The 65,814-nt window shown below is 40.8% G+C and overlaps 1 protein-coding gene across 3 annotated transcripts; it reads right to left on the bottom strand.

Annotated features, from left to right (window-relative positions):
- Positions 1-14,043: 14,043 nt before the first annotated feature.
- Positions 14,044-61,723, bottom strand: LOC124270135. Of its 3 annotated transcripts, none has more exons than XM_046705155.1 (8): positions 61,484-61,723; positions 41,155-41,640; positions 40,597-40,683; positions 26,044-26,201; positions 21,547-22,290; positions 19,940-21,187; positions 18,167-19,558; positions 14,044-17,816 (listed from the first exon to the last, which is right to left on the bottom strand). In XM_046705155.1, exons 2-8 carry the CDS (start codon positions 41,414-41,416, stop codon positions 16,722-16,724), a joined length of 4,986 nt encoding a protein of 1,661 aa, XP_046561111.1. In that variant the 5' UTR covers positions 41,417-41,640; positions 61,484-61,723; the 3' UTR covers positions 14,044-16,721. The 3 variants fall into 3 exon arrangements, with proteins under 3 accessions (XP_046561111.1, XP_046561110.1, XP_046561112.1); XM_046705154.1 differs by lacking the exon at positions 61,484-61,723 and adding an exon at positions 61,242-61,394; XM_046705156.1 differs by lacking the exon at positions 61,484-61,723 and adding an exon at positions 61,247-61,394.
- Between the last annotated feature and the right edge of the window lie 4,091 nt (positions 61,724-65,814).

The following is a 65,814-nucleotide window of genomic DNA, read 5'->3' as shown; positions in this document are numbered from 1 at the left end:
GGGAAAAGTTCGACTTATCCGAGTGTTCGTCACATTCGTCAGCATAGAAATGACTAAGTACCAACACGACCCAAGTGCTTTCAGCATCGTTTTCTCTACAGTATGCTACACATACGAACAATACATATTTGCTGAATGCTCTGCCATGTTACTAACCGTATTGATCAAAAATTTTGATGTTACATCTTAAATACTAAACCAAACACAAAACATCAATTATTAGTAGATCATCCAAATCCGTTTTCCTCACTTCTCATTTTGAATTCATAAGGTTATCACATGACCGCGTACACATATACATGTATAATGCATCTGAGTGTTTCCTAAATCTTTCTTGTCTCACATCCGACTCTGACTGTTATGACTTCTGACTCCGAGGGCTATGACGCATTGTATGTAGATCGCGGACGATCATCAAATCAGGGTTTATTGTCTCTCTGCTGTCTAGCATGTGTACCAAGCGAAGCGAGAAATACTACGTGTTTTGGTTGAAAACAGAAAATAGAACGTGGGAAACAGAGGTTTAGCTGCCTGAGGTGATGTATAGACTGTGAGTGTTTGTTCTTTTACACCACACTCAGCAATATTGGCGTTAGAAGACGCAAACAATGGGCCATACAACCCAATGATAGTATGAGCATCGACCCAGATTTAGGATACAGCCACGTATGCTGTTGGCGACCCACGGGATCGGGTGGTCAGGCTCGCTGACTTGGTTGACACATGTCATCGGTTCCCAATTGCGTAGATCGATGCTCATGCTGTTGATCACAGGCTTGTCTGGACCAGACTTGATTATTTACAGACCGCCGCCATATAGCTGGAATATTTCTGGGTGCGGCGTAAAATAAACAAACAAACAATAAGATACTGGTATCATATTTTTAGTTTGGACTTCTTGTAAATTTTAGATCAAAAACAAGTTAAAAGTCAGTTGTTGCTGTATTCCAAATCGGTTACTGATATATCCTGATTCAAGTACTGAGGACTCCCCAGGCCGCCATTGTTGCCTCCCCAGTACGTCATTGCTGCCACACGAATACGTTATTGCTTGTTTCCCCAGTCCGTTATTTCTGTATTTCTGAGTCATTTATTACTGCTTGGAAATGGCGACTTGATCAAGTCTATGTTTGTATGTTGTGTGGCAGGTCTGGGAGGTAGCTTAGAGTTCACGTTATACTGCAGACAATGGGGATGTAGAGTGACTATACATCATGACATGAAGCAGCGTTCAAGTGTAGGATGATAAAGAGGCTCTACATGACTCAGGCGATACAAGCGTATCATTAGGGTGACGGTGATGAGCGTCTGATGAATAAACACTTATAAATAGGACAAATCATGTATTAATTGTCCCTTACAGCCAGCAAAATTGATGTGACGCGGTTTTTTTTATCAAACCTTGATATGTATTTTGTGCTTCCTTTTGGGGGCGATTGGGTAGCCTTGTGGTTAAAGCGTTAGCTCATCACCAAAGACCCAGGATCGATTCCCCACATAGGTAATATATGTGAAACCCATTCGTGGTGTCGTCCGCCGTGATACTGCTGGAATATTGCTAAAAGTGGCGTAAAACTAAACTCACTCACTCACCCATTGGAATGGCCAACAACACATGGGATGGTTATATGAACTGATACAGTAATTTCAACCTGCCGAATTAGTAAACACAGCTGTGTACGCCGTATGCATGCCCGATGGCAAAGACAAGGTCGCTTCCCTTAGTTGCACCAGGATCCTCTGACTAGATCCGATTACGACCATTTAACCTTACCCCTGCTCGTAGGTGTCATAAGGTTTCCAAACGAATTAAGATCCTCCTCAATTCGTGCTCCCACTGCAAGTAATATTACCAAACATTTACACGCTGGGTAGTTACAAATGCAGGGGAAAACACGCGTGTAGATACACATGCTTGAAACAAACGGACACCAATAATAGACGGAAAATCCTCTCAGCTACATAGGTTCGGTGTGGGCTGGGACCTTGAACGGCTATTGATCCGTATATTTGTGAGCACTGTACCCGTTCGCTTGGTTTTAACCTAACCGGTAAAGGTTAAGGCCTGCATCACGTCGAGTTTCCCTCAAATATCAAGTTTAGAAAACTGGAATAATACTCAAACCGGCGTTAAACCCAAATCCCTCACTCACACATTATGTATAACAGTTCCCGATGGCTATCGCCCAGATAGTGGTATGTCCGGATTAACGGGGTCGCCTGCCTTGTTGTGTGGAATGGACATAACCCGACAGGGGACACACAACTCTTCCTCATTCCATGGCGAAAGCAGGTCCAGCCTCGTCCTACAGGCGATCATGGGTACTAAAAGTACAATAATAGGGCGACAACTGCACCCTTGTTGATATAGTGGCTGTGTACTGTTAGTTTTATAGCCTCGCTTGGTCATATATCACAATGTCACAGTGCTATAACTCTCCTGGAGATTCTGGGTACGATGTAACTGACCTACCCCTGGATTTTGACAAGCGGTAGCCTATCCCCTAAGGAGAAAGTGTTGATATGACTATGCGATTTGGATGTGAGTGAGTGAGTGAGTGAGTAAGAGAGTGAGTGAGTGAGTGAGTGTGATGTGTTGGAGTGGGATGGGTTTGTCTGTGTGTGGTGTGTATAATCGGAGTTCAAAAGATTCACTAATTTTCCCCCAGCGCTTGGGGGAAAAAGTGGTTTCAACAGCTATGCTGCGCTCTGCTCCTAACGCATGCGCACTGAAGAGGTTCGCGGAACAGGAGTAGTCTAATCTTGGTTGTGTACACAAATAAATAGTAATAATCTACTCGTTACATAAAATAACCTTGTAAAGATCTAGATCTACTCAGCTATGTGTCAACCAGTGAGGCGTTCGACATTTCAAGACGGAAAACCTTCGCTGGCGGTGAATACTCGGTGAAGGCTTTGGTGTGAGCTATTTTTCTAATGTTTTGTTGATATTTCTCAGGCGCGAGCTTTTTATATGTTATGACAGTAGTTTACCGATTTAACTGTTTATATAATTTCATTTGACTATTTCACCACACGTACTTCTTACCGAGTCATTTTCTCAGTTCGATACTTAAAAAGCAATGTCATTATTTAGCGTTGACAGAATTTCTAACTGTGATATAGACATGTCGTTGTCACAGTCAAAACTCAGTGTCTGTTTTATTGACACCTATGTGTCTGCCTGTCTGCTAATGACAATATTCAATACACAACTTCGATCACTGACCACATGCAATTTGAACTTAACACCTATCAGGCTATACACCATAAACAAAACGCATTGATTTATGGCCCGAGTTCGGTCTCTGTCACATTATGTAATACACAGACAGGCAGGTGTGATACTTGTACACATGACATGTTATGATGTCTGTTGATTGCAAAATGTTATACACAAAAATGAGCATGCATTTACAAAACCCAACATCTCTATACACACACACAACGAGCCGTGGGGGCATCGGCAAATGAACCAGCCGTTACACTTGAGTGCACACCCACCCGCTCTGACTGGGTTCGGTATCCGAGGTGCTTCGTTTCTTGGGAAGTAAAGCCAAGTACAAAATATTGCACTTTTGATTTGCGATTGTACGCTTATAATTTTGTTCATATGTTTTTTTCCTAATCAGCAATGTATATTATATGTCATGAATAAGTGATAATTGTGTTTTAATTATGGTTGATTTTTTGGTTGCATGTGACCTTTAACCTTTACGCAATCTCTCCGCATAAAAACATACCAGGACGGCGGTGTTAATTGTCGGATATCAACGTCGAGTGACACAATAACGGGACCCTGGGCCCCGTTTCACAAAGCTCTCGTAGGCCTAAGATCTCGTAACTTTTCTCGTAGCATTGGTACCTCCTATAATGTAACATAGGAGGTACGAATGCTACGAGAAAAGTTACGAGATCTTAGGCCTACGAGAGCTTTGTGAAACGGGGCCCCGATAGACGCTCGGAACCACAGCTCTATCGATATGGTGATTATCATCACCGAATATTTGGGATTCCTACTGGTGTTGTTTATTAATTATTATTGTTTATTTACATTTACAGCTGTCATTTTTGCTTACACGCTTTCTGACTTGTTGTGGCTGCTGCTGTTACGTCTCCCACTACAGCGACGCCCTTTTCAGCTACAACTACCGCCAAAGCAACCACCATAACTCCACCGAACACAGTCCTAATACCTGTATACACTCACACTACTGCTTTTGTTGTTACTGCTGCTGCTAGAACTACTAATATAAAGTGCTAAAACTGAGTGATTGAGTTTAGTTACACCGCTTTGAGCAATATTCCAGCAATATCACGGCGGGGTACACCAGCAGTGGGCTGCAAACATTGTACCAATGTGGGGAATCGAACCCGGATTTCCGGCGTGACGAGCGAACGCTTTAACCACTAGGCTACCCCACCACAACTCACGCTAAAGCTGATGCACGGGAGTCACTACGAACCATTACATAACACAACATCAATTTCTAAATATTATCCGCTTAACTGAATATCCAAGTGTTAAATGCTTGTCGAATTCACCCGATATTGCGACGTGTTAAAACATTTCATGTCAGGAGTAGAACGAGGAGTGTATGCTTGTGAAATGAAACACCATCAACTGTGCTACCCTGTTGTTTGAAACACCGGGGTAGATTCCTACATCTGCTTCAGTTATGACACTCAGGCCACTGTCAATTCAACACACGAAACGAGAAAACAATACACTACCGCCTAGAAATTCATGGAAAAATGTTGAAGGCATATTTAGAATAAATATAGGAAGCATCCCCAACTGTATCATTAAAAAAACAAGTTGTTTCATAAGCAGCAGATCTACAATTTGATACGCCAGCAGGGGTGAAAATAACCCATTGCCCGACGTCCGAGTCCAGTGTTTTTTTCTGTCTGGCAAGCAAATTTGTATATCACGCTGTACCGGTGTCCAGTTGACTTTCCAATGTTAATAATGTTGTTTATTTAAAAAAGCAACAAGAAAACGGCCGGTATAGTGGAAAAATTATCAGGGCAAGTGATTTTGCATGTGCCACTGTACCGGAGTACACTAGCAATTTTAAAGTTATTTCCACCCCTGCGCCAAATACTCCACCAGGCGTCTCTTCCTCCTGGTGTAGGCACGCATCTGTGGCGTCACGGTAGACGGCGCTGTCAGCACGTGCCAGGCGGCGTCAAGGGGGGACAACCTATGTAGAGATGATATCTCGACATTTAACATTAGGGACAGAAGGGAGAAGGCTTTGATGGTTGACTCGGCTACTTTAATGTGAACTATTTCTCACCCACATTTCTAACAGCTATCACAAAATCTTAGAGTTTATTTCAGATATTAGTGTTTAACAACATGTTTGAAAGCGTCCTTCTAAATGTAAATACATGGACATATAATTTATACACATTCAATTTCATATTGCAAGGTAATACAGAATACTATGTCAATATGCTATGTGTTCAGCGTTAGTTTCCTGTTTGGATGTGCATGGTTGGTTTCAGGAGAAGGAACTAAAATGCCGAGAATGACTGAAACATGCGTCAAACAGTGTAAATACTTGCTTGTAGGGCTGGATATTGCCCTGATTCTCATATTCCGATATATTGCAATAATTCAAGAGATATTGCAATGTATATTGTGATATATTGAATGGAAGGTTTCTTTCCATCTTCTCAGTTGCTGTTACACCATATGTTCTGGTTTCCTGTCCCCATTATGTATGGGTGTATGCCAGTGGTGTACAGATAAATGATACAGAGCCTTAATGTGGAATGTTTCATTGAAGTAACTGTATTGCAACAAAGTTTTGCGAACATAATGATACAGGTAATAGTATAACATGATTTTCATGGCCAGTGTTGTTTGCTTCAACAGAATGCAAGCATACACTCCGAAACGTTGTGTTATTCACAACAATAATTTGACATCCATAAATCTTGCTTTTCGTAAAGATGGGTCCATTTGAGGCCACTTTATTCCTCCAAAACGTCACATATGAAACCATTAAAACCCCAAAACGTAAAGCATTTGGTAGAATATTTGGCACTATTGCAGCAACACTTCCATTTGTAAATTGCTGCATGGAAGAGAAAAGAAACAAAAGTATACTTGGAACTTTAGAGCTCATTTTGTTGCTATGGAAATCAAGGGCAGATAATTCAAAGGGAGATAACCCTGGATGACCCAATATATTGCAGAATCTGAACAATATCGCGATAATCGTATCGCGAGATATTTTACCGGTATATACCGGTTTACCGGTAATATTGCACAGCCCTACTTGATTGATGACGTATCAACGTTATTTTTATTCCTATTGTTATTATAATCATAGCCATCATCGTCACCATTATTATTTTCATCGTCAATATTATTACTGTTGTTAATGAAGGTAATATTTATGATGTTGATGATTTCCCGCATTCCATCAAATCTAACTCGTTTAACTTACAATTTGCTTGTTTGTTCTGCTTGTTTGTTGTTTTACGCCGCACTCAGCAATATTCCAGCTATATGGCGGCGGTCTGTAAATAATCGAGTCTGGACCAGACAATCCAGTGATCAACAGCATGAACATAAATCTACGCAATTTGGACACGATGGCATGTACCAGACAAGTCAGCGAACCTGAACACCAAATCCCGTTAGTCGCCTCTTACGGCAAGCATGGGTTGCTGAACCCGGATTTTCACGGGTCTCACAATCTGAAGTAATGCGGAAGAAATACAATATTGAGATAGTTTGATCATCAACCCTTGATCATGTAAATCTAGGTCGTTATTTTCAACCGCCTCTATGTTAAGGTGTATGTAAACAGAGAGCATACAATGCGGATGTAAGACGTGGCCTCTTGCCCAGTCGTTGTACAAGCCTCGAGCATTAGTTATATGATGGCGCTTCCTTACACACAACGGATGCAATGGTAGATCAAGTTGACCTATTTCAGGAAGGTCTACACTGGAGCAAACAGTAGCATGTGTTATATCTGCTGTAGACATGCCCAACCCTGGTGTACTATATAGGTTACTGCGTATGCAGTGGGACACATCAAGTACCAGGCGTTCGTGTCTCAAGTCGGTAGGTTCGAGGATGCTCCAGGCGATAATTGGAGAACAAATACAACGTCTTGATCTCGCGGATTGGGAAGGATATAAGCGCAGTATATATACACTTTGACCTCGAGGACGTTTAGACCCGTGAAGGTCCGGGTTAGAATTGGTCTTCAGTAACTCATGCTTGTCGTAAGAGGCGACTATATAATACGACTGGATACAAGGCAAAGCGCCGATCCGTTTAGATCCGATAACGATGACAAAGATGCAGAAAAATGAACATGTGGACAAAGTGTCTTGTAGAAAACACAACACAAGAGTCCGTTTGGAAATGCCATTCAAACGCTTTCAGATATTTTGACAAAAGCATTAAATACCTCCAGATTTGTTCAGGAATTAAACAATAATCATATCGTTCTGTCTCTAACATAAAGAGGCGGTTTTAACAGTTATACAGATCAAACTCGTTAACTTGGTTCCGGGGGAAATCAGTCAAAATCTGAGTAGTTAAACACAAGTAGAGTGGCTATGGGAATTCTGCCAAGATTATGGCTTCACACCGTCTTATACGACATGAATAGTTGTAAGGATAAATGTCGTCAAGTCTACGTACCTGCCTCGTTAGTTATTAAACAAAATCCCCAATTATAAATTAAACGTTTATGGTCTACCACCGTTATTGTTCTCAGTGGTATTTACGAGCATTGGGCAAGGGTTGGGTAGCCTAATGGTCAAACCGTTCGCTAGTCACGTCGAAGACCCGGGTTCGATTCCCCACATGGGTACAATGTATGAAACCCATTTCTGGTGTCCCCTGCCGTGATGTTGCTGGAATATTGCGGCGTAAAACTAAACATACTCACTAACATGAGGTCATTGAAATCTATAGCGCTCAGTTGATGTTGACGATGTTAATGACGGTGGTGGTGGCGCTTAACGTCTACATGTAAACATGTTTACTGTACTTAATGTCTAAATGTGACCACATCTAATGCACTTAACGTCCATATGTGACAATGTTTATTGTACTTAACCACCATATGTTGCAATGTTTACTGTATTTAACAACCATATGTGACAAAGTCAGAGTACTTAACTTCTATATGTGACAATGTTAATGTACATAAAGTCTAAATATGACACTGTTTACTTACTTAATATCTAAATGTGAAAATGTTTTATTACTTAATGTCTAAATGTGACAATGTTTACTTACTTAATATCTAAATGTGACAATGATTACTTACTTAATATCTAAATGTGACAATGTTTACTTACTTAATCTCTAAATGTGACAAAGTTTACTTACTTAATATCTAAATGTGAGAATGTTTACTTACTTAATATCTAAATGCGACAAAGTTTACTTACTTAATATCTAAATGTGACAATGTTTACTTACTTAATATCTAAATGTGAAAATGTTCACTTACTTAATATTTAAATGAGACAATGTTTACTTACTTAATGTCTACATGTGACAATGTTTACTTATTTAATATCTAAATGCGACAATGTTTACTTAGTTAATATCTAAATGTAACAATTTTTACTTACTTAACATCTAAATGTGACAATGTTTACTTACTTGATATCTAAATGTGACAATGTTTACTTACTTAATATCTAATTTTGACAATGTTTACTTACTTAATACATACATGTGACAATGTTTACTTATTTAATATTTAAATGTGACAATGTTTACTTACTTAATATCTAAATGCGACAATGTTTACTTGCTTAATCTCTAAATGTGACAATGTTTACTTAATTAATATCTAAATGTGACAATGTTTACTTACATAATCTCTAAATGTGACAATGTTTACTTACTTAATATCTAAATATGACAATGTTTAGTTACATAATCTCTAAATGTGACAATGTTTACTTACTTGATATCTAAATGTGACAATGTTTACTTACTTAATATCTAATTTTGACAATGTTTACTTACTTAATACATACATGTGACAATGTTTACTTATTTAATATTTAAATGTGACAATGTTTACTTACTTAATATCTAAATGCGACAATGTTTACTTGCTTAATCTCTAAATGTGACAATGTTTACTTACTTAATATCTAAATGTGACAATGTTTACTTACATAATCTCTAAATGTGACAATGTTTACTTACTTAATATCTAAATATGACAATGTTTAGTTACATAATCTCTAAATGTGACAATGTTTACTTACTTAATATCTAATTGCGACAATGTTTACTTACTTAATATCTAATTGTGACAATGTTTACTTAATGTCTAAATGTGACAATGTTTACTTAATGTCTAAATGTGACCATGCCAACTTACTAGATGTAACCATGTCTTTGCTTTTGTAAAGATACATACTCCACTTACTGTCCACTTGACCTTCCTTCATTATGACACCAGTTCTACTCTACATATCGTCCATATCAAGCATGACTTATTCTCTATACTTAAGCTGCATATAAAACAGGATCTGGCTGTGTATTCTCGAAACGTTCGTAGCCCTACGAACTTCTTAAGCCCATTCTTAATACATTGGCTACGATCAAAGTTAAGAATTCTTAGGGCTACGAACGTTTCGAGAATAAGGGCTCAGGTCTCTTTAGCTCGTGAGGGGGTAACAGTACTAACACCCCAAACTAAACATGGTGTGGTCTGTGTTTACATGTTTGCTCGTCTGTTAATCGTTTCCAACTATTCACCCTGTGCTCTCAGGTACTGAAGCTCTGCCCCTGTCAAACATTCCCATCCAACCATGCCCTCACTGTTTGATCTCTGCTCATCTGTCAAACATCCCAACGACGTACACTGTAGCCTCCGTCATAGCATTTCTGCTCGTCTGAGAGTGAGTGAGTGAGTTTAGTTTTACGCCGCACACAGCAATATTCCAGCTATATGGCAACGGTCTGTAAATAATCGAGTCTGGACCAGACAATCCAGTGATCAACAGCATGAGCATCGATCTGCGCAATTGGGAACCGATGAGATGTGTCAACCAAGTCAGCGAACCTGACCACCCGATCCTGTTAGTCGCCTCTTACGACAAGCATGGGTTACTGAAGATCAATAGTCTAACCCAGACCTTCACGGGTATCGTCTGAGAGACTCTCAGACTTACTCACCCGTGCTTAAACAGTTACACCTATATTCGTCTGCCTAATAACTCAACATCAGTAACTGTGATCTTGTCCATTCCATCTTTTCTCGTCTGTTAAATATGGTCTACAGCAACCCATGCTTGTCGTAAGAGGCGACTACCGGGATCGGGTGGTCAGGCTCCCTGACAGGGTTGATGCAGGTCATCGTATTCCAATTGCGTAAATCGATGCTGATGTTGATCATTGGATTGTCTGGTCCAGACTTGTTTATACCGCCGCCATATAGCTGGAATACTGCTAAGTGCGGCGTTAAACAACAAACAACAAACAGACTTGTCAAACATTCCAACTATCCACTCTGCATCTTAATCCACAATGCATCCCTGCTACTCTTAAAACTCTCAATCATCTACACTCTACCATTGCATTTCGTCTCGTCAGTCAAACACTCAAAAATATCCTCTCTGAAGTCACAGACACTGCTCGAGTGTCAATCACTCTAACTATCCACTCTGTCGTCTCAGATACTACAGCTCTGCTCGTGTGTCAAACACTCCAACTATCCTCTCTGAAGTCACAGACACTGCTCGAGTGTCAATCACTCTAACTATCCACTCTGTCGTCTCAGATACTACAGCTCTGCTCGTGTGTCAAACACTTCAACTATCCTCTCTGTAGTCTCAGACACTGCATTTCTGCTCGAGTGTGAAACACTCCAACTATCCTCTCTGTTGTCTCAGACACTGCATCTCTGCTTGTGTGCCTATCATCGGAACTTAAGACACAGTGGTCTCGGTCATTGCATCTCAGTCAGTCTTTGACATCTCTCTGGCAAACATCCAAAATATCCACAATGGGCAACCCAGCGTGATATATATCTGTGCGTGACGGGACAATAAGCGCCCCAACCTGCAGCCCCGCGGTGCTGGCCCGAGAGGTGTGAGACTGAATACCTGCAGGTGCATACCCTCAGTGTCAAGGTCATAGTGACCCCTAAAAACGTGTCCTCAGAAGCTTCATTTCTGTTTGAATAGAAATTATTCTTCCGTGTATAATACAGTTTACAGCACGTGTGCCACGAATACCAAACGCTATTTTGTTTGCATATGGAATAAATCGTGATCAACCTGCTCACAATGCACATGATTATATACAAACTACATACATGCGCGCAAGAGTCTGTCGCCACGTCAAGTAACCTTGCATCCACATTACTGTACGTAATAAGGATCTACATTCAGAGCAGTAATTAATCTGATGACGTTTCTGCATCTGGTTGAGGGACGATGGTATGGCCTAGTGGTTAAAGCGTGCGCTCGTCACGCCGAAGACCAGTTTTAGATTCCCCACATGGGTACAATGTGCGAAGCCCATTTCTGGTGTCCCCCACCGTGATATTGCTGGAATATTGCTAACAGCGGCGTAAAACCAAACTCATTCACTCACTGCATCCTGTTGAAGACGCTAATATGGTGTAGATGCTGTCATCACTGCCCTACCACTGTCATTTCTAGGCCGCTTCGTACACTGTCGTCTTCAGTATTTGGTTTAACAACTAGTAACTACGTATTCAGGTTGACTTTGGTTTATATGTATTCTTTTTAACCGAACTTATAAATTCACATAATAGTAATATACGAGATGGGTTCATCTTCTTTGAAACAATTACAGTTACAAGAGATTTAAAAGGTCCTCTGTGTTAGTGTTCTTGGCGTTCCCTGCGGAAGTTTGGCAGAGTTACCGGCCTTTGCCTACGGTCTAACGTTGTCCATCCCAAGGTGGTGTTCGTGTTTTGTCAGGAAAATACTAATATGTCACGGTGTCCCGAGCCATGCAAACAAGTGTTTGACAACATGAACAAATGTTCACGTCGTCAAGGCGGGGTGCCAGGCAACAATATTTTATTGTGCGTGATCCTCATTAGCTGCCTCTTGCAACAAATAGTTTGTACGGGGGATGCATTTCGAACGTATAGGTTTTCTAGTTTATCCCGGGATGTTTTTCGCAAATACCAATGTATGTTTTAACGTTTAATAGTTCCTATTCTAAAGGTTTAAGAGAAGACAGTAAATGGATTTTGCTATCCCCCTTTTATTTGAAAAGAATTAATCTGCTAAAGTTCAAGTACTATTTAAGGAATGAGGGCACTTTCCAAAAATAGCATTCATTCTTTCATATACCCAATTCTGTCTGTGTTTTTTTCAAATATTAGTACATATACGTCAGTTATATAGAGCCCCGACGAACAAACACTGACGAGATAATATTAACGACTGTTGCGTGGAGTCGGGCAAGGATGCTTTTGATAACCATTGCTCTTCAGACCCTTGAAGATCCGGGTTATAATCAGCAATGCTTGTCATAAGCGTCGACTAACGGGATGGGGTTGTCCGGCTCACTGACTTGGTTGACACATGTCATCGCATCCTAATTGCATAGATCGATGCTCATGCTGTTGATCACGGAGGGCGGCGTTAAGCAACAAACCAAACCAAAACCAAACCATTAGTTTCTATGCCATACAGATCGCGTTGCTGGTTGGTGAATGATGGACATCCTCACGACAACCTTCTCCTCGTGACCATGACAACAAGTGGAGCGTCCATAAATGTTCTCTACCGCGTCTCTATATAGCTACTTCAAACATGCATTCAATCGTCAGTTGTATTATCTCATCAACTTGACATATATCATACATTTTATATATATAGATAATAAAAACAGAATCCCTTTATAATAATATGTAAATATATACATATATATAAAATACTCCGTATCATATTTCATTTATCGACTTTATGCATGCGCTGCCATTTATATTGAAAAGGACAGGAACTCTTTGCAATTAATACCTGGGAACTGCATCTTCTCGCAAAAAAGTGCATATATTTGGATAAAGACATTTAAATATATTTCACGAAGTAGGTCTGAGGCGCTGCGATTCGCTGTGCAGAGTCGCGTCCCTAAACTGCATTAGGTACCTGTGATCAAGCTAGGGTTTAGCCAAAGTAGTACACATCTAAGGAGTGCATTACTGCAAGTTATACTACATTAAGCCATTACGTGGTATACCTGATATATGCGGAGCCACCCTCTCATTCACACTGATGCATTTTATAAATACTAAATCTGTGAGTCTAGTTTTACGCCGCACTCAGCAATATTCCAGCTATATGGCGGCGGTCTGTAACTAATCGAGTCTGGACCAGACAATCCAGTGATCAACAGTATGAGCATTGATCTACGCAATTGAGATACAATTACATGTGTCAACCAAGCAAGCCTGACCACCCGATCCCGTTAGTCGCCTCTTACGACAAGCATGGGTTACTGAAGATCAATTCTAACCCGGATCTTCACGGGTCACTAAATCTGTAACCTGTATGTAATGACACATTTGTACATGCCCGATTATTGTTCCGTGCATGGCTTTTCAAATTTCACTTAACCATGGCAACAAGTGAAGTGCTTTTTTCACTCCGTCTCAACTTTGTAAAACAGCCTTTCGTCGTAAGTTTTAAGGGTGTGAATAGTGAGGAAGTGTGTAGTATTAATTGAGTGAGTTTAGTTTTACGCCGCTTCTAGCAATATTATAGCAATATCACGGCGTTGGACACCAGAAATGGGCTTCACACATTGTACCCATGTGAGGAATCGAACTCGGGTCTTCGGAGTGACGAGCGAACGCTTTAACCATTAGGCTACCCTACCGCCCTGTATGCAGTATTAGCTTCATACCCATGTGTTTATGCTGTTTTATGAACCAGCACAAGGTTAACCCTTGTTATCAAACTGGCCTCAGCCATGGACAAACCTTTTGAGGTCTGTAACACCAAAAGAGGGCATACTCCTCAGTACTAACAATATACACATGGAAGTTATAAGTATAAATATTTATTTACATATGATACATACATGTGTGTGTTGATATCTTATCGCCCGATAACAAGTCATGATGAAATAAACAATAACAAAGTAACTCTGGAAGTCAAGGCAAGTATATGGTACAACAAAGTGGAAGAGACGTAGGGCCAACCCCGTCAGGTTGGGAGATCATTTCCTAATCCACATCGTGTACTTCGTAATGTTCGCATTTCCAAGTCCGCATATCCTACTGTCTAATGTCCACATGTCATACTCCGTACTGTCCACATTTTCATCTTCACAATGTCCGCATATCCTACGCCGTAATGTCCACATTAACTACTTCGTAATGTCCACATTTTGGACTTCGTAGTATTAGCATATCCTGCTCCGTAATGTCAGCATATCCTGCTCCGTAATATCAGCATATCCTGCTCCGTAATGTCATCATATCCTGCTCCGTAATGTCAGCATATCATGCACCGTAATGTCATCATATCCTGCTCCGTAATGTCAGCATATCCTGCTCCGTAATGTCAGCATATCCTGCTCCGTAATGTCAGCATATCATGCACCGTAATGTCATCATATCCTGCTCCGTAATGTCAGCATATCCTGCTCCGTAATGTCAGCATATCATGCACCGTAATGTCAGCATATCCTGCTCCGTAATGTCCGCATATCCTGCTCCGTAATGTCAGCCGTAATGTCAGCATATCCTGCTCCGTAATGTCAGCATATCCTACGTCGATGTCTGCATATCTTACTCTGCAATGTTCACATTAACTACTTCGTAATGTCGGCATTGCTGACTTCGTAGTCTTCGCATATCCTTCAAAATAATGTCCGCTTATCTTAGTTCGTCATGTTCGCATTTACGACTACGTAATGTTCGCATTCCTACTCCGTATAAAGATTTTAATTGACTCAATATCAACTTTAATACTCAACATAATCTAATAGAGTCGACGATTCATTCAAACCGATCGATGTTAGTTGTGTAAAGATTACGATCAGAAAAGCTGTGACACTAAGCCCTCTAGATAAAAGAGAAACCTGGATATAATGGACATCCTCAACATAATGGACTTAACGTGACGTCATTGGGATGGAATTACTATAGACAACAATCAGCCATATAAATGGTCTTGTTTATTTAATCCACATTTAAAGCGAACCCCGTTTATAAGGACGGTACAGATTCGGTATAACGAAATCCTGACGAATCATAGGTTCTTTGTAAATTATATGTACATATTTAATGATGTGGCGGTACTCGTCTGGATAGCACAGGATCTCGATTAACGGGGGACGGATTACAGGAGTATCACTCCACATGCACTACTGTAGGTGTCAGAATGATGCTAACGTGTTGTAGATACGGTAACAATTGTCACATAAGAATTTGAACAGAAACTTTTGATGATTTTGTCTTATGTTGACATCTCTGTATGTAATGATATTCTTGAAATGTTTTTATCTGACTCGGCCAAATTCCACAATACGATCGTAACGCTTGTGCGGCGTAAAACAACGTGCACTCACTCATTCTAGACTCAAGAAGATGTCGGAACGTTACGTTCGTTGCATTTAGACATAACAATGCGTCACTAGATCATACAACGCAGGTCCATGAAGAATTCACAAAAGTCATCTGATTGTCATAAATCGTCATTGTCAAAGGCAAAATGAATTCGACAGCGTTAACACAATGGTTGAGATGAAGAGTCAAATCTACACATAGGTCCTCATAAGGAGATGACGAACAGCAATGTTAATGTACAAACATACAATACTCTGTAACACACGGTAACATGACATTGTGTCCCTTACAATGATCTGATGCATGTAAGTCCGATGAAGTCAAGACACCTTTGCTATATTCTATGTTAATGCTTCATTTTAACAAAGTCGATGAAAGATTGATTGCGAAGTATGTGAAATGCAAATCGTGTTTCAAGTAGGTTACAAATGGCAAACATTCCGGCGTAAAGCTGGTTAAATGGAAAGCTTCTGACGTCGAGTGGGTTAAATGGAAAGCATATGGAGTCGGATACAGTCAATGGAAAGAACTGTGGCTCAGTAGGTTAAATGGAAAGCATATGGAATCAGGTTCGATATATGGAAAGCATTGTGCCTCAGTAGGTTAAATGGAAAGCATTTTGCCCTGTGGGTTAAATTGAAATCGGGCAGGGTTCATAATGCCCATCGCCACTGTACGTAAACCGAGAGAACGCAGAGGATGTAAATCCAAATATGGACTTCATTCACTGACTTCATTTACTGGAGAATCGAACCGAAGTCTTCGATGACGATCGAAATATGTATCCGCTGAACTACCCAGAAAACTATGGTAGAAGACAAAGTTCATGATAATACAAAAGGAGGGTAATCATAACACGGTTGCATAAGTGAGGTATTATCAACATCAACGACAAGAATTCTGGCCTTGCACTTGAAAAGCGAGTCTCTATCTCATGGTTTGAGTGTCAGTTTTCACATACGGGGAAACCCGTTAATCCGGACTGTACGTTTCTCAATGAGTCTGGATAAACAGGTGCTCGGTAAATGAATCGTAATTACAGGGCGTCTTCATAAATAACGATGATCTTCCCAATGATGAGAGGAGAGGGCGTCCGGATTAACGAGGTTTCACAGTAGTCTTCGAATAGGTTTAGTGTTACTGGCATCACTAGTAACTCAATGACGAGTCAAAATGTTCAATGCTCTTGGGGTAGGTTTTCACCGACGAGTATGAGCTTGTTAAGGTTCCTGGAAGAGAGTATGGCCTCTCGAACATGAAATCTGGATCCACCTTGTATCCATTCTGCATGGAATTTGTTTGTTTGGAGACGTCATATTTCAGCCTGGCGACCATATGTATTTTTGGAATGAATATGACGGTGAGCATGAGCGTCGCGCACGCCATGATTCCCGCGCTGACCACTGGTTCAATTAGCGTCACGTCCAGGACCATGAGGACAATTGTCCACGCCACCCACACAAATACACACAGCCAGCTGCTGGTTAACAGGAGACGCGCTTCACCCATGTTCTTTTGCTCTTTGCGCACCCCGATTCCATATAAGGAGCTGAGAACGAGCAAAAACATGACGTACACCAAATACACAAGGAACTCGCTTCGTTGGAACGCGCATGCGTAGAATGTCTGAGAGCCGGTTGATTTTTCTGTGACGAAAGGAGCTTTTAAAACCCAATACTGAATCCCAATCGCAATTTGGACACTTGTGACGAAAAATACGGATAAGAATTGGTTCAGATTGGATACTTCCCCGCCTAAACCAATCAGCTTATAGTCCCGGATTGATGTCATTTTTATAAAGACGGTAGCAAAACACAAACAGTATGTAAAACCCGGTGCGAAAAAACGTAGGCCACACACCGTATCGGAGGGTGTGAACACAAATGGTAGAACAGCCAAGTAAAGGAGGAGAACTCCCACAAGCAGGAGGAGACCTAGTCCAACGTAGCGCTTGGCCAGTGCGCCTGCGCAGACTTTGTAGATAACGTAGAAGATGAGAATGAAGGTGACGAAGGCGCCGGCTGCTGATATGGTGACTATGATTGTGGCCCACAGCTCCCCGTTAAATCTTCCTGAGGTTTCGTAGAAAACAGCATCCGCCGGTGTGACGTTGCGCTTGGTGGTGACATTGTTGAGGCAGATGCATTTGCTGTGGCAGTGGGCAACGTTGGCAGACGTTTGTCCGTCTATGTAGTAGAGTTTGCTGGCGTCCAGTTGAAGCTGACCACTCCGCCATTCTCCAGCCTTAAACAAGACATAAACGTAATGTCAAAACTGAAAAACTTTAAAAGAGCAAATGGCAAACTATGTTCATTTGCGTATTTATCCTTACTTTGGTTGAGCTAGCGATGTGGTCACTTTGGTGTGTAAAGATAAATGGTCTTCACTGGTACTGGTTTGGAATTGTGCCAAACAATATGTAAAACGCAAGGATAAGCTTTCACAAAGCTAGTCTGGATAATATCGGGGTGTCCCTGTGTTTGTATTAGAGAAAACAGGCCCACATCTTATGAAGCACAATCGTGAAGTAGAACTGGAAAGCTGCTTTTATGAATTATTTAGAATTTAGAAAGTTCTGAACGTCCTGTACATACCTTCACCCTTCCCTTGGGGTGCACGCTGAGGAGACTGTACGATGACACCAACTTCCCTGATTCCGCAAACTTGATGATTTCGTCCTCAAACTCAAATGCCACGGCTTTCGCTGAGGCAGGGACTCGTCCTATTCCTTCGTCAGCGAAGCGCCTACAGAATCCCCTCTTCTGGTCACAGGACGTCACATACTGATTGTGCACCGCGTGCAGTATGACGTCAACTCCGAGTATGATCCTCGTGGCGACCTGCGATGGCATTGGTCTTTGAACGGCGGTTGCCGAGCAGGGCTGTAGATATGGAGATGTTTCTGTCAGAGAGCATCTGGTCTTGTCCTCCCAGTACTGCTGCCACCAGGACGAGGCGTTCCTTCCTACAAGCATGCTTGTGTAGAAGTCGGCAAAAGCTGGACTCAGTTTACCATTTCTGTCCAAGAGGAGTGTTCCTGTTGGAACATTCAGGTCGCTGAGGACTGACCAGTCTGTAGCCGACGTGCTTATGAGCCATGTGCGAGGAACTCTCTTTACACTGCTGTCCTGGAACAATCGGACTGTGTCTTCTTTTGATGCCATCACTACGATGGGAACAAATCCAGTTAAGGTAAGCTGGCTCGTAGCATATTGAAGCGAGCTCAGGATTGTTCCATTAAACCTTATAAGTTTTGAAACACAGATTGACTTCACAGCTGTTTGAGATAAAAGAAGGTCCGACTTCGATCTGAATACGTCCTTGTCCGATATGATTAGTACTACCTGAGTCCAGTTGAGGAAGGTTAATGTTTGCACTATTGCTGATACCTCGCTTCTGGCTTCGTAGTCGATGGTTAAGTAAGTGTTGGTGCTACTTTCTCCCCAGTCTGATACAGTGGCAACTGACAGTTTATCAACTGCGGATACACACTGTTCCAGCTGCTGTAGGTCACCCTGGTTGCCGTAGAGGAGGTAGCCAAGGGTCTGGGAAGGATGTGGAGGAGCATCAGCGTTGGTGTTGAAAGTTGTCGTACACGTTTCAAAATTCACAACCTTCTGAACTGCGGTGCTTGCATCTGAACAGGAGTCAATCACCAAGCCCCCAACTTTCACATTGGGCAGGAGGTACGGGTAGCGTCTGCGGAAAGTCTCCACTGCAAACATGAACGCTTCCACAACTTGTTCGGATTCAGCTGATGTGGACAGATGCCCACACTTCAGGCCTCCTTGTTCGCTGTTCCTGAGGGGGAGAATCCCCGCCACTATGACATCACCAGGGAGATACAGTGATCTGTTCGAGGGGGACGGGTCCCCCTGGCATCGTTGACATCTTGGACACCATCCGTCACATTCACTCGAAGATGGTAGAACTGCTGTTCCATCCAAGATGAGTTCGGCTTCACCGTCTGTCCCAACTGTGCCGATCTGAAACAATACCGCATGATGTTATTCTATGCCTTCATCCCTTTGTCAACCCACTGGCTTTATCCCCTCAATGCCTAGCCAATTAAGTTAATTATCTTGTTTTCTTGTATTCCTTGTTACATTCAGTATGTATCCGTTGCATCCACTTCATGTTACACTCCTGTTTGACAACGGTACAAGAATTTGTATCGAAACGTCGCACCTCACGAAATAAAGAAGTTGTTAACCATAACGTGTGTCTAGTTTGTACTTCCCAGTATCTAAAGTGCCACTCAAAGTACGTATTATTCGTATAGACAGATATTTGTCAATTTTAATCAACTTTTAAAAGTAATGTTAAAGACTCATAAGGGAAAATATTATCATGAACCTTATTCTTACCTTTTCCGATACAATTGTCCCATCGTTGAGAAAACGTTGTACAGAGATTTCATACTGTGCACGAATCGAATTTTTCTGTGATTGGATGTGTGACTTCACATTTTCAAAATCTGTGAAAGCATCACAAAGTCCGTCCTTTTTTGGACACAGTACTGTGTAGGCCAAGTTAATCTGCCTTGCAAGAGCACCGACAGCATCAAATACAAGTAAGGATTCGGACATCTCTTGATCAGCAAAGAACTCTGGTTTGGATGAGATGTTGGTGGACCCTTGAAAACCTTCGAACCAAGGATTACCAGACATGTCTATACCGCCATCGAGGGAGCTGGACACTGATTTAGGCCACACAGTGAGAGTCTCCTCCACAACGGAACTGAGATTTTTGCCGGAGAGTGCTCCCACGTTCCACGTGAACATCACAAAGCGATACTTTCTTCCACTTGGAGTCATACTTGCTAGGATAATCTCGGTGTCTGTGGTGTTCGTGAGGAGGATAACGGTTTCGGTTTCAGCTGTTGCTTTTCTCATAGCCTCTGATGCTGATATTGTGGTGATGTTATAAACTCTGTCGAAACAGATGGATGTTTGGGCTAGCTTCTTGTTGAGAAGGCCTAATATGTTGGAGGAGTGGTCGTCGTTCGAATGTATGAGGGATACATATGTCCATTTCACTTTAATAAGAGTAGATATGACTGCTTCAGTGTAATATTGAGCAGCCTGCCCTTCCATACCGATTCCGAAATTTGACACAATTGCTGTTGGCTGTGAAGTTTCTGGGTTCCTGTTTCCATCGAGGTTGATATAGGCAATGGTTCTAGCTGGTTGAATAATAACATCTTTCTCGTTGGCATCTTTATATTTATACAAGCACGTGTCAATCTCATGGTGCTTTCTCTCAAACCAGGTTGTGTCGCCACAAGAGTCGAACATAACCCAACCAATTGATACACCAGCTGGTAGATCCTTCACGAGACCTGTTGAGTTGATCCGACCAACTGCTGCGGTGAACGCCTGAGCTACTCGAAATCCTGGAATGTTGGGATCTGCGCATGCTACACCGGATGTTGACTTGTGGATGGGAAATACTCCCACGATGTATAGTGTACCCTCTTGGACCACGACTCTCTCGTTGGATGTTATTATTGGTTTGCAGATGTCACACCCAGAACAGAAGCCGTGGCAGTGTGAGTTGTAGAACATCTCGGGGAGAAACTGCGGAAGTTGAAGACTGCCATGTTTGGTCTGGACCTACGGAACAAACACAAACATCAGATGCAAAACACAATAAATGAACAATATCCGTTCCTGTAACCCTTTCACACTTTCTTTAACGGCCAGCAATCCATGTGAAATTTAGACTACACCTCAACTTTGAACGATTCCATAATTATTGCTGAAGCGGATATTTCTAAATAAATGTGAAATTGATTTGAAGAGACGAAGCATTGAAATGGAACACGGTTTGCGCCTTATTTTGATACAGGATTTCTAGTCTTACGAACCCAAGTTTGTGTACTCAGAACCATTGTTTATAAAATACTTGATCTATTAATTCTGACTCAGTAAATGTGAGATATTTATGAACACGATCATCAACAAACACCTACCTCTGTCAGGTTAACGGGCCATGGCGATGTAGTTGCAAAAATTACTCGTGTATTCTGTTCCACCAACAGTTGTTCATGCTCCCCAGACCTCTGTGTGTAGTTGGCACGTTGTCTAATGGACACTGGTGTTACAGCCATGGCCAATGCCGGACATGCCAGAACGTCATACGCTGAACAGGACATATTCAATGCTAATGTCAGAGCACCACTGACAATCTCTACGGCATCTAACATTGCCAAGGATCCTGGATTTGATTCTGGTTTGATGCATGATGATATCATGGCTGTCACGTCACTTCCGGCCACAAAACACGTTCCTTGGAAATAGCTAGTGTTACGAATCCATTGCAAGGTTGTGTTTTCAGTAAAGGCATTGAGGAATTCTCCAAATCCTACAAGGTTCATATCTGAATCGGTTACTTCGATGTATCTGTCCTGCTGGTGTCTGTTGGACAATAACTCTTTAGATACAACTATTGCGGTCTTGGGAGTTTCAAGAGTGAGGGTGAAGACGCCGTCTAGAGAAGCATCTCCAGTGAAGACAACAATTCCTTTCGAGGTGCTTCTGGAGACAGCGCTTGTAATGCCTTGCACGTTGCTGACAACACGGCGTTCCGATAAACACACTTTATCAATGGCGACCATGTCTGCAAAAAGACGCTCCTCGGCGACGGCCCGGGTGTTGGGGAGCGAAACGGTGCTCACGTAGGTCCAGTTTAGGTGTCGTGTAAGCTCGAGAACTGCCTGAAAACATAGCGTGCATATTATTAATGTATGTTCCATTCTTCTGGAAATGGCAATGGAAAATATGGTTTTGTGGATGTCCTTAGCGATTATTGTTGAGTGATTTATTTGTGTCGTGAATGTCAAATACCTCACAGAATAGAACTTGAAATTAGATTTGGGCAAAGCGAAGGACACACACACACATACACACGCACGCACGCATGCACACACACAGAATTTGTTTTTTAAAAATCAGAAATTATCCATAATTTGTTGTTGCTTGCATATTTAATCACGTCCAACAACAACATTCACTCATTCACCTTGTTCGGTGAGGTGATTAATACAGAGCATAAAGTGATTGTATCCTCTGTAATTTGATATCGGTATCTGGACAAACTCTTAAATTCAATCCTACCAATTTGTAGTGTCTTGCTATTCAAATAACGTACACTTCCCCTGTTTTCCAACAATTCACATTTACGGCCTCCATATCCTCTAACAATCAACAGATACACCCTTCCAATCCATCAATACACATCTACACCTTCCATATCCTCTAACAATCAACAGATACACCCTCCCTATCCATCAATACACATCTACACCCTCCATATCCTCTAACAATCAACAGATACACCCTCCCTATCCATCAATACACATCTACACCTTCCATATCCTCTAACAATCAACAGATACACCCTCCCTATCCATCAATACACATCTACACCCTCCATATCCTCTAACATTCAACAGATACACCCTCCCTATCCATCAATACACATCTACACCCTCCATATCCTCTAACAATCAACAGATACACCCTCCCTATCCATCAATACACATCTACACCTTCCATATCCTCTAACAATCAACAGATACACCCTCCCTATCCATCAATACACATCTACACCCTTCATATCCTCTAACAATCAACAGATACACCCTCCCTATCCATTAATACACATCTACACCCTCCATATCCTCTAACAATCATCAGATACACCCTCCCTATCCATCAATACACATCTACACCCTCCATATCCTCTAACAATCAACATATACACCCTCCCTATCCATCAATACACATCTACACCTTCCATATCCTCTAACAATCAACAGATACACCCTCCCTATCCATCAATACACATCTACACCTTCCATATCCTCTAACAATCAACATATACACCCTCCCTGTCCATCAATACACATCTACACCCTCCATATCCTCTAACAATCAACAAATACACCCTCCCTGTCCATCAATACACATCTACACCTTCCATATCCTCTAACAATCAACAGATATACCCTCCCTATCCATCAATACACATCTACACCTTCCATATCCTCTAACAATCAACAGATACACCCTCCCTATCCATCAATACACATACATCTACACCCTTCATATCCTCTAACAATCAACAGATACACTCTCCCAATCCATTAATACACATCTACACCCTCCATATCCTCTAACAATCAACAGATACACCCTCCCTATCCATCAATACACATCTACACCCTCCATATCCTCTAACAATCAACAGATACACCCTCCCTGTCTTCAATACACATCTACACCCTCCATATCCTCTAACAATCAACAAATACACCCTCCCTATCCATCAATACACATCTACACCTTCCATATCCTCTAACAATCAACAGATACACCCTCCCTATCCATCAATACACATACATCTACACCCTTCATATCCTCTAACAATCAACAGATACACTCTCCCAATCCATTAATACACATCTACACCCTCCATATCCTCTAACAATCAACAGATACACCCTCCCTATCCATCAATACACATCTACACCCTCCATATCCTCTAACAATCAACAGATACACCCTCCCTGTCCATCAATACACATCTATACCCTCCCTATCCATCAATACACATCTACACCATCCATATCCTCTAACAATCAACAGATACACCCTCCCTGTCCACCAATACACATCTACACCCTTCATATCCTCTAACAATCAAAATATACACCCTCCCTGTCCATCAATACACATCTACACCCTCCATATCCTCTAACAATCAACAGATACACCCTCTCTATCCATCAATACACATCTACACCCTACATATCCACGAGTATAGTAGTGAACACATACACCGGGACTGTTTTCCAACAATCGTCAAGTACACCTTCCCGATGCACCAAGAACCCCTTCTTCCCCAAGAATGCAGAATGTGTACCCTCTCGCCAAATGATGAATCGTCTCTTAAATACGAAATCCGATGATCGTGCATAGCGTATTTAACTATTGGTCGTACCATATTACACAGTAATGAGAGGTGCACGGACACAAAAGTCACTTCAACCTGACTGTACACAGATACATTTTCAGACCATCTATGATCTCCGGCTGCAATAGATACTGTACTGTCCGCAAACAGATAGGATACAAGGAATCTGCCATTGTTGTTCACGAAACACACACGAAAAAATAACAATGAAAATGTCATGAGAGATTTTAATTGTTTTGCTTATTCTCGTATAGAAGAGATCAACATACATCACAGGTGTGTTTCATACTTCCTCATGCCTGGTACCCGATTTTATTTTAGGTGAACAATAGACTAACCACTGCACGCGTGTTTATGACATTGGGTGTGAGTGAGTTTAGGTTTACGCCGCACTCGGCAATATTCCAGCTATATGGCGCTGGTTTGTAAATAATCGAGTCTGGACCAGACAACCCAGTGATTAAAAGCATGAGCATCGATCTACGCAATTGGGATACGATATACATGTGTCAACCAAGTCAGCGAGCCTTTAGACGCCTCTTACGACAAGCATAGGTTACTGAAGATCAACTCTACCCCGGATCTTCACAGGTCTGCTTTTCGAGAACACATGGCATCATCACCATTTTTATAGTGATTCATACACCCATGATCATGAAACAGTGGAATTGTAAACCGACTCGTATTTTTCTTATGGATGTGCAAATCGTTCTGTCACTATTGTCTACCTGTTCTAGTTGCCGTAGATATGTATTGTACAGGCGATAAACCTGACTTTCGTCTACATGCCTAGCTGGAAATCTTTACTAATGTTAATGATATGCACATTAGATCAATACTGTCGTATATTCATTCCTTGATATACCTGGGATTTTGAAAAATTGAATAAAAAAATGTCGTGGTTGTCCGATAGAATGTCAGGTGTTTTTGACAGTCTCGGTATTGATGACACGTCACAGGTGTTACAGGTATGTTATCAAAAACTTTTTTAAACTGAACTTATGTATTGGGACAGCAAAGCCTTGCTATTCGGAACAGCTAAAAGCTACAAAGTCCATTGTATAATTCCGACTGTATCGTGACTCATGTTTATGAACCACTATCAAATCACTATCAGGATTCCAGATGAAAATGTTAATCGTGTTGCAGTCATCACAAACACATGCAAAGGCAAGGCAATTGTTCATCTGAAAAACACGGGAACACACATGCACAAGCAATTACAAATGTAAGTCCGGAAACCGTGCCTTTCTGATCGCCTTTCTGATCGACATCGTCTACATATATAATTTAAATAAAGTTACGAATAACACTCGGTTTTTTCAAAGACATGGCAGATTCCTTTTAGCCATATGTAAAACTAGGGCATTCTTTAACTCCGTTTGAGTAGTAAACTACGAATGACATTCTTGGACACTGATGCCCAACACGGACGATTCGACTGGAACACTGAACGAGGATTCAACATAACGCAGTTATATATAATTCTTACCTCTGACTTAGCTCTTGAGGCAAGGGACATGCTGATGCAGTTGACATCTTCTCGGCATGAAATGACGTCATCGGTTATGTCAAGGTGCAGCAGATTCAAGTGACGTAGTACACCATTCACAGCTGACGTCACGCCCGGGGACGTATAAGTTATGACACCTGAAAAGAAACGACATAAAATTAACATAAAATGTTTAACAGTAAATCGGATTCTTAGTGATGCTGAATACTATAAAAATATATCTGAATACATCACCAATCAATATTCTCCAAAGACCAACTCACAAAAATCGATATAATCACATGTATTTAAAATATAACGGGGCGGTAGGGTAGCCTAGTGGTTAAGGCGTTCGCTCGTCACGCTGAAGGTCTGGGTTCGATTTCCCACATGGGTACAATGTGTGAAGCCCATTTCTGTTGTCCCCGCCGTGATATTGCTGAAATATTGCTAAAAGCGGCGTAAAACCCAACTCACTCACTCACTCACTCTCTCAGTAAAATATAACAATAATCCCTAAGACGTATTTCATGACGTCTTGAAATAAACGTGTATGGAGAGTACATATTTACCCAGAGGATATTTAATTTCAAATCAAAGGAGGAAGTTCCAGTATCCTTGATCTCTGCGCGTTCAATATCATATGACTAACAGTGGCCTTGTCTCTGTATTTAACGAGAAGACTTCAGATTCCGCTATTGTTGCTTGTCTGTTGGATTAAAGCATCAGGGGGGTTTAGGCAAACAAAATGTTTTCATATCAAATACTGTCAATCTCGTCTAGCGGTATATGTGGCCGAAATGCGTAACGAAGCGACTGAAACGTACACGTCGACTTCCCTAATCAATGACGCCTAGAAGCCATTTCTTGTAGTGATGAGAAACGTATTTACAAACTTCCTACTGACATAGAAAAGGCGTGAATGAAATTACTCCTTCTAAACATAGCCTATATATTTAATCTGAGTTGAACACGCCCCAAAATACTTTTTAATGAAATTCTTTCCCTTACACTCAATCCATAGGAATGTCACTTGTGATTACACGGCAGTAAGTTAGTTCATGAAGGCAATGGGCTTGGAAATGCCGCGTCATTGGCAATTATAGATTTTGATAGAACGTTTCTCTGTTAAGTCGAAACAATTTTCTCATACAGGAGATGGAGTGAGGATAAACTATTTATATCTCGTGGGATAGAAGATCGGGGGAAGTAGACCGTGGCTGGTTTCATGGGGAGTGATATTAAAAGGGTGATTCAAAAGCCATTGGAGTGTGACGAACGCTGCGGAAATAGGGCATATTATCCATAACACTTGAATGCTTATTAACACTGCTATGGCCCTAATTGAAACACGCTATATCAATTATTGTACTAGTATTATTTATTTGATGTTGACACTGTCAAGCTGAGGTGAAGTGCATGTATGTGTCTGCAGAAAGCACTGGATTGATCGTACAGGTGTATATTATCTCGACAAGTGCCATTCAGGTGGACATGTTTTGTTTGTTGTTCAATGCTGCACTCAGCAATATATAGCTCTATATGACGGCGGTCTGTATATGTAATCGACGATCCAGTTATTGACATCATCAACGCAACTGGGATACAATGACACGTGTCAACCAAGGCAGCGAGCCTGACCACCCGATCCTGTTAGTCGCCTCTTACGACAAGCTGAAGATCAATTCTAACCCGGACCTTCAAGGATCCAGCTAGTTAAAGGATTAGTCCATAAATGTTCACTAGACAGACAGACAGACAGACAGACACACACACACACATACACACCATGCAACATATTACATTTACATAGCAGCTTCAGCCCCGGATATTGATGCCATAGATCAGTAACTCGATTGTGTAACGACGACATAGCTCCAGTGTTATTGCCGTATGTTGTTCTCGATTGATTAGTTGTATATGTGGCTGGTATGGGTTTGCTAGAGTTTTCTGCCAGCTCATCACATCTGCCACAACCAATCTCACTTTGACGTGATAATACACATCGCTCGATGAGAAAGACGCCAGACATGCACGTGTACAGTACATGTGCAGCACTTTCTACAGATACAACATCCACTACACCAGACAGTCTCCCAGCTAGGGAACTAGACTTGAGTGAGTGAGTGAGTTTAGTTTTACGCCTCACTCAGCAATATTCCAGCTACATGGCGGCGGTCTGTAAATAATCGAGTCTGGACCAGACGATCCAGTGTGATCATGAGCATCGATCTGCGCAATTGGGAACCGATGACATGTGTCAACCAAACAAGCGAGCCTGACCACCCGATCCCGTTAGTCGCCTCTTACGACAAGCATGGGTTACTGAAGGCCAATATTCTAACCCGGACCTTCACGGGTCGGAACTAGACTTGAAACAACACAGGGACGATATAGTTAAAAGCATCACTATTAACCAGGTCTTCGCGAAACAGGTAAGCATGTCCCGCCGTACACCTGTAGGATGTATTCTCTTGAATACTTGCATGCATACTCGTTGACAGAGACAAGTGACGATGTATGCGATGTACGTGTAAACAGTGTAAGACCTGCCCAGTATGCATGCTTGTCACTTGAAATCTTCACGGTGTGCTTGCATATTAATTGAAACCCACACGATGTGCTTGCATATCAGGTGAACCCTCCACGATGTACATTATGCCACTTGACATCTACACGATGTGCTTGCATATCATGTGAACCCTCCATGATGTACATTATGCCACTTGACATCTACACGATGTGCTTGCATATCATGTGAACCCTCCACGATGTACATTATGCCACTTGACATCTACACGGCGTGTTTGTATATTATACAACTATATCATTTGAAACCCACACACTGTGCTTGCATATCATTTGAAACCTACACGATGTGCTTGCATATCATTTGAAACCCACACACTGTGCTTCCATATCATTTGAAACCCACACACTGTGCTTGCATATCATTTGAAACCCACACACTGTGCTTGCATATCATTTGAAACCCACACACTGTGCTTGCATATCATTTGAAACCCACACACTGTGCTTCCATATCATTTGAAACCCACACACTGTGCTTCCATATCATTTGAAACCCACACACTGTGCTTGCATATCATTTGAAACCCACACAGTGCTTGCATATCATTTGAAACCCACACACTGCTTGCATATCATTTGAAACCCACACACTGTGCTTGCATATCATTTGAAACCCACACTGTGCTTGCATATCATTTGAAACCCACACACTGTGCTTGCATATCATTTGAAACCTACACGATGTGCTTGCATATCATTTGAAACCCTCACGATGTGCTTGCATATCATTTGAAACCTACATGACGTGAATGCTAAAACTTGAAATCTACACAACGTTGATATTGTCACTTGAATGTACACGATGTTAAAGCATATCAGTTGAAATCAACGCGATATGCTTGAACAGCATTTGAAATCAAAGTGACATGCTTGAACAGCATTTGAAATCAGCGTGATATGCTTGAACAGCATTTGAAATCAAATTGACATGCTTGAGCAGCATTTGAAAACAACGTGATATGCTTGAACAGCATTTGAAATCAACGTGATATGCTTGAACAGCATTTGAAATCAACGCGATATGCTTGAACAGCATTTGAAATCAAATTGACATGCTTGAACAGCATTTGAAATCAGCGTGATATGCTTGAACAGCATTTGAAATCAACGCGATATGCTTGAACAGCATTTGAAATCAAATTGACATGCTTGAACAGCATTTGAAATTAGCGTGATATGCTTGAACAGCATTTGAAATCAACGCGATATGCTTGAACAGCATTTGAAATCAGCGTGATGTGCTTGAACAGCATTTGAAATCAGCGTGATGTGCTTGAACAGCATTTGAAATTTACACGATTGGACTTCGTACGGACTGACGTCGATGTGGTTGTATATCTATAATAGCTGGTGAGACATGTTATTGTGGCTGGAACAATGCACACCAACTGAAACTGACACGAAATAAACAGGGAACATCTGAACAATTGTTGCTGCATCATAGCACCAACATATCCACAACTAAACTCCTTAAATCGCACGGAGTCTCCGAGCGTACAGGTTACAAGGTGCTAACAAGCTTAAGATTACAACAACGTTGACATCGATCAACACAGCACAGTGTGATCCACGTTCTCAAACACAGTATGCATTTGTCAAATATTTTAAAACAAATAATTTCAACCAGGAACACAATGTAACGTTGTAATTGTATGGTTGTCGAATCCCTAAAATAATCATGTATACGTGAAAATTCACAAATTATACCGAAGCGCTGAAGAAATAAATTAAACTAAACGTGATTAAACAATGCCCATCACATATTAAGTACTACACACTGGAACTTCAAACACGCTTTTCCAAAGCACCAATGATGCATTTGGACAACACAAGAAACTAAACATTGTTTGAAATTCAAGGTCCCACCGGTAATGCAATTACTTCAAATTCTCCTGTCCAATGCCACAACGCTCAGCTCATCAATACCAGATTCCTCAAACAACATGCTTTCCTTCCGTGAGTCAGGACAATTAAAGGAGGCCTTGGTTAATACAAGTCATAGATTCTACCTGTTGTCACATAGCTCATTGCCAACCTGAATTCAGCCTGTTTGACATGAGGATCGACTGGGGCCTATTCTTCAATGTGACTTGAAGTGTGGGTGTTTAACACTGGAATCGACCTCAACTAAAACAAGACGAGCTGTCTGGCATTCTTTGAATACGTTATCTGGTCAGGAATGGTACAAAACAACCCTGTGAAGTAGGATTCAGGAAGAATTGATGGATGGTTTGGTTTAAGTAAAGGGGAAGTTTGTCTACCGATCATATGTAATATTTATTTTCAATCCTGCTTTATATTGGCGTTAAACTTTTAAAAAATTCTCTTTGAGATTACGACTAGATTATGTCGATTGGTTTGGAAATACTTCATGGCGCCATGTTGTTGTGTTGTAGTCGTATGGTAAACAATCGATTCGATGGGATATGAACTAGTTCACGTTGTATCCAGCAATCGTGCAACATGTTCCGACGTATTGTGATATACAGAATGTAACATGATGATGGCTTGTCTATGAAAAATTCCTGTTTAAATCGATATATACCATTCAAAACAAGTAGGGGATATTCCATTTTGCGAGCATACCACTAGCCAATGCCAACGCATATGAGAAAGTAATATCTACCCATACAGATGAAGCATTTCAAAAGGAATGGAATAAATTGCCACATTTTCCTTTAATTTCTCTTCATCATCTCCTTCCTCCTTGGCTTCATCATTTGCATTTTATCAATCTTGTAAATCCAATATCCCCAACTTTTTGTAAATGACACACACACACACACACACACACACACACACACACACACACACACACACACACACACACACACACATATATAAGAATACGACCAGGCCGACACAAATACGGCACGTATTACTATGAGCTGAACCTCAGAGCATGTTGCACATAAGGTTTCCTCTGCCTCAGAGTATGCCCTTGCCTGTGTCTGCCTACTCCAATCACTACTTAATGAATAATGCTGTGAAGTAATGCTGTGCCATATTTTACTGGCTTGATACTTTTATAATAACTGAATAGGATTGCTGATACAAATTGGCATTGTGTCTCTGGTTTTGAAATATAGACATAGAAATAACTGCCGACGTAAAAGGCAAAATACTTCTTTAATACTCATCGCTGAGTACTCAAGTCAACATCAGATGAGTCAACATCAGATGTACCACCGAGGTCACATACCAACTTTATTAAACGTCATTACGATTATTTTTGAAAATATTTTCAGACCACTTTAACATGCCCCGCTGGCTCTGTCTGAGAACTAGTTGCACGCCTATAATCGCCATTGTAAATGTATTTCGTTGTTTTCATACCCCGCTGGCTCTGTCTGAGAGGTATGTAACTAGTTGCACACCTATAATCGCCATTGTAAATGTATTCCGTTGTTTACATACCCCGCCCGCTCTGTCTGAGAGGTATGTAGCTAGTTGCACACATGTAATCGCCATGTTAAATGTATTACACTGTTTACAGTCTCAGTTGTACCCCCAAAGGACCGTCTCTTCAGACACAGCACCATCTGAATTGTTTGTGACCAATTTTCCATCGCAGTCATCGCTCCCGCAACAAAGGGTTCCTTCACTCCGTTGTTTATCGTGACTGCTTGACCGTTACTAGACACCAGACTGTCTGCAGAGGGATGGTCACTGTGCCCGGGACAGTCAAGGGTATGTCCACGACAGCTCAGCTTCCACGTCCAGCTTCAGACACGTGTGGACAATCAATGCCGGACAACGGTCAAGCGAGGACAACGTCTTTATGATGGCATAGCAGCTTAATGCTTAACTCCACATGTACAAACATGATCGCGAATTTGATATTGTCATACAACCATAGAGGTATGCTGTAGATATCGCGACAATGTTGTAGATTTATTTGTCAGTTCAAGTCAGTCATGTTAATATTTTGTAAGATGTTTCAGACAATACGATGAAAACGTGTTTTCTCAGTAGTTCCCCTTTTGATACAAACGGATCTGTCGGACATATTGTAAATATCAAATTACTATAATAAATAAAGATATCAATTAATTAAGAAAATATGCTTGTTTATAACTGAAAACTCATAAGTTTTGTTTAATCAATAATCAATGCGAAGGGAGTAATCTATCGGTTAATGCGTTCGCCCGTCACACCAAAGGTCTGTGTTCAATTTTGAAACATGGGGCAGTGTGTGAAACCTATTTAAGGTGTCCCTGCCGTGATATTGCTTGAAGAATGCTGAAAGCGGAGTAAAACAACATTCTCTCACTCAATTGTCAAATGTTGAAACGTTGTTGATTATAGTCTGTTTGCAGTGAAAACGCACCGATGAATTTCACTTTAAACAAGAAACTAAACCAAATCAAGTGAAATTAAGATTGCGAACCCTCATAATTTTACCTTGCCAATTGGAAATTTAAGTCTTCAGAATTTTATTTAACTTAGGATAAAAGTTGTTTAACAAACGATCAGATTCAAATCGTTATTATTGGTTGTATTACAAGGGGGTGAGCGCAGGAGATGGAACAGTGAAATAAATGCACGTGCGGAACGTGATGAGCGTTAATTTAAACCAACACTACTTGTTCTCGGTGTTTCATATAAAGTGCATACCCCCTTGTAATGCAAACCAATAATAGTGATCGTTTGTTAAACAACTTTTATCCTAAGTTGAATAAAATTCTGAGATTTGAATGTTCAATTGGCAAGGTAAAATTATGAGGATTCGCAATCTTAATTTCACTTTATTCGATTTACCTTTTTGTTTAGAGTGAAATTCGTCGGTACTTTTTCACTGCAAACAGACTATAAATAGGAAATAGGCAACTCGGCGGATCACGTTAATACAGATGTTGTTATCGCTTGAATAGAAACGTTGCTTTAAAGAATAGCATGATACGATTCTGAAAGGAAACTGATAAAAATATGTTTCTGTGAATTAGAGTCGATTTCAATTTGCCATGCTAATCCTACAAAAGTATTCAAAACTAAACTCTTATAAATTTTTTTATAGTTTTTGATCTTATTGATGTAATTATCAATGAATGCCTACCTTTTAGTAACACACCCCAAACCCGGTACGTCATGGTTACACAGATACGATAAGTCAGGTCCGACTTTACATTGCGTAGATTGTTTCTTTCAGAGTATTTATCCGAGACGACAATCGACAAAATTTACATGTTCGGAGGGATAACCTGTTTGACTAAAAGACGATTTCGGAAAATGGACGTGTAATGTTTTTCACACTACCACAGCTCCGACTTTTTACGCTGGGGTAGCCTAGTGGTTAAAGCGTCTGTTCGTCACGCCGTAGGCCCTGGTTCGATTCCGCACATGGGTACAATGTGTGAAGCCCATTTCTGATGTCCCCGCCGTGATATAGCTGGAATATTGCTAAAAGCGGCCTTTTACTCGACACTTTCTTTCATTTGAGCATCTCTAAATAGCTGCACAATTTGTTGATAAGCAATATTTACTCATTCACTTATATGTATGATGTTATATTACTACTGTGACAGGGATATTGAGATAATTCACACTTTATCAAATCGAAAGATTTATAGAAATCAGCAAAATTATAGAAATATCCTTGTCACACTTGAGCAGTCTGCAGCGTGTATATCTGAAGGATAACCTGTAGGTATAATCTTTAAAATATCATGTTTCGCTGGAAGCAATAAAAATAAACAAAAATGCTTGTGATGAAGCCAATACATAACCCTTCAAGATCGTCCCACGGTTATTGTATTCACGTCTCCAGTTTGTAAAGGTGACCCACTAACAGCACATGTTGCCATCCCGCCTTGTAACACATGGGACTTAATATATAGCAAGTCGATATACCGCAGTGTACTGTCGTGTGTGTTCTCTTCTATGTCAATCATAAGTAACGCCAAGCTAACCGTAGGTGAGAGCTTGAACTTGTGAGTGAGTGAGTGAGTCTAGTTTTACGCCGAAAAGCAATATTCCAGCTATAATACGGCGGTCTCGATTAGACAATCCAGTGATCAACAGCATGAGCATCAATCTACGAAATAAGGATACAATGACATTTGTCAACCAAGTCAGCGAGCCTGACCTCCCGATCCCGTTAGTCGCCTCTTACGACAAGCATGGGTTACTGTAGACCATTTTTTAACCCGGGTCTTTAATAGGGTCTGGAATAGGTTACCATTGGTGAGGTGAGGTGAGGTGAGGTGAGGTGAAATTGGGTTTTACGTCGTGCTTGAGAATATTTCGCTAATATGACGACGTGCATGCGTGTGTATGTGTGTATGTGCGGCTGCTTGTACTAGCCCAGACTTAAGCTGGTTTTATAGTGCTAGCCCACTGAGATACCATGCCGCAGTGAACCATGAATACCCCACTCAGACACATTATACTGACTCCGATCTGACAGGTCCTTGTTGTACCCATTAATGCCGAGCGCCAGGCAGGGGACCAACACGTACCATATTTTAACGTCTTTTGGTATGACGCGGTCGGGGATCGAACCCGCGACCTTCCGCTCTCGTTACCATTGGTGGTGGTAGTGGTAGATATGTGTGTATTAAACCAAAATTGATTTTATACAGCTACAAGGTTACTGATGATTAGCAATAAGCATAGCCACTCCATATGCTACTTAATAGACACCTGTTGGACAACATATGGCCTTACAATACCCATTTAAAATTGTCCAATATTTTATATCGAAACTTCGCGATATGTTCTGGAATAGATATTTATAACACTTGGGGCTGAGTTATTGATCTAGTACTATTACCATCGGATCTCATCTATCCAACATACGATACTCTACGCTGTAATTATATCCTGAAATACTTAAATGGCATGTCTTCACAGCAGGTGTACCTGAAGCAGCTGGGAAGATTATTATCCATAAGCAATGTACACTGATCTCTCAGTGGAATAATTAAAACATGTAGTGAATGAGTAGTATACAAAGCGGGTGGCGAAATATACAGGAGTCTTATTGAAACAACACTGGCGAAGATCCGGGTTAGAATTGATCACCAGCAACACTATTGCTGAAAGCAGTGTAAAACCAAACTTTATTCACTTACCGGTCGCAGGACACCTACGCGTCGTATAAGGTGATAGTGCATTGTTTATTTCCGACTGCTGCTTGTCGAATGGTGACTGATAACTCCCCAAAGCAATGGACTAAATTATGTTCACTCTTCTTGGCACCCGTGAATCTCCGGTTTACAATTGGCCTTCCAACTCATGTTTGTAAGAGGCAGCTAACGGGATCGGGTGGTCAGTCTGGCTGACTAGGTTAACACGTATCAAAGTATCCCAATTACGTAGATCGATACTCATGAGGTCAATTATAGGATAGCCTGGTCCAGACTCGATTATTTACATACCTTCGTATAATAGTTGGAATAATGTTAATAATAGTGTGGGTTTAAACGACAAATTAACAAATCTCGCTAAGTACAAGACAGAGTGCGTCGGTGAGTGAGTGGTATTTGGGTATCATGTCGTTTTGAATAGTATTTCGGTTTTATAAAGTAGAGTCAACCACTTCAGCGAACCCCCTGAAAACATCAGCTCAATATCTTTTCACGTTTCGCAGGTGAACGTCCACGTGTGGTTCTGTTATATTAAGCTAACATGTCGTAATGTGGCAGAAATACTGTTAAACCCAACACTTCACATCGTTAAGAAGTTTGTCAGCATATAAACCCAATCATGTTTAATCAGATGCGCATATCATGTCACACAATCGGAACCGAGATCTGGATCATACAATCCCGGATTAATTCTCGAGAACGTGTGAATTCGGCCTACGCGGACAAATATTGCATCTCTCTAAACAAAAGAAGCCTTGACTTAACGTCACAGTTGATCTGCTTGCTGCCTAGAATGTCCCTCTGCCAGAAAGCACTTCATCTCCGGCAGAGATTCAAGCCTTGTCCATAAAGCCGGTAATTCCACAACTCAAATCTCGTAACCTTCACGCGCTGTAACGAGATCACGACAATGCCCTAGTCGGGAGCCTGTATCCTAGGCATGCACCGATACCCAGACAAGGCATCTAGGCATGTTGGCCACGGGGAAGAACCTAAGGTATTTTGTTAGGAATCTTTGCACTTTCAATGAACACCTTTCTTCGACGGAATACCGGGAATATGGTTACGACATGCCGTAAAGCGGTTGGAGTGCCGCGAGAAGTGTTGTGCCATACTATCAATCTGGTCTTTTTACCAAGGTGTATTTATATCGTGTTGCATGTTTCGATAGTGAGTGAGAGGTGCAGGATTGGATTGTGACGGTAAATTGGACACAATGGTCTCGAGTTAACACCAGACAGGTGTGAATCAATTGTTTGCTGAATGCATTATCTGACACGGTGTGCACAATATGACATCAAACTTAGAACTGCCAATTCCCATTTTGTCTTCACCAAATCCCCTCGTTCAATGGAAGGGAATTCAAGCAATGCTTCCAGATATGTATGCATTGGGATGTAATCACACAAAGGACTGATTATTGTCATGCTCCATACACTGCATTGAAGAAATTCTCTGCGAGCTTGTTATGAGGAGACTGAGTATGGTTTTACGCCGCTTTTAGCAATATTCCAGCAATATCACGGTGGGTGGCACCCGAAATAGTTCTTTGAAGCACTGCCAATGGTATTTTTTTCAGATACAAAAATCAAGCTGTTTGAGATTTTTAAAAAGTCATATGGTGGACGATGAAATGTTCCATGTACTTTCTTTCAAGACAAATGAGCGCTGTAGACAGAACAGTTGGTTTAATCCTGAATTTTTCCGTTCGGCTAATCAGGACTGTGGAAAACCACCTCTTCACTTTATACTACAGAAACCCCATATTCCGAATACCATCATTATATAAATATCGCATTTCAGTCCTATATTATCAATAAGTATTGATGTTTCTAGGAGAAGAGAGAAAATAGCGTGAAAAGAAGACCAATAATTGATTAGAGCAGTGTCAACTGTGACCTGTATTATATTATCAAGTCACGTCAAAGAATTATTGATGAGACTAATCTACAATCTATTGTAACTACACTGTATCGTGTACCACAGACATATCCGGAAGTCGAAAACACACACACACACATCTGTTTTGAATTTTTCAAATAGTTTATATCCTGAAACACTAAAGGATACAAATTTACTTCAATCTTCTTACATTTTTCGTTGTTTTCTCAGTGAGAAGTTAGAGCTCCAAGAGAAATGACACGGGTCCAGAAAGAAGTCTTCCGAGCGATCACCTGACTTTATCAAACAGGTATAAACAAACACGTGGATCACAGTTTGTGTAATAAGATTTGTGGCTGAAATCCAGCATTATGGCCAAGTTTTGAGTGTGCGTGCATGGCTGACAGCGTTAAGGCTGTGTCTGTCATATATCAAACACAGCTTCCAATATCCATGCTATGCGACCGCGTTTGTATTGCAGCTTTACATAGGGATGAACTTAAACCCGTGTTTATGCTGTGGTTGGTTCTGTCACCCCAGCCCTCCTCCTGGAGCACACGTGCTGGTCGCTGTTTAGCCATAGTCGACCTTTGTTTATGAAGGGGTTTCCATAATGCTGTATGATATCTATGATAAACTGCACGCTTTTGAAGCAACAGCGTTGTAACCTGTTCAACTTGTTGTTCGTCGGCGCTGTGATCACTCACGTTTGATCCGACTACATTCCACGGGTTAAACTTACGCACTTGTAAGAAAAAAGGTCTTTACAATTATCACGAACGATAAGCGAATATCAAATACTATTTTAAACAGGCGTGTATTATTTGACAAAAAGATTTGAAATATTGTTACCAAGCCAAGAGATACTGAACAAACACTGGTATTTGTGTTCCGAAACATGTCAAGATTTAACATTGGTGTATCGTATTGTGGAGTAACGTTGTATATTATATCTGGATTAAGTCGGTGGGTTTGCACTAGAACGAGGCGTGGAAGCAAGTGTAGAAAAACGGGTCATCAAGTAGCTAACTTGGTGTTGGGGAAAGTACAATCAATATTAACATCACCCTTGCTCACAGTAACATGTTTGGTTGTTTTGTAGTTTAATCTGCTCACATTGTGTACGTGGCCGAGCGTAATCTGATTCCATGCGCCCTTTTGGCCCCTACAGGCGTGAGTCATCGTCTTCTGTTATGATGCGGTAATCCAAGATTTCATAACATGAAATTATTTCTTTAAATTATGAAAATTTTAGGTTTCCGTCATGTAGTGTTTGTCCGTTAATTGTTTAACGCCCAAGTACATATTTAGCGACACCCAGTTTGTTTGTTGTTTAACGCCGCACTCAATATTACAGCTACATGACGGCGGTCTGTAAATAACCAAGTCTGGACCACACAATCCAGTGATTAGCATTAAAAGCATCGATCTGCGCAAGTGGGATACGATGACATGTGTCAACCAAGTCAGCGAGCCTGACCACCCGATCCCGTTAGTCGTCTATTACAAGTATGGGTTGCTGAAGACCAGTTCTATACCAGAGCTTCACGGGTACCAAGCAGAATAGTGAACATAATTTATCTCATTAATTTAGGAGTTATCAGTCACCAATCTGTAAGCAGCAGTCGGAAATAAACAATGTACTATAACCTTATGCGACTCGTAGGTGTCCTTGCGACCGGTGAGTGAATGAGTGAGTATGGTATTACGCCGCTTTCAGCAATATCACGGCGGGGGACACCGGATCAGGGATTCACACATTGTACCCATGTGGGAATCGAACCCGGGTTTTCAGCGTGACGAGCGGACACTTTATCCATTAGGTTACACCCAGTGCGACCTGTGTGTTCGTGTCCTGTCCTACCGTTTCGTGGTGTCCAGGATGTGGAATCCTCACGATTGTGTAGTGTGTATTGAGGAGCCACAATTGGTAACAAAAGTGTTCGTAAGTTGCACGTACGTACTGTTTGCTGAACAGCTCAGCCTCAGGAGATGCCCTCAAGACGACTGAAAAGCTTACAAACCCGTGGGCTACAATACTTCTGGTTAGCCGCTAGGCTACCATCTGCTTCAACTTTGAATTTACGTTAAGCGTCAATCAATGTATGTCCACGGCCCATCCATAAAGACACAAATAACTGGTGTATCCTAATTTCTACTGCACATAAGGACTGTACTTCAATTGTAAATGTCAGCGGCCAATATTCCTGTTTTTAGAGTTTAATCACGGCTTTGGAACTAACTGCAGAATGGTATCATTAAAGGTCTGCTGCTCAGTTCCGGTGTAGGTCTAGACGTGTTAAACTGCGACGTTGCTTCTGTGCAGTGAGCCGAATCATTAAATTAGACACCAGGTCACTAAGATCAATACACGATACAATGACAGAATGCCGAAGTCGTGACCGTCAGGTTACAGTACGGAGGCCTGTAAACATAATCTACCCTGGGCCTGACAAAACAGGTGTTGATATCAGGAGCAACAACCAGGGTATATATACAAATGAAGTTGGCCTGAATAACTTGAAATTAAACTGAGAGGACTTTCAGATGGTTCGTGTGAAGCCCATTTCTGGTGTCCGCCATTGTGATATTGTTGGAATATTGCTAAAAGCAACGTAAAACCAAACTCACTCACTCACTCACTCACACACCCTTAAACAACAACGCCTAAAAGTCATTTGTGGGATTCCGGCCATATCATGAGCATGTGTTTACGAATCGCCATCAAATCGCGAGAACACCAGGTGTTCGAGAAAAGGCATATCCTGTCCCCACTGACATCTGTCACAAATGAAAGATTTCTTTAGGAAACAACGTAAAACATCCCTGATACAGTGTAGAAGTCATTAAATCTTAGTGACGGAGACGGTAGAATTATGACCACTGAAACAACGGGTTTCAAAGATGTACAGGTGTACATGAACTGTCATCGGGATCAGGTGTGGAGAGAGACAGAGTATCAGCACAACTAATGGTGGATAAAGGTACTTACCTCCCACTTTAACAGTATCACTGATGGCAGAGCTGATGATACGGACAGCGCGTTCCTTGGATCCACAGGTGTCGTATACAGAAATACCTGTAATCAAGGCAGGTAATAGGTGAGTCAGGTGATCTTGAACCTTCAGCTGCTGCCATGAACTATAATCATGGCAGAAAAATGTAGCTACCCATCATTTACTTTTCCAAAGTGACTTATAACTTTATTAAAGATACTCATGACATGTGATGAAAGTATATAGGTATATTAAAACTGCATCTAGGCGTCAAATAAGTGATGCATGTCAGAACACGATGAATGTGCCCAATGATTTAGAGTTTAATGAAAGATCTTTGTCCTGTATCAGTAGAGCGGTGTCATTTGAAAAACCAAAAATAATTTTACGACGATAACGACAGTTTTGGATAACTGTTTTAAATGGACAAAACATGTTTGACAACTCAATGCAAAGGAATTTTCAAACATAAATATGTATACATAACTGATATTAAACTACAAATATAACAACTAAATGTAGGTTACAAACTGACAGTAAGGCAGTTCACTTACCGATTGATTGTGATCCCGTCTGTTTTAACATATTATCCAGTTTCCATAACGCAACGAAAGCCATCTGTAGAACGTACGGGTTCGATGTATTACATATGTTATGATCTGTGTCCGAAGTCGTGCGATGTAAATCCAGGAGACAGACGATTTTCACAGTACCAGGCGTCGCCATTACTGGCGGGTGGTGGCTATTTCCATTACAAGTATGTAGGTAAATCAAACAGATCACAAAAATCACCGAAACTCCACTCATCGAAATCATATTGATGAAAGATGTCACCACGTGGGATTATCCCAGCGATCAGTCATTAACGTCTGCTGATGGAAGAAATCACGTCTGCTGCTTGTGTCGTCTGCTCGTCGTCTGCTGGGAGAAAGCCCGGGTCTCGGCTGCGCTCGTCACTGCCGATTCCCTTAGATCAACATCCCTCACGGCGCTCAAGTAATTGTCATGCACACAACATATCAACAACGATGTTTGGTCGTCTGGAAAGGCAAAGAAACGACATCAAATTAATTCAAACGGCTCAAATCAACAGCCAACTGACAAGCCAAACTGTTAAGAAATCAATGAGAGGACATTGTTGTTGCTATTCATTCACCATTATGATACAATTGCAAACTGACATGGTGAAAATACGCCAAACATTTTACTTCTCTGACGTCACAACCATTGTGATTTCAGGGATTGAAGAATCTCCAGTAGACATCGCCTACGTTCCAGTAATTCTGGTCAACAGGACACATAGCCGACATAATAGCCCTTGCTGTCTATGTGTACCTCGGACAGTGTATACTAGTTTTGACAATTCTCTTAATTGCGGCGTTTGGTTATCCGTGACATTTTGTCAACTATATATGGTCGGTGACATTCTGGGTCGACAATAAACACACAATTAGACGCATTAGGATACCGCCTAGATCGTGATTGATGTAGCATTTGTGTTAACCTACTGATAATTAGCATGACTTACCAATTCATGCTCGTTTGGTCATTGAGAATCACTCGTGTTAACAATGTGAAAATATTTGCTTTGCTGAATGACATTGCTTTGATGATTCATATCGCTATTGCTCTTTGAAGGACACTATTTGCACTATACTTTCATTACGTTACAACAAGTTATAGACTCTGTTTGCAGTGGAAACGTACCGATGAATTTCACTCTAAACAAAAAGGTAAATCGAATAAAGTGAAATTAAGATTGCGAATCCTCATAATTTTACCTTGCCAATTGAACATTCAAATCTCAGAATTTTATTCAACTTAGGATAAAAGTTGTTTAACATACGATCATAGTTTCAAATCGCTATTATTGGTTTGTATTACAAGGGGGTATGCACTTTAAAGGAAACATCGAGAACAAGTAGGGTTGGTGTAAGTTAACGCTCATCACGTACCGCACGTGCATTTGTTTCACTGTTCCATCTACGGCGCTCACCACCTTGTAATACAAACCAATAATAGCGATTTGAATCTATGATCGTTTGTTAAACAACTTTTATCCTAAGTTGAAAAACATTCTGAGATTTAAATGTTCATTTGGCAAGGTAAAATTATGAGGATTCTCAATCTTAATTTCACTTAACTTGATTTGCTTTTTTGTTTAAAGTGAAATTCATCGGCACGTTTTCACTGCAAACAGACTATAGTGTATATGTCATATGGTGTGTGGGTGAACATTTTAGTGTGAGTTGACATTTTTAGGTTATTGCTATTGCTTTACGCGAACAGCTCTACCACAGCTGTTTCTGCAAAAATTCATGAAGGTAGAGATTTCTTCTTTACAGAAACGAGTTTTGTTATATGTTGATGTTTTAAAGGAGCTAGTGTGTGACCAACGAAAATGAGGTACTTTCCAGACTACTGCTAAATAACATGTGCTGATTAGGGGCGTTCTACCTCTACAACCACCAACAATACTACTGCCGCTACTTCCACAACCACCAACAGCGACTACTACTACAACTACAACTGCCACCGTCAACACTACTACTACTGCTGCAGCTACTACTACTACTACTACTACTACTACTACTACTACTACTAATACTACTACCACTACCACCGATTCCCACTACTACTACTGCTGCTACCACAACCACTACTACTGCTACTACCACTTCTTCTGCAACGACCACTACTACTATTACTACTAAAGATGATAATAATGCCAACATCACACCATCACCGCTGCTAAAAACTGAGATCCGGGTTAGAACTGGTCTTCCAGAACCAATGCTTGTGGTAAGAGGCAGCTGATGGGAATGAGAGTTAGGTTGACTGGCGTAGCTGACATGTGATAGTATCCTGTTTATCCAGTTTGCGTATGTCGATGCTCGTAACGTCAGCCACTGGTTGACTGGCTCTATTATTTATAGACCGCCGTCGAAGTTGGAGCAATGCCGAGTACCGCCTAAATTAACAATCTACTGCTGCCACTACCTAATACAAAACCAATAACTACTACAGAAATAAATATACACTTCGTTTTGGCAGGACCTATAACGAGCAAAGTGAAAACCTTCGAACAGAAACAAAAGAATTATTGGCAAAAGGTACATCTTTCGGGAGCAAAGCTCATAAAAATACAGGCCATGATTCTTGAAACAGCGGCGTCATGTCATGTCACGACATTATGTCATCATGGGGATTAAAGGGGGCCAAATTAGTTGTGTAGTATTAACCCTCTTAGCTGTGGTTCGCTGATCATCGGCTCCAATATCACTAACAACACAATAGGTTTATTAACATCCAAATACTTATACTATTATCAGATCTTAGTTGTTATTCACATCAATAAAAATCTACATGCGTGAATAGTATTGCATACCTTAACTTAAACATACATGATGTCGTCAGTATGTGAAAATATGCGTTAACATTATCTTCATAACTTTTCGTTTTCATGTTTCGGCCGCTGGCAAGATTACAACAACTCGTCAACAAGGCAACTACTGTAATAAGACTTGACACATATTGCCATTGCCTATACATATAAGACAGTACGACATGTAATTCTTGCGTAATTAGGCCTGCCCGAAGCCTTACCCTCGGCTAGCCAGCATGACAGGTGTTGATATTTTTCTGATATCCAAGGAAACGTGTATCCCCTGAGATAATGCTAATCGCAGCATACCTCCTTGCCAAACCCCTACAGCTACTGCTACCGGCAGTGGGCTGCCAGTATAGATCACCAACGTTTACAGGTTCATCAAGCGGCCTTTACCACAAAGACTGCCCAGATAGAAACTCTCCACATAAGCCTGAATACTATAGTAATCAGTGTTGAACAAAGCAAACATATAGTCCTGTTTGTACGCGGCAGGAAAGGACGACCGACATTGGGTGAGATTAGACAGGTTAAAATAAAATCTCGCGGTACGCCATCAAATTTGAACTTGGATTCATCTTGGCACATGCACTATTTGTTGAAAAAGCCACGGAAACGAGGGGGCTGAACATGAAAACACAAGGAAAGCAACTTCCGGTGAGAGGGAGATAAGAGGTGGACGGACAGCACTTTAATACCCAGTGGTGCGGACGACCACGTACGTTCATAGTAGGTCTGAGACTGGTATCTCTGCCAATTGGACGAGGGGGACGTTTCCTGGTTTGAGACAATTATATTTTGGCCAGTAATGAGGGAATGCGGACTGAGTGAAAGTACAGGAGGCTTTGGTAATTGTTGGTTGAGATTTGTCAGTGAACCCGGTCGATCTTGGTCTCGGAATACCTTCTTTATAGAGCCCCGTGTCAAATATGTAACTTCATAGTCAAAGCGCTTTGACTTCCTCATACCAATGCAGATAAACTTGAAAACACCAATGTAGATTAACTACAGATTTGGGACAGAGGTTTAAATGTAAACATATTTTTTCTCAAAGCCATGTTTGATTGTAGTATCTTACGATTTGTCAACAGTGACTCCACGAACTTGATTCAAAATATTTCTCAGTAAATTGAGGTATGGGATGCCTGTAGTGTTTGCCGTTGGTGTTAAGCTTACCCTGCAGTACATTGCCTAACGCCCGACAATGAAGGCGGGATGTTCACAAAAAACATCTGCGTTCCTGTGTTCAGTAGTTTTGTCTGGTTTGATTAAACATATGTTTAATCATGAAGATGAATTAGGATTGGTGAACAAGCATTACTGCTTATATTAACACCGCTCCCATGCAACATATAATACAACATGAAAATGGAGGATTTGACGTCATCGATACTGACCATTGCATAAATATAATATATTTAAAATATATAAATATACAGATTACATGAAATACAACTATTCTCTAAGTAGTCATAAGTTAGAGAGTTACAGTTGTGTGTGTCTCACAAGCCATTGTAGAAATATAAATCAATCATGAGAAGGTTGTTGAGTAAATTTAATTATTTTCCTGAGAAAATTTGAAGCGTTGTGTCTTGGTTATATAATCGTGGACGGATTCAACTATTTTCTGGTTTACACAGGGAGTAAGTTCTTTGTTTCCCTTAAGAATGGTATCCAGGTTATAACCGGTAGTGTAAAAATACATATTAAGTCTTATCCGAGTATAGTTACGGCAAGTAAGGAAATAGTGTAGGGCGTTTTCACTCTGATGTCCACAAGAACAACAAGGGCTGTCTATTAAATGTCTGTTATACTTATCGGCGTTTAGGTCGCTACATCCGAGCCTGAGGCTCTGGTTTTGTACTGCGAGGATAATGATCAGGTTTTTATGTAGATTGAAACATTTAATTATTTATTTTGATGCATGTTTAAATAATTTCAATTAAAGTTCAATAATTAAAGTACAGAAAAAGATATGATAATATTACCGCAATGATATAGATAATGGGAAACAAAGATTGAACTTAAAGTCCAAAACTAATTTTAAAAAGTTTGGTGGGTGAATATAAATATAACTATTTTTCATCATTTTTTATTAAATACGAAATATTTTTCATTACATTGCATTTCGAATATGAAACAATATCGGATTTAATTAAGTAAACATACATTGTTCGAATAAAAAACACACAAAATGACTTAATGTATTTGGATATAAAAATACACGAATTGTGGTATTCCTTGTAATCAGCATCACAACACAACCATCACAAAATAACAGACGCAATATTGACTCAACGAAAACATACACTTGAGCATTACAACCTTGGAGTCAATTTGTACCGATGGACATGGGAGCTAAATAGCAAAACCTTTCTATTTCTGTTAAGAACAATTAGCTTAGATCATTCAGGCTATTTTACTGTCTAACGCCTAATGTTAGACTATTTTCTGTCTAATGGTTTACATGACTCTGTGGGTCAACATGAACTGTGAAGAAAGTTCAATTGCATCCGTCCAAAAACTCATAAGTGATAGTTTTAGCCTGATGCAGGTGTTCTTTCGACATACCCCAAAACGCCTTTGTTGACATGAACGTGTGTCGGCAACTAACTGCTAAATCTAAAGAAATATTTCTTTTATATATTTTTAAAGCAACGAAGTTAAAGTCAACGAACCACTCGATGACAACGGTTCATTGACTGTCTACTGTGTAAACTGCCTCTCGATATGATGGAGTTTAACGGTGTGATCATCCATTGATGATCGGAGTATGGGATGCTTGGAAGTGTTGCGAGATATTGGCGTTACCAGAGTTTATCATTATTTTTGGGGAGCACGTTATCAAAATATCGTCGCACACTTTACGTTGATGTTTGAGTCACTGACGACCATGTGCTAATCGTATACACCAGTCCGTTCGTCTTGAGTCAATATTAAGCTCAATTATTGGAACTTGCTTTACAAAAACACAGAAAACACACATTCACCTTTTCTAATGTCAGTCGATATCGCACTTTAAGGTACGAACGTTCATTTTTACGAATAAACACGCTTTTTGTCAAGAAACGGTTTCTCCCAGTACGATTCATTTGGGAAGGTGTCCGAGTAAGAAGATGACGTGTTCTCAATCGGCTGTTATATGTTTATTTGAAACTTTCGATGGAGAAGATTTTGGAATTCCAAAGCTAATATTTCAGAAGGTTTAAATGATGGATGTTTGAAACGTGATCTGCAAGGGCAAACAGAGAATGTGCAGAATATCATAAACTCCATGTCACCGGTTCATGCGTCAGAAAAATATTAAAACACAAAAGGGACATTTGAATAATCACGAAGGAATTTGATTATCAAATATTGAATGATCTGAGAAATGTTCCCAGAAAATAGGAAAACACATCAGTGACAGTGGCGTGTTTGTTATTAGTCTGTGGAGGTTGGCGGTGTGGGGATAAAATGGATACAGAAAAATAGAATTCATTCGGACAAATTATACTGTATTTCCATGCTTGCCCTTTATGTTTTTCGGGGCGGTGGGGTAGCCTAGTGGTAAAAGTTTTCGCCCGCCACGCCGAAGACCAAGGTTCTATTGCCCACGTGGGTACAATGTGTGAAGCCCATTTCTGGTGTCCCCCGCCGTGATATTCCTGGAATATTGCTAAAAGGCATAAAACCATGCTCACTCACTCACTCTTGTCTGTGGGTTCGATTCTAACTCCATCATCACTTGGTCATGTTGTCACTACAATTACGAATCTTGGGTTGTCAGCACCGTATTTGTGGGTGTCATCAAAATTAATCGTACATGCCTTGTAGACTGTAACGTTGAAACACTGTTGATAGCTGAACTCACATTTATGAGAAGCCAATACTTATGAATGCCTTAACGTCAATGCTACCTCAACAGTACCTTTGTGCTACACGATCTACCCAAACGTAGGTCATACCTTATTCTAGACGTCACGGTGTCGTTGTCGTAATGACGTTGCAGCAGTACTCGTATGTTTATCGCAGATGTCTTCAGTACAAAAAACGCCATGCCCATAAGAACATCAGATGTATGTCATGGAGGCGTATAGCAATGTTGAAGGTCTTTACCTGGCGTTCTAGCAATAATATCCTTGTAACAATACTTGTAGGGAGGAAATTCAATGTACAACATACCATACATATTATATCATAGATATGTATAACAAACATAAAGGTCCAATGTGTATTGGTGTACGGGTCATGACAGTGTTGTAGCAGCAATTGTAAGGAAGAAATTCACCGTAATGAACTGTTATGTTAATACAAGCATCCGCAGATAGATAGATAGATAGATAGATAGATAGACAGATAGATAGATAGATAGATAGATAGATGATTGAGAGAGTGAGTTTATTTTTACGCCGCACTCAGCAATATTCCAGCTATATGGCGGCGGTCTGTAAATAATCGAGTCTGGACCAGAAAATCCAGTGATCGACACCATGAGCATCGATCTGCGCAATTGGGAACCGATGACATGTGTCAACCAAGTCAGCGGACATGACCACCCGATCCCGTTAGTCGCCTCTTACGACAAGCATAGTCACCTTTTGTGGCAAGCATGTGTTGCTGAAGACCTATTCTACCCGGGTCTTCACGGGTTAGATAGATATATATAAAGACAATGAAGACGTAACACTGTTCAACTGACCGACCGCGCACACGTAAAAGTAAACATTTCGCCAAACATTATATGAATGGATCACTAAATATGACATTTCTACAAACACACCAAAAACAAAAAGGCTCATACTGAGATGTTACTTAAAACAGGAGGAAATTCATTTTTTTAAATTTGAGTAAGGTGTTCAGTTCACGTGTTCTCGTAAGTGCAAATAACTAGCCAGTGAACCATGTGGAACATCGTACCGCGCACACGACACAACGACAACGGCCCTGTTCCACAAAGCGGCTTCAGCAATACGATCATCGTAAAGGTGACGCATGTAAAAGTATAAGGATATAGGAGAGCTCGTTGTAGAACTATGCCCTGATTATGGATCAGCTAACCTTCTATATCACATCGTGCACTCAGAACGGGCCACCTTAAGTGGCAGGCCTATAATTCTAACATATAAATATTAAAATGTATTAGAACATTTTTTTTATAAATGATTATATAAGTGCATTGAAAAATATGGCAAGCACAAAGAAGCATCTGTTCATCAATGGCATATTATAAACCCGGCCTCTTATTTAGGATGACAGATCTGTCTTCTGTTACAACGCAGTTTCCGTTTTGAAATATCAAACCGTGTTTATGTAACTTAGAAGCATTTCCTCAACAGTCTGGTAACAGCTACATCACATACGACAAGTGTATTGGTGTTTTTAATGTCCTCTTTAACGTCAAGACCACGTGGATATATTACGAGACACGTTGGCCTAGGAACAGTGATGCCCAACAAACAGGAAATAAACACAAAATCCTACAGCACAACTTACAGTATAACAAACAGGAGGCCCTGTCCTTTCATGTCCGTCTTCCTATATGCCATACATGAAGTACATGTTATTAATTTGATCATTCTAGTAAGAATATTGTTTTCCTGACGGGATGTTTGTAACTTTAAAGTAATAGCGTGTATGCAGATGGCTGGGTTATTTGCGATGTCAGTGTATATAACGCCTCAGACATATTCCCTAACCCCAACTTCTTTTACCAAACTTCCCATCGTCAACACAATGGAGGAAGAGTGTCTCGAGACTTCTAAACTCTGTAAGCTATGTTTTAACTTTAAAGGCAACCTGCTTCAGCTTTTTGCTAGCCTCTAAGCATACTCGAAATGCACCAACCGTTAATGCGCCTGAGAAGATTCAAGGTATTGGCTAAAGTCCCACTCCCATTTTGTGTAGTTTGTCAGTAAATATTAAACGTCAATGACAGAAAAATAAAAAGCATTCTGTAACTGCAGAATCAAATTACAATGAGCGTAAAAGTAAACATTTCCACAAAATTATATGAATGGATGACTGAATATGACATTTCTACAAACACACCCAAAACAAAAAACTCAAACCGAGATGTTACTTGTTGTACCCCTTCGAGATCAGCCTTCTTATTTTTCCTCTTTTTCATGTTGTCTGTGACATCGCTTAAGGATTCATCATCATCATCATCATCATCATCATCATTTTCCATTTCAGGACATCGTATAAAGGTCTTTGTACGTTATTTAAACAGGAAAAAATACATTTTTTTTAAATAAAGTAAGTTGTTTAGTGCATAAGTGTTCTCGTCAGTGCAGACAACTAGCTAGTGAATCACGTGGAACATTGTACCTTGAAAAACTGTTTGAAATTAGAATAATTGCAAAAACAACCCACTTGCTTGAGCTTTCTTTCGTGATCAGATGTCAATGTCAATGAGACATCAATATTGACCAAATACTTGCAATAACAGAACATCCCAATATATTTCATGATACTCAAACATACGCTGCATGTGCTAAATAACTTGTATTTGTGTTTCAACAATGTAATTTCGTTGGCAAACATTGTTCTCTCTATTAACATATAAATAATCTCTCAAGTACAGCCCCCATCCATGTCCCAGACTTGATCTTGTTTTCCACACAAACTCGGACCCTCTCTCAGACCCAAATATGTTGGTTCGCACTCTGATCTATACCTGCATATGAGATTGTTTGATGAAAGCAGCAAATATCAAATCCAAAGCTAAAACACAAAAAATCCCAAGTCAAATTGGCATACAAAGTTTGCGGCCGAGCTACGCTGAACCTTAGCTGGCCAGACTACAGGGTCCAGTAATGCGGTGTTTGCAGGATGGATTTCGCAATTGACATTTCAAAGACACATTTGCTCCAGTTTGAACCCAGCTGTGTCGTTAACGACAAAAGTTACCAGGTATGTGAACCTGGAACAAATATGGTTTCAGACAATGGCTCCAGCTCGTCATCGGTGCCTCACCATGATTGGAGGACAAACATAACTGACCAAAACTAATACACTTGCGCCCATTGCCTGTGATTTGGAGGGAGTGGCCTAGCTTTAGCTCAAGTCAAATTATCTTGTTCAACAATCAACTTCCTCTTCAACAGATAACACGGACGTATCAGCGGACATGTTTGGCTAAGAACACATCGTTCATCTCTGGCACACATCAACAGTTAACCATATATAGTCAGGGGTTCGGAGAATTATATACGGTGGATCTAACAGAATTTATACCTTACATAACAGTACACTTTGCTATGTGAATAATAGACAGTGCAATGTTGGTTTTGCTACTTGAAACAAAAGTAAAACGATTACCTGAAAACTCCAGTGAATTGTATCCGAAATGATACTATACTTCAAGCAATATTTCATTGTCAAGTAATCCTACTAAAGCGAGTGAGTTTAGTTTTACGCCGCACTCAACAATATTCCAGCTATTTGGCGACGGTCTGAAAATAATCGAGTCTGGACCAGACAATCCAGTGATCGACACCATGAGCATCGATCTGCGCAATTGGGAACCGATGACATGTGTCAACCAAGTCAGCGGACATGACCACCCGATCCCGTTACTCGCCTCTTACGACAAGCATGGGTTACTGAAGATCAATATTCTAACCCGGACCTTCACGGGTACCTACTAAAGTGAAAGATTTATGAATATACGTATGTGATAAAGGTCGAGACTCATGCTGATGTCGCTTTATTTGAAAGTCGAGGATTCTAGAGATATAGATCATATAACATCACAAACACATCCACTGAGTTCAGCGACCCCGACTAGTCGAATAAATGTATGTCAGATCAACATAAATGCATTTGTCGATGCAAGAAGAAATCTCACTTCACAACTGACTCCCTGTCTTCCTTAGCCCCTGATGCGTAGAGAAAGGGTTTCCTGAATGAAACTCGCTAAAGACCCGGCCTACCCACCGGTAATGGAGCACAAGAATTTCAAACATTTGAAAGGTCTGAGTACCTTTTGAACTGGGAATCATTATTTGTCAATAGAGCATTATTTTTGCCCCGCGGTCTAGTGGGCGGCGAGGGGGAGCACGATCACTAAAAAGATAAACCTCTTTTTGTTGAGGGCTGTTATTCAAGGGTCAGGAGTATCATAGGATGTACGTATTGTATTCAAAGGCACAGAGGGATTTCATTTTGCTGTACAACCGCGCCACTGTAGAACGACGATAAACGGGTGTATGAAAAACATGATTTGTACAGCAAGTGAAAACATAATATCTGTTCAGTTCAGTTCACCATAGACGAGGCGGCAAAGTGTTTAGTCATCAAGTGTCATGTTACCAAGCAAGTATGACTTTCAAACATAGCAGTGGGGATAAATTCAATGCGGTAGGAATACATCTGGATCGGATGTACAAAACTCGTTAGGTGGAAGACGGACAAACTTTATGGATGAATAACTTCTTATGCAGGTGATGGGACGTTTCGATACAGATTCGTGTATCGTTGTAAATGCCACTCAAAGACATTACTCGTGCGGTGGTGTAATTGAAGCGACGGAGGCCCGAATTATTTCCCTACACGGGTACAATGGATGAAGTCTGCCGTCAACGCCAGAAAATAACCAGTCTCGATTATCCGACCAAATATTTCGTTGGATAGTTAAAAGCAAAATGGCGGTGAAAATCTAGACAAACATAACATAAACGTTGGGGCTGACAGGGCAGAGAGAAACAACAGTATTTTCCACGGAATACGACATAGGTTTACACTGAAAATTACACCGTTGTACACAAAGTACAATAACAGTGTTGTACACTGTTACAACTACACTGCACAATAATGGCAACACTGTTATACGAGTACAACACGACTATACATGACACATAACAACACAGTTGTTCATGGAACACAAAAACAGTGTTATACTTGACAGTTGTACACTGTTACAACTACACTGCACAATAATGCCAACACTGTTATTCCACGGGTACAACACGACTATACATGACACATAACAACACAGTTGTACATGGAACACAAAAACAGTGTTATATACGACAGTTGTACACTGCACAATAATGGCAACACTGTTATACAACGGATACAACACGACTATACATGACACGTAACAACACAGTAGTACATGGAATACAACAGTGTTATACACGACAGTTGTACACTGCACAATAATGGCAACACTGTTATACAACGGATACAACACGACTATACATGACACGTAACAACACAGTAGTACATGGAATACAACAGTGTTATACACGACAGTTGTACACTGCACAATAATGGCAACACTGTTATACAACGGATACAACATGACTATACATGACACGTAACATAACAGTAGTACATGGAATACAACAGTGTTATACACGACAGTTGTACACTGCACAATAATGGCAACACTGTTATACAACGGATACAACACGACTATACATGACACGTAACAACACAGTAGTACATGGAATACAACAGTGTTATACACGACAGTTGTACACTGCACAATAATGGCAACACTGTTATACAACGGATACAACACGACTATACATGACACGTAACATAACAGTAGTACATGGAATACAACAGTGTTATACACGACAGTTGTACACTGCACAATAATGGCAACACTGTTATACAACGGATACAACACGACTACACATGACACGTAACAACACAGTTGTACATGGAATACAACAACAGTGCTAAACACGAGATACAGTACTCTGTACAGACAGCCATTGTACACCGGATACAACACGAGAGTACAAAAATAAAAGAACAATGCTGCACGTAGAAACAACAACAGTGTTGTACACGGGGCACAACAGACTTTACATGCCATACCGTATCACAGCTGTACAAAAGTGATGTAATACAACACAGTTGTACACGGAATACAACAATTGAATGGTACTGTGTGCAATACTTCTCTTCATGATATGTTGATAAGTTTGAGACGTTTGAGACAAACTGGACGTAAAACGCAATGATTGTCTAACAAACACGAGACTTCACAATGTATGTATACATGTATATCCATCTACACAATACGCCATTGTGGACAACATGGGTTATGTAAGAAGCTACCGTCATTTTATGTCGCAAGTTTTGCCGCCTTGTTTGTTGAACTCTATGAACCTCGGATTTCACAATAGTGTGTATTGCCACGACTCAATTTATGATTCATAATTCATGAATATATTTATAGAATTCATTTTACAAGCATGTCTGTGAATACAAAGAAACCTGACAATAGTTTGATAAAATATAGAGCATACCTTAACATATGTTTTACGATAAAAGACCACACAACAGCTCATTGTATGTTTTAAAGTTCATCTTCCTTCTGTAGATTGTGACAGCGATAAATATATAAAAGTTGAACATTAAATGCACGATTACAAGAAAATTATCAGACGCTAGGAGGTCATTTGCAGGGTCATAAATTATGAGAGTCAGCATCTGTGACTCCGTAATAAAATGCAAATATAAAAGAAGAAATTGTTATTCTTAAATATGAATATGAACAATTAAGCATAGATAACTAATCCTTCTTCGCATAAGACTCTTTATCTGGAGTAATGTATTCAAGACGGAAACTGTAAATGTTAAATATAATGTACACATTTCACATTAAATGGTCCGGATTTAATGATTTTATGAGGTATCATATGGATGTGGAAAGGGTTTTGTGGTTTCTATGTATGCACTGCTAAAACGTTTATGTCTAATTGTATGTCTCAGGGGGAATGAATTTGTATAACGCAAGTTTAAACAGTCTTTACGTATATTGCGTCAGGCAGCTTCACGTGGGAGGGGGTCGTGGAGTAAAGTGTTGGCTCATCACGCCGAAGACCAGGGTTCGATTCCCCACATGGGTACAATGTGTGAAGCCTATTTTCTGGTGTGCCCCGCCGTGATATTGCTGGAATATTGCTAAAGGCGGCGTAAAACCATACTCACTCACGTGAACTAAACATTTATAATTTTAGTTAATCCACGAGAGTGAGTGTGGTGCTGACAATCCAAGGTTCGTAATCTGACATTCGATGGTATGATCATCGGATCTTGGAGCACACAGGGAAAGCAACTCCACAGACCATATGGTGACTCCTAACACGAGTGAGTGAGTTTAATTTTACGCCGCACTCAGCAATATTCCAGCTATATGGCGGCGGTCTGTAAATAATCGAGTCTGGACCAGACAATCCAGTGATCAACAGCATGAGCATCGATCTGCGCAATTGGGCACCGATGACATGTGTCAACCAAGTCAGCGAGCCTGACCACCCGATCCCGTTAGTCGCTCTTACGACAAGCATAGTCGCCTTTGTGGCAAGCATGGGTTGCTGAAGACCTATTCTACCCCGGATCTTCACGGGTCTCCTAACAACAGACACCCACCCGTATTTCGTAGATTTATGACTTTCATTTCAACATGCATGTTGACGAAATTGAGAAGAAAAAATGTAACACTGTAAACAATGTTCCCATATATTTTGAAGTGTACCAATGCACAGAGAGAGAGAGAGAGAGAGAGAGAGAGAGAGAGAGAGAGAGGGAGGGAGGGAGAGAGTTAGAGAGAGAGAGAGAGGGGGAGGGAGGGGGAGGGAGAGAGAGAGAGAGAGAGAGAGAGAGGGAGAGAGAGAGAGAGAGAGATTCTCGGAGTGGCGAACGATCACCTTTAGTAACTGAGACATCATGGCAGGACTAGGGCTTCGCCAGGTTTAATTACACTAATTTAATGTTAGAGAGAGAGAGAGAGAGTTAGGAGAGAGAGAGAGTTAGAGAGAGAGAGAGAGGTTAGAGAGAGAGAGGGCTAGAGAGAGAGAGAGAGAGCTAGAGTTAGAGTGAGAGAGTTAGAGAGAGAGAGACATGACATACACTGTTAGCTGATTCAATCGTGTTTACAGAAGAAAATGCTTAGCAACACAACTCTGAATGCTAAAGTAACACCAGCTGTAATTAGGACAGCTTAAATATTTCAAATACCTACCAACAATTACAAATATATAAGTACATTTCTATAGATATATGCTTTCACGGATAGCAAGGGTCAAATCGTTTGTTTCAGATAGAGGTTGTTATTGTGAGTTGTAACTTTTGCCAAATCGAATATTTTCCAAAGTCATGGTAGATTTGCTTTGGTAATACAGACATATGCTGCTCAATTATGTTTCAATATCACCAGTCAAACGGGTTTTACCATCAACCAAAGTAGTGGATTCATCAATGCCTTATTTTGGGGGGACATCGTTACCTCCGCTACCGTCTGTGAAAAGTGCTCTGATATACAACATAACACGAACCACACACCATGGTCAGTTACCTTCAGCATTAACCAATAGCAGGCCATGTACATTTGTGGATAAGCCCAAACACATGTCAATGCCAGAAACGTAGTCTTCTACATTAATTCATCGACGACGTCAAGTCGCAAACCTTTAGGTTTGATACACGGCGCCTTGACGGCAGCCATGGAGAGACTTGCTCATTACAACCAGGGGAGACTATATAAGACTGTTCTGGAGTATCCCTGTTACAACCACTAATCCTGTGATAATACCACTCAGCTTCACCTATGACCTCACTCAGATCCCAGGGACCCTGTTTGACCACTCGGTGTGATGGAAATAGTGGCGGGTCAGGTTGACGGTCCGTTTGAAGTGGTGACCTAACCCTAATCTAGCTTCTGCGGCAGCCGAGCGTCTCGGGTGGTATAACTGTACACACGAAGAGGCAGATTGGGGATGGTATCATCTGGGTCTACAACCTGTTCCTGACCTTCAGTAACGGGAACGTTAATGGCTAAGTGGCGTTCTATGCTCTTGTCTCTAATAGACGTGTAGAACTTCCACAAATATTAATTCTTAAGTTTAACAGTGACAAGATAATTCATGTTCTGCGGAATAATTACTTCTTGAAAGAACTGAATTATTCATCCGAGTGCGTGGCACATGACATATATCAACGTTAATAGCTACATGACCGTTGGTGCTGAACGCTTTTAGAGGGTTCAACTTAAATGCAACGTGTGCCTTTGACTTTTAACAGATGGATTTCTTCCAGATAATTATCACTTAACGTGACATGAACCCCTACATATACCTGACATCGCTCTATTCGATAATCACATTTAAATGATAACAATGACTGGAAACACAAGTAAAACAAAACGCGTTGGTGGTTTCGATTGTCGTCTTAAAAGGTTCCGGAGTGTTGGGGTAGCCTAGTGGTTAAAGCGTTCACGTTGAAGGCCCAGGTTCAATTCCCCACATGAGTACAATGTATGAAGCGCATTTCTGGTGTCCCCCGCCATGATATTGCTGGACTATTGCTAAAAGCGGCGTAAAACTAAACTCATTCACTCACACTCATTTAAAATTTTCCATGAAACTGACAATAAATATTAGCTAATCAAAACGCTTTGGTGGCTCCGACTGCCGTTTTAAACGGTTCCTGGGAACTGACAAGGTTGTGTCATAGGTCCGTTGTTGTTATGTATTTCTCCTTGTGGACAGCTCGTCAATACACCTGTGTGGCTGTGAGGGGCCGGGGTCGATGACGACGATGTTGTTTGTTGCATTCTCCACATATATGTAACCATCAAAGGCATTGGATGGCGCCTCGGCATCTAAACAAATGGTTCTGTTCGACACGTTACACAATCGCTGCCCGTTATATTTCTGGTAAGGTCATTGTCATGTTTCAAGAGGAATGTAGATTTTGTAACTATGGTGTCATTTCTGTTTAGTATCCTTGTCCGCTTTTTTCAACAGTAATTTTAGAAACTGGCGTGCAGTTCCGTAGTTTGAAAGCGACATCACAAGGACATGGCTCGCATAGTTGCTATAATGCATACACAGAAAACATAGTACTGTTCTCGTGCCGTATATCCCCAGCACTTTCAACCAAGTTTCCCTATTGGAAAGCCCACCGTGTGTTATAGATATGTAGAAAGTTCTTGAAAATGTGCTTTCGGTGGGATCACTACAATATGTCAGAACCACCAAAATAAGGACGTAATAGCGATTTTAAGTATTTATAATAACCAGTAACCTCTTGTACTTCAAAACCAAATGGAAAGAGTGAGTTTGGTTTTACGCCGCTTTGAGCATAATTCCAGCAATATCACGGCGGGGGACACCAGAAATGGCTTCCACATTGTACCGATGTGGGGAATCGAACAGCGGTCTTCGGCGTGACGAGCGAACGTTTTAACCACTAGGATACCCTACTCTCCCCCCAACAGCACACACCCCCACACACCCTAGATGGAAAGACCTTAACAGTTAAGATCTGGGGAAAGGGCAAATGCTGGGCAATAACCTGAGTAAAGACCCCCCAAAATGGGACAAAGTCTTTTTGTTTTGTTTTAATGTCTATGCGCGTACATTTAAGCTGGCCGATGAGAGGAACGTTAACCCTAGTTCAAAATACCTTGTTGGGATCCTTTGGGTATTATATCTGTGACGGCATACCAGAACTAGTAATTTGATCTATTTTAGGGTATTTATCTATGAACGTCCGATAGGACCCTAATTCCAAAACTGTTTTTGTAACCCCCGGCTGCCTTCAGGATATATGTAAACACTGCCGCATTGTCGTTTCGTGACTACTTGTTATATAAGTTATTGTGCTTTGGCGTCTCGACAGTAGCCCCGTTGTGGGTGTTGAGTGTCTCATGCCCAACCAGTACGTGATGTAGGGTGGTGTGTTTTAAACACGTCACTGTGCTCATAAGACAGCGCCTAGATTGTTGTACCATAAGTTAAAAAACACCTCGTAATGAGCTACATCGTGATATTCGGTGTTAAATACTTAGCTGTATACCTTGTGTAGTTAACCACTTCGTCTAGTGTTAATCCTAGTAGTAGGTACCCAAAAGGCGCCCACGTCTCCGTTATGTCCCAGCATTTAAGGGTTTAAATTCTACAACCTAGAATGTTTCTGTAAAAAATCTGGGGTTTTGCAGTGCCTAGGTTAATCCTTGCGATGAGCTGACTCAAACTGACGAATATCTACGCCCAGTTCCAAAATCCACCCATCGATTCAGCATCTCATCACTTCGACTTCATAATCAGCCCACCGCATCCATTCTGACCCAGCGTAGGGCGACGTAAAACGCCGGACGCACCGCGGCCCCAAACGGCCTTGGCAATCTACAATCTACAGGAAAGAAACCGGAACACTCCTACATTCCTAAACCAAAACAACTTCAAAATATCTCACACACGCACCTTACCCTAGAGGCAGAGCAGGATCGATTTCAATTGGATTAGACTGTGGAGTTGAGTTTTGCATATATTTTTAACACCACCTCCAACTGAAGTTCCTCCAATGTTAAATTCAAGGCTTGTGGTTACACGGATTACAGTGAAGTATTAAGGTAGTATTAAAAGTATCGAACAACAGGTCATACTTGGTTAAGGAATGGTGAAGTCTTTTGTTCCCCGAGTTTGCCATTCCGATAAGCACCAGCTACCTGCCTTCCCCGGATGTTTAAACATTTAACGGATAACGATTATGCAAGAACATTGCAGAAAAAGTGAGAAAAAATATTTAGGAAATCCACAGTGGGGGCACATGAAACAGAAAAAGAAATCCCATGTCGAGGATAAATGTCATGCATTTTCATCTAGAATTACGTGTTGTTCTGTCAAGAGGAAACCCGTGTCGCTTCGAATCAATGGAGAATGTCGTTCTCGTCCCGCAAAGGAAATAGATGGCATGCAAAGGGGAGACAACTTATCGTGGAAACGTTACTGGAAGGAAAACAACCGGTAAACGCTCTGAAACACTGCCCAACACATTTTTTTCATTGATTTAGTAAGAAAATGCTTCCACTGGGTAGAACTACCGCGTTTTCTACTCAGCTAGGAAATAGAAAATTCAGGAAAGGTAACAGCAAATGCCATCAAATGCCTCGGGGAAAAAACTAACTGCAAAATCTCCCTCGAGGTGAAATTGACAGCATAAGTTGTGCTATGTACATAGCTTTTTTTCTTACAACAGTAAATCCTTATCAACAAGTATTATTAATGCCTCGGGGTCATTGATTGAAAGGGGGACACATATAAGGTGTAATCTAGATTTTCAGTGAATGGTGGAAAGAACAAAGGAGTATTTATGACGCAGATTTAAACGATCTTGGACTGAGCTAGTGTTAAAAACGGCATCCCTGCAGGAATAATTCATTTGTCGCTATTGTTTCACAGACTATCATTTTGGGGTTGCCACATATTATCCACCTCATTATACATGAAACGGTATTATAAATCGGATAATTTCAGAAAGAGGGGCGTCTTTGACAATGGTGTTAATGAACCAGGTATTGTTTTTCCCGACGCCATTTTCGATCAATACATCTAATGACGTATTCAAGCGTGTCAGTGTTAAGGAGAAATACAGGTTTCTTAACCGTTATGGATCTGGCAATTTATTTGCAATTTTTTAGTTTTTTAAAGTGATGTTTTGACAGGTGAGTCGACAGCTCATGTTTTATCAATCCGTTATGTACGAAAAACCCATTAGTTTTGAAAAATAGACAAAAAGAACAATGCATAGGTTTATGTAACAATTCCTCTCTACTTGACTGATACATCTGACATGACTGATACATCTAGCCTAACACAACTAGCGTTCTGTGGTTGTACTCGATCACCGTGTTGTAGCATTCAGTACATCACAGTTGTTTCGTGTTGTATCAGTCATACTGCACTCAAGGCTATAGACTGACTGACTGAATGAATGAATGACTGGATGGATGGATAGATGAATGAATGAACGGATGAACGAACGAATGAATGAGTGAATGGATGAATGAATGGATGGACGAATGAATGAATGAATGAATGAATGAAGTACCGCTGTATATACTCCAGGTGGAGATGTATGATCACGCCCATGTCCAACTAATGCCGATACTAACCCCTGTGTATTTTGAGACAAATGTTAGACCTTAATCACGAGGAATTAAAGTATTGTACACCTGTACACCGGCCTTGAAGGACTATAACAATGACTGAACAATACTGGGTAATGCGCTTGTCATATTACCAAGCAAGCTGTCGGTTGGTCGTATTTGATGAAGACACGCATATACAGACGCGCCTGGTGATGCGTGGAAATTATTGCCAGTGTAGCAATCCACGATGGATACAGTTCTACGTATACATCTTCATCAGTACTATCATTACCATCGGTGTTGTTAACGCATTGTGATGTGATCACCAGTCGTTCATGAATCAATAACTAGACACATAGATCTCTACTCACCCTACCAGAACATCCTATCCTCAAAAATGGTACTCGATCCTTGTTTAGATGGTGACACTGTGGAGAGAATGAATACGCCAACAACCGCACCCCAGTACGCCCGACACTGCCCGTACCGTAACACCAAACCGTCAACACACCTATACGCACTGCTTTGCCTCACCGCACTTAACCCTTAAAGTGTCGACAGGGCATGACGATATTTCAAAACAGTGTGTGTGAACTGCATAAAAATCGTTTACCTTGTTCAGCGATGTGGATGCTAACAGTCCGTGCTGCTTGGTCGCGGTAATCTCATCGACTGACCGGGGAAGTCAACACGTTCGATCAAGGCCCTTGGGGACAGTCAGGGCTAAAAATAGCTGGAGGGAAGCCGTACTTGCAGAGCGACTGAGGCAATCCTCTCGGATGGAGAGAAAGCTAGTTGTGCCGATTACAGCATCACGGAGAGCGCTGGAGAAGGGGTCTTTGAAGCAGAAAGGATCTCGGCAGGTACTGTAGCGGGAGAATGAGTGGCGAGGTAGACGTCACGCTTCCTGCTCGCGTATCTATAAGCTTCTTACAGGGCCAGAAGATTGTGATCGTTTACAAAGGGCAGAAATTCTGCCAATGTCTGCAACAATTTGTAGTATTTAGTTAAATACGTTGCGTTTATTCTCATCATGTTGCAAATACATTATTGAGAGCCTTACAATGAAATGCTGCGTTGGTACATATACATGTATTTCAAGATTATTGAGGTGTAATATATTTGAAACATCAAGAAAGCGAACTTCATGAATTTGATTTTGTTTTGTTTGTTGTTTAACGCGGCACTCAGCAATATTCCAGCTATATGGCGGCGGTGTGTAAATAATCGAGTCTGGACCAGACAATCCAGTGATCAACAACAACAGCATCGATGTACACATACGATACCATTAAATGTGTCAACCAAGTCAGCGAGCCTGACCACCCGATGCCATAAGATGCCTCTTACAACAAGCATGGGTAACTGAAAATCAATTCTAACCCGGATCTTCACGGGTATAATGAAAATAAAATGTCGTGGTTTACAGTATGTGTGGTTTTATTACGCTTTTAGCAATTCCGACAGTATCATAACGGGGAACACCAAAATGTTCTTCACATACACTGTGGTCTTCAGCACGATAAACATGTGGGTATCCCCACCACGCTACCCCAGTGTACGTATCAAGAAACACATAATAATAATACTGATAACAATAAAATATTAAAAGCAATAATAAGAGCCATAATGACACGATAAAATTAAAGCGGATAAGAAATTATTATATTTAAATAATAGTCCTACTACACATATTATTCTCTAATATTGTTATAAATAAACACACACACGACAACGGGGTGCATAGGCGGTGGGGTAGTCTAGTAGTTAGCTCGTTTACAGACAAGTCTCGGGTTTCATTTCCATCAGGGGTACAGTGAGTGGAGACCATTTCGGATGTTCGGATGTATGGCTGAGTTTTGGTTTTTACGCCGCTTTTAGCAATATTCCAGCAACACCATAGCGGGGTACACCAGAAATGGGCTTCACACATTGTTCCCATGTGGGGATTCGAACCCGGGTCTTCAGCGTGACGAGCCAACGCTTAACCATTAGGCTACCCCACCGCCCCCTCGGATGTATGGTATTGCTTGGATATATATTGCTTGGTAAAACTAGACTCACTCTCGTACATCGGTAACCCGTGAAGATCCGGATTAGAATTGATCATCAGTGACCCATGCATGTCGTAAGAGGCGACTAACGGGATCGGGTGGTCAGGCTCGCTGACTTGGTTGACACGTCATCGGTTCCCAATTGTGCAGATCGATGCTCATACTGCTGATCCATGGATTGTCTGGTCCAGACATTATTATTTACACACCGGCGCAATATAGCTGGAATATTGCTGAGTGCGGCGTAAAACAAAACTCACTATTCACATGAACAAAGAAGTTTTTAATGTCCTGTATGAACAAATGAACATGGATGTATAGAAGATGAATACCATCTGGAAACATCCTTCTGTTTATAAATGTAATGAATTATTAAGTTTTGATAAAGTAATTATCCTAATTAAAATTTGTAAAAGAAGCTTTAAGGTTAATCTTTGTCACTATCATTATTATTTTGTTGAGTTCTGTACTTGGGCCTATTGCTGACTGCGGTGTAAAACTAAACTCACTCACTCATTCGTACATCGGTTTTACAGAGACGTAAAACAGATGAAGTACTTAAAATAACATCAAAAGGACAGAAGCCATTGATTTTACAGCACTCGGTCTTACCACGTACAATGAATATATAATGCAAACCAACAATGAATAAATGACGACATTCGCACCTTTTTGGGGGCAAGTATTTCCCCAGGGATGGACGGCACGATATGTACAATATGCCTAGTTTGTGTCAGTCACAAACAATGCCACCGACTTGGGCACTCAGCGTACTATTGTGTAGCAGTAACTGTAGATATTATATACACAAAGAACTTAATTAAGCACCCCCTGTATTTGTGCAATGATAGGTTTCAAAACGTACATACAAATTCTCGTGGTGACCACGATGGAAAAAACATGAGTTTTTCTGACCCGTATGATCCTTTGATTTATAAAATAAAGAAAAAAATGATTGGAATCGATTTTGAGAAACAACACACCGATTTTCATACAAAACCATGTCTTACAGGTATTGCCGTAATGTTTAATGTTAAATTTATTGGTGAATGTGAACATTCAAAATATCATTTTGCGTGTCTTACACGATTCAAGGTCAATACCGTGTGTAACCTCCATGTTACTGACAGCCAGCACTCTCCTCCTCATACCCCATCAGCCTCCTGATCCTCTGAAGGGGGCAGCCTACACCATTCCTCGTGTAAAGCAGCTTCAAATTGGAACAGGTTCTGTACAGGAGTATCCCTTTGTTGCACACGACGACCAATCATGTCCCAGACATGCTCCAAAGGGTTAGGATCCGGGCTTATGCAATCGCGAGATATGTCAGGGGGTGCTTAACTTTGTGTATATACATGTATATTCTGTTAATACACACATGGCTTAAGTTGTTGTATTTGTATCTTAATAATGATACTGCCTACCATACAGTTGAGGACATTTTCAAGTGGAGTCATAATAGAGTACAAGAGTCATGGTAGTCTCCAAGAACCACGATTGAGTACAGGAATTATTACAGTGGACAGGTAGAGTCATGATATAGTAGAGTAGTCACGATAAGTACAGGTGTCATGATCGAATTCAAGAGTCATGAATCCGCACAGGAGTAATGATCGAGTTTAGGGAAGTTCACTTAGTATATACGTTTCCAGAAGAAAATGACTGAATATGATTGCATAGGCCTCTTACTCAGAGGCCATCTTCCATCTTGCTGGTGACTCGTATACACAGTACCCGTGGAAATCCGGGTTAGAAGTCGTCTTCAGTAACCCATGCCTGTCGTAAGAGGCCACTAACGGGACAGGATGGTCAGGCTCGCTGACTGGGTTGATACATGCCATCGTATCCCAATTGCGTATATCGATGATTATGTTATGATCACTGGATTGTCTGTTCCAGACATTATTATTTACAGACCGCTCCTATATAGCTGGAATATTGCGGCGTAAATCTAAGCTCACTCACTCACTCACTCGTATACACAGGGTGCTGTGGTTAAAGTACATGAGGTGGATATACTGGTTAGAATAGCTCGGGCGTGGCACTGACAATGTCAGAAAAAGTAGCAGCGACAACGATGGCTGTAGTAGCCGTGGTGCTGTTTACGGTATTATAACATACAGACACACGGCAATAGGTGTTAAAGGTAACAAGAGAATAAAAACTGTTTACTTATTCTAAAACGGCTGCAAAACACATTAATACGGCGTCATTATACTTTAGCAATATTCCAGCAATATCACGCTATGAGACACCAGAAATGGGCTTCCCACATTGTACCCATGTGGGGAATCCGGGTCTTCTGCATGATGTGCGAACGCTTTAACCACTAGGCTACCCCACCGTCCCCAGAGGCAAGGAGTTATTGACAGCTTATTATAAATGCTAAGAAAATATTTTATTTGTTTATATTTTGTTTTAGTTCACAGTTCTTAATATTCGTTAAGGATAAAGGATACATATGTATTGGTATGATGGTAAGGCAGTATGACACGGGACACTTCTGAGAATGGTTTACCTGGGACTATATGAATGGTTTATTTGGGATATTGAGAACGGTTTACCTGAAATTGTATGTCTGGTTTACCTGGAATTACACAAACGGTTTACCAGGAAGTATTGACATGGTGTACTTGGGATACTGATACTGGTTTACCTGGAATTATATGTATGGTTTACCTGGAATTAAATGAAAGATTTACCTGGAGTTATAAGAATGCGTTACTTGGAATACAGAAAATGGTATAGCTAGAATCATATGAATGTTTTACATGAGATACTGATGACGTTGCACTTGAATTATATTGAAGGTTTGCCTTATATAATAACATGGCTCACTTAACATTATATGAACGATTTGCTATGAATTGAATCAAGTAATTGGCTTACC

The sequence above is a fragment of the Haliotis rubra genome, unplaced genomic scaffold (genome assembly GCF_003918875.1).
Source record: "Haliotis rubra isolate DU_JTF1 unplaced genomic scaffold, ASM391887v1 Scf15, whole genome shotgun sequence".
Taxonomy (NCBI): Eukaryota; Metazoa; Mollusca; class Gastropoda; order Lepetellida; family Haliotidae; genus Haliotis; species Haliotis rubra.
This window is presented reverse-complemented; position numbering and strand designations above follow the sequence as displayed.

Excerpts from the sequence above, each read along its gene's own strand:
- LOC124270135 (XM_046705155.1), bottom strand. The coding sequence starts at position 41,416 with ATGATTTCGATGAGTGGAGTTTCGGTGATTTTTGTGATCTGTTTGATT. Across the intron at positions 26,202-40,596 it reads TGATACTGTTAAAGTGGGAG|GTGTCATAACTTATACGTCC; the intron begins GTAAGTACCTTT and ends GTTTCTTTTCAG. Across the intron at positions 19,559-19,939 it reads GGACAATTGTATCGGAAAAG|ATCGGCACAGTTGGGACAGA; the intron begins GTAAGAATAAGG and ends GTATTGTTTCAG.